The sequence below is a fragment of the Eurosta solidaginis genome, chromosome 4 (genome assembly GCF_040869045.1).
Source record: "Eurosta solidaginis isolate ZX-2024a chromosome 4, ASM4086904v1, whole genome shotgun sequence".
Lineage (NCBI taxonomy): Eukaryota > Metazoa > Arthropoda > Insecta > Diptera > Tephritidae > Eurosta > Eurosta solidaginis.
In genome coordinates, this window is record NC_090322.1 from 130622970 (window position 1) to 130695058 (window position 72089).

General features: G+C 39.8%; 2 protein-coding genes across 3 annotated transcripts; one reads left to right on the top strand and one right to left on the bottom strand.

Moving 5' to 3' along the window:
* The first annotated feature begins 21979 nt into the window (after nt 1-21979).
* Ykt6 (YKT6 v-SNARE) lies at nt 21980-23939 on the top strand. The gene is made up of 3 exons (XM_067782951.1): nt 21980-22232; nt 22298-22447; nt 22521-23939. The coding sequence occupies exons 2-3, from the start codon at nt 22323-22325 to the stop codon at nt 22993-22995; spliced, it is 600 nt and encodes a 199-aa protein (XP_067639052.1). The 5' UTR covers nt 21980-22232; nt 22298-22322; the 3' UTR covers nt 22996-23939.
* An 11542-nt stretch (nt 23940-35481) lies between these two features.
* Nucleotides 35482-60249, bottom strand: DIP1 (DISCO Interacting Protein 1). 2 transcript variants are annotated; one of them, XM_067782952.1, is made up of 4 exons: nt 60081-60249; nt 39849-40209; nt 35913-36508; nt 35482-35827 (listed from the first exon to the last, which is right to left on the bottom strand). In XM_067782952.1, exons 1-4 carry the CDS (start codon nt 60138-60140, stop codon nt 35624-35626), a joined length of 1221 nt encoding a protein of 406 aa, XP_067639053.1. In that variant the 5' UTR covers nt 60141-60249; the 3' UTR covers nt 35482-35623. The 2 variants fall into 2 exon arrangements, with proteins under 2 accessions (XP_067639053.1, XP_067639054.1); XM_067782953.1 differs by lacking the exon at nt 60081-60249 and adding an exon at nt 40401-43862.
* Between the last annotated feature and the right edge of the window lie 11840 nt (nt 60250-72089).

Genomic DNA, 72089 nt, shown 5'->3' on the forward strand with positions numbered 1-72089 from the left:
AGGCCATTTTGCATTATTGAATAGTGGAGTTATTTATTCAACAGTTCAGTGATTCGAACGTTAGCAGAAGGTTGCAAATAAGAGGATTTGCAGTAAAATCGTTACAATTGGTGTCAGAAGAGGAATTGTTGAATAAATTCCGAAGACTTCGAATACAACTTGGACATGGCAAAGTTGAGTGAATTGACGATCCAGCAACTGAAGGAGGAGTTGGAAGTCCGTGGATTGGCTACTTTTAGCGATAAATCCCAGCTACAAAGACGACTAGGTGTAGCTATGGTATTTGAAGGAATCAATGCTGAGGAGTATATCTTTCATTATGATATCGACAAAACAACAACAAAAATGGAAGAAAAAAACGAAACACCGCACACAGTGACGAGCACAATATCTGCACAAACATCGACAATAGCATCTCAGCTGCAGTCACAGGAGGCACGCATTTCAGAAATGGCGTCGCAAATGTCATCTCAATTGAAAGAACAGAAGACATATATGTAATCTCAACTGGAAGCGCAAGAGGCACGTATATCTGGAATGTCGACAAACATTTCGGAACAGGTATCATCGCAGCTCTTTGCGAAACTGAAAGAGCAGGATGCAAAAATTTTACAACTCTAGGACAAAATTGATGCCGAGATAGAAGCGTTGAAAGGTCTTATGCAACAGTTACAACTAAATCGCCCAGCTGTTCCAGCGAGCAATCCGAAGGTAAAAACTCCATCTTTTGACAGCTCTGTTCCTTTCGAGGTATTCAAGCTTCAATTTGAGAAGACGTCAGCAGTGAACAACTGGAATGCTGAAGATAAAGTTGCTGCACTGTTCGTGGCATTGAAAGGGCCTGCAGCTGAAATCTTACAGACAAATTCCAGAGTACGAACGGAACAACTATGAAGCATTGATGAGCGCTCTAGAGAGACGTTACGGAAGCGAGCATAGGAAACAGATATATCAAATTGAGTTGCAAAATCGTTACCAAAAGGCGAATGAGACTTTGCAGGAGTTTGCGTCGGATGTTCAAAGATTGGCTCATCTCGCAAATGCAGACGCACCCGTGGAATACACCGAGAGGGTTAAAATTCAGGGCTTTATAAATGGAATACGGGACGCCGAAACGAAACGAGCTACATATGCGAACCCAAAGCCAACATTTTCTGAAACGGTATCCCATGCACTGACTCCGGAAACAGCGTCACTTTTGAGTAAGTCCGCATACAAAGCTCATCGCGTGGAAGTGGAAAGGCCAGATTGGGTGGACACAATTTTGGAAGCACTGAAGGGATTACAACAAAAAAATTCCGGAATTATGAAGTGTTTCAAGTGCGGTAACCCAAGTCACATTGCACGTCATTGCAGCACCGCTCATGGCAGTTCCAACTTGACTGGTCGTAAACGCAAAATTGGAGGAGATAATAGGAAGCGAGTCAAATTTAAAGATCGAGAACTTGCTTCAGCTATTGAATGTCGTGTGATACCTATCTCTCAGACTGGAAGGAAATCGAGCAGTCTTACCGTCAAAGGAAATGTGGATGGCAAGGAGCGTGTACTGACTGTAGATACGGGTGCATTTCATTAATCCGATTCGATTTGGTCAACAGGAGAGTAAAGCAATTACCTGGAGCAAGATTGCGTACGATTACTGGCGAGTGTAATCAAGTCCCGGGAGAAGTGGTATGTGAAGTCTTAATTGGGGAGGTCATGGTTCTACACAAATTCGTTGTAGCGGAGATTATTGATGAAGTCATATTGGGAGTGGACTTCTTAGTTGACCATGACATCAGGATCGACATGCAGAGAAGGATTATGCGTTATAAGAACCAGGATGTGCCACTTAACTTCAGTTTGGAAAAAGGGGTTCAGCAGTAATCTGGTGGAGAAGATTCGACAGAGATCAGGAAAGTCAAAAGTAAAGGTTGATGGAACGAATGGGCCAAATAAAGCAAATTCAAAGATACCTGCGAGAGAAACATTGGCATTGAAGGACTCCCACCCTAATGGACGCACTAAAACGACTGAAAGAATTTTCCAGAAAGGATGCAAGGGTGGTTTCGAGCCAGCGCGCACTACTGTTGTTAAACGTCAAGACGATACTGATGATGCAAAGTCAATCCGTCAAGATCAAGCTCTGCGAAGTAGTTCTTCATTGATCAAACAACAGAGTGCGAGGGAACGATCCAGGATAATGAGTAGTAAGATGAAACGCAGGTACGATGAGAACAATAATTCGGAAGGTTTCTTGGAGGGAGATTTGGTACTGTTATACAAACCTCACCGGCGGAAAGGTGTTCAATCCAAATTTCGGTGCAGTTGGGAAGGCCCGTACAAGGTTGTGAAGAAAATCAGTGATACCATTTACCGCATACAAACCATTGGGAAACCACGAAGTAGAAGAGTGGTACATTTGGAGATGCTAGCGGTGTTTAGATCGAGAGATTTGTCTGATCGGGACGATCAGACTTACGTGGAGGGCAGTGTGACGATTATTAGTGACACTAAGTTATACTCACATCCCTAGTCTGATGCTAAGTAAATTAAGTCACAACAACAATAAAGGAGACAGTCACAACGAATCAATCATTATGTCTACACATATGTACGTACACGCCGCGGAGAAGCAACGCACAAACACATGCAGATATCTTATCTGAGATGCTCCCAAAAGAAGTGGAAGTGTCGCTCACAAATACACGCGCATATATATACAAGTGCATCTGTAGTTATAATTTTATAGCAGCAACTAAGTAAATTCTGGAAACGCCTAGAAGATGCAACGAGGGAATCAAAGAGTATAAAAGACAGCAGCGGTAGAGGCGCTACAATCAGTTTGATTTAAGAAGCCACCTGGCGAGCAATAGTAGTGTTGTGAAGTACGTTATATTGTGAAGAACTGTAATAAAGGCCATTTTGCATTATTGAATAGTGGAGTTCTTTATTCAGCAGTTCAGTGATTCGAACGTTAGCAGAAGGTTGCAAATAAGAGGATTTGCAGTAAATTCGTTACAGTAGGTGCAACCGACCACAAATTGTCATCAATATCCTCTAACGAGAGTCCAAGGAAACTTGTTGTTTCAACAGGGGGGACCATAATGAGAGGGGTGTTAGAGGCGTTGGTTCCACAATACAGTTGAAGAGATGGTGTCATGTGGGGATACGTTACAAGCAAAACATACGTTTTGTTTGTCGGGGTTGATTCTGGATAGGTAAGAGTTTAACCTGTTACAGAATCTAGATCGAAGTAGAGCTAGAGTGACACGCGTTTCCCTAGGGAGTGTGCGTTCCTCTTCTGCAAGTTTAGGGTATTGTTCTTTGAGTACAGGATTCACCGGGCAATTACCGGCATAGAGGTCCGGCGCCTGTTTGTGGAGTTCACTGAGGACCTGCTTGTGTTTTTTGGCTTCACACGGCTGTGTTCTCAGCTGCCGTATTTCCTCATAATGCTTACGGAGATGACTCCTTAAGCCCCTGGGCGGTATTGGCTCATCAATCAGATGTCTGTTTAGATGCCCAGGTTTCTGGGTATTCAACAGGAACTGTTTGGTTAGCATTCCATTTATCTCCCTAATGGGGAGTATTCTCGCCTCGTTATGTAGATGGTGTTCTGGGGACATAAGAAGACAACACGTGGCGGTTCTCGCTTCCCAAGGCAGTTGGTTCTATGTACCGGAGCGACGCGGGATTTTTCCCGACCAAGGAATGTCATTTCAGTGTAACCCCATTTAATTCGTTATGTCCTTCCCACAAATTGTCATCCCTCCAGCAGCTCCTCGCAGCGGGACTGCTCTATACTCTTCTGCTCCGGGCAGGTATCAAACACACTCCGGGTCCGTCTCTTGACCCCGGACCAGAGACATGGTTTTGCTGCGTTTGCCAGAAAATAATCTTTTTAGGACGGTCATACTCGTGTCAGTGTGTCTCGTGCAAGGGATGGTTGCATCGGACAGGTTGTTCAGGGCTAGACCATAAAACCAGACGTCCCCGTAATTTCTATAAATCTTTTGTGGCTCCCTGCTGTTCACGGCCAAGGGCGTCCCGTAGTCTGCGCCTTAACGCCTCCCCACTACATTGCAGCTGCTCAGCACTACTAGTATCCCCAGCTGCTCGCACCTTATGGTGCCTCCAGCTCATACGGCCGCTCCCACTCATAACTATAATCTCCGTAGTAGAGTGGGCAGCATTGCCGTATATCAGCCCCCGCCCCCGTCTTCTTCCCCGTTCTTTTCCGGCAGCAATCGTGTAGGTCAGGGAAACAGACTCTTAGTCCCTACCCCCGTTTGCCACCACAGAATATGTATGTTTGCGACATCCGCCCAATGCAGCTCCTGCCTTGGACGGTGCCACTTTCCTAGATGTTCTGGTCTCCGCGACGGAAATCCACCAAAAGGCTTATTGTTTTTGTAGCAGTGCTTCGCCCTATCCAATATTTGTGACCGATCACAAATTGTCATCAATGTCCTCTAATGGGAGTCCAAGGAAACTTGCTGTTTCAACAGGGGTGGACCATAATGAGATGGGTGTTAGAGGCGTTGGTTGCACATTACAATTGAAGAGATGGTTAGTGATATGGCGGCACGTTGCAAGCAGGGCATACATTTTGTGTGTCGGGGTTGATTCTGGATAGATAAGAATTTAACATGTTACAGTATCCAGATCGAAGTTGAGCTAGAGTGACTCGCGTTTCCCTAGGGACTGTGTGTTCCTCTTCTGCCAGTTTAGGGTATTGTTCTTTGAGTACAAGATTCACGGGGCAATTCCTGGCATAAGGGTCCGATGCCTGTTTGTGGAGTTCACTGAGGACCTGCTTGTGTTTTTTTGCTTCATACGGCTGAGTTCTCAGGTGCCGTATTTCCTCATAATGCTTACGGAGATGACTCCTTAAGCCCCTAGGCGGTGTTGGCTCATCAATCAGATGCCTGTTGGGATGCCCAGGTTTCTGGGTATTCTCTCCCTGATGGGGAGTACTCGCGCCTCATTGTGTAGATGATGTTCTGGGGACATAAGGAGACACCCCGTGGCGGTTCTGATGGCAGTATTTTGACAGGCGTGTAGCTTCTTCCAGTGGCGCTTGTTGTTGTTGTACCAGTGCTTCGCCCTACCCAATAGGTGCGACCGATCACAAATTGTCATCAATATCTTCTAACGGGAGTCCAAGGAAACTTGCTGTTTTAACAGGGGTGGACCATAATGAAAGGGGTGTTAGAGGCGTTTGTTCCACATTACAATTAAAGAGATGGTTGGTGTCATGTGGGGACACATTGCAAGCGGGCATACATTTTGTATGTCGGGGTTGATTCTGTATAGGTAAGAGTTTAACCTGTTACAGTATCCAGATCGAAGTTGAACTAGAGTGACTCGTGTTTCCCTGGGAGTATTCGTTCCGCTTCCGCAAGTTTTGGGTACTGTTCTTTGAGTACTGGATTCACCAGGCAATTCCTGGCATAAAGGTCCGAAGCCTGTTTATGGAATTCACTGACGACCTGCTTGTGTTTTTTTGCTTCATACGGCTGAGTTCGGAGAGAATACCCAGAAACCTGGGCATCCCAACAGGCACCTGATTGATGAGCCAACACAGCCTAGGGGCTTAAAGAGTCATCTTCGTAAGCATTATGAGGAACTTATGGCGAGTACTCTTGCCTCATTGTGTAGATGATGTTCTGGGGACATAAGGAGACAGCCCGTGGCGGTTCTGAGAGCCTGTAGCTTCTTCCAGTGAGTAGTTTTTAGGCTTCGTGACCATATAGGGGACACGTAGCATGCCATCCGCTGGCCAATTGCTTTGTATGTGGTAATGAGCGTTTCTTTGTCTTTTTCCCAAGTAATACCAGTAAGGGATTTGAGGATTTTATTACGGCTCTGGATTTTCGGTACAATTGCGGCTGCATGCACACCAAAATGTAGATCCTGATCAAACGTCACACCCAAGATTTTGGGGTGTAGGACAGTCGGTAGCATAGTGCCATCGACGTGGATCTTCAAAATGGTCGACATTTGGGACGTCCATGTTGTAAATAAGCTCACGGAGGATTTATTCGGTGATAATGCCAGGTTTCGCGAGGCGAAAAAACTGGAGAGATTAGGGAGGTAGCCGTTTATTCTGTTGCAAAGCTCATCTATCTCTGGGCCTGGGCCTGTGGCCATTATTGTGCAGTCATCGGCGCAGGAAACGATAGTAACTCCTTCTGGTGGCGAAGGTAGCTTAGATATGTAGAAATTAAACAAAAGTGGGGATAGGACTCCACCCTGTGGCACCCCTTGTTTAATTCTTCTTTGTTTTGATGTTTCTTTTCTATATTGCACCGATGCCTGCCGACCACCCAGGTAATTTGCGCTCCACCTTTTAAGACATGGGGGAAGGGTAGACCCTTCTAGGTCTTGCAGTAGCGTGCCATGATACCATCGGCTGCCAGTTGACGCAGTGGTGCTTCATTGCGCCATGTTGCGAGGCCGCAAACCCAAATACACCGGGTAGCCCAATGCTTACCCAGGGACGTCCGGTCCCAGGGCGATAACAGCAATTGGTTCCTAGCCTTTCACTACCCAGGCGTACTCACCCGCTGCACTTCAGAATTCTGCAGTTAAACTGTAATGTATTAACTGGTAAGATCACGGAGATAGTCGATTTCATGAAGCGGCAAAACATCCGCATTGCTGCGATTCAAGAGACTACTCACAGCAAGATCTGACCTGCAGATCTGTTCTGGGTACAATGTCCACAGAAAAGATCGCGAGAGCGGGAATGGAGGCGGTCTCGCGTTTATAATACACCTCTCAGTGCAATATTATATATTTGATCCCGACATCGGCTGCAGGGACAATGTCCTGGAACGTCATGGCTTATGTGTCAGGCGATGTAAACCTAGAAATCATCAACATCCCTCCTGCCACCTGCTGCCCCAGTGGATACCGCCCTAGTATTAGTACGTTACTCTCTGGCGACAATCGCATTATCTTAGGCGATTTCAATGCCCATCACGACTTATGGCATTCAAACTTGCAAACTTGAAGAAACGACGTTCTGCATAATAAACGGAGACGCCCGCACTCGTATGGTAGGAAGCTGACACAGTTCGCCAGATATATCAATCGTGAGCGCAGGACTCTTAAACCGCGTCAACTGGCAGCCGATGGTAACATTGGCATCCGACCACCTGCCAATACTCATCTCGCTCGAGCGTACCGCCGACTTCATCGTCTCTGAAAAACGCACTTTCATAAACTTTAAAAAAGGAAAGTGGGAAGAATATAAATCCTTTACAGACAACCGCTTTGCTGCCCCCCTATCCCGACTGATGTTCGCCAAGAGGAGCGTGCTTTCCGCAAGATCATTGAATTCGCCGCGGCTCGCTTTATTCTCGCCGGAAGAATTCCCGAAATTCGGCCTCACTATCCGGCGGAGGCCGCAAATTTAACGAGAGACAGCTCGATCCCGGCGAAGCCCAAATAAGGGATATAAACCAACGCATTAAATTGCTTGTGGATGAACACAAACGGGCGAAATGGGAGGAGCATCTAAGTAGTTGTAACCGGTGGGTAAGCTTTGCTCTACCGTAAAGTCCCTATCGAATCCGTCAAAGCACAACGGCAAAGTTTCCATCGCCTTTGGCTATGAAGTGCTGTCGGATGGAAAAAAATACGCGAGCGCTTTTTGCCGACAATATATAATGCATTGTACGGTTGATAAAGTTAGACGGCGCGTCCCCAATTACCATCAACGCCAAAGAGGTTGAGGATGCCATCGGTCAAGCTAAACCATCTAAAGCAGTGGGCCCAGACGGCATAGCCATGCCGATGCTTAAAAGCCTAGGAAAAGAGGGTTTCAAATATTTAGCGCATTTTTATTGAACTTTTTTATATTCCCTTTTCACAAATATGTTTATACGTTTATGTTTGGAACTTAATAGAAATCTCATTTTTACTGCCAGCCGTTTACAAAGGTGTGATGATAATGAGCGCAGCGTTATATTTCTGTTAACGCATCCATTCTTCATGAGCCTCGCCTGCTAAATAAACAGAACTCGCTGGTTTGATAAGCTCCAAATTACATTGGCAGCCCTTTGAAAGGGTTGCACTATAAAAACCTTTTACACGTCCGTCTTATGGCTCGCTCAAACGAAGGGGGTACTAACGCATTTTTTAGGAACCGCTTCGCCTCATCCAATATGTGCGAACACTTGCAAATTGTCAGCAATATCTTCCAAATGAAGTCCGAAGAAACTTGCAATTTCACGAGATAGACTAGAGAGATATTGAGGGATGTTAGAGGCGTTGATTTCACATTGCATTTGAAAAGATGGTTGGTGTCATGTGGGGACACGTTACAAGCAGGACATGCATTACGAGGTTTATTCTGGATAGGTAAGAGTATAACCTATTACAGTATTCAGATCGAAGTTGAGCTAGAGTGACGCTCGTCTCCTGGGGAGCTTGCTTTTCTCTACTCTGAGTTACGGGTATTTGACTTTAAGAGGCTATTGTGGATATCACTGACTACCACCTCTGTATGCTTTCCTTCTATATACGGCTGAGTTCTCAGGTGCCATATATACTTATACTGCTTGCGGATAATACTTCTTAGGGCCCTGAGAGGCGGGGTCTCTTCAATAGGTTGTCCGTTGGGATACCCAGGTTTCTGGGTATTCAACAAACTGTTTATTCTGAATTTCATTTCTCTACCTTTAGGACCGACAACGACCATGTTGGGGACGCGTAGCATGCAAGCGGTCACCAATTGCTTTGTAAGTGGAAATGAGAATTTCTTTGCTGCGGGTAAGAGATTTGAGGATTTGGTTACGGCTCTGGATTTTAGGTAGTTTAAGGTACAATTGCGATGACGTGGATGTCAAAAATAGTCGACACTTGTTTTGTCCACGTTGTAGATAAAATTAAATTTTGCGAGGCGAAGAAATGAGATGCTTCTTCCGTTCGGCTGCCTTATTAGGAACTCATGCGGGTAAAGTTGCATAGGATTACGTTTTCCCTGCTCAGCAGGTAAATTTTTCCAGATTTCCGCAATTTTCCCCTTTTCAAACAGCAGTAAGAACGGAGAGAGCAGCACTCTGTATATCGACTGCTGTGTGGAATATCACCCTATCTCGGCTGCAGTTTTGAAAACGTCCTAACTCAGATTTTTTTTTATAAACACCCCAGCTAGTGTCTAAATGCCGCTTCCCAAGGCAGTCGGTTCTATGTACCGGAGCGACTCGGGATTTTTCCCGACCAAGGACTGTCATTTCAGTGTGACCCCATTTAATTTGTTTCGTCCCTCCCACAAATTGTCATCCTCCCAGCAGCTCCTTGCAGCAGGACTGCTGCATACTCTCTTACTCCGGGAAGGCATCGAATCCAATCCGGGTCCGTCTCCTGACCCCGGTCCTGAGAAATGGTTTTGCTGCATCTGCCGGAAAAGAATCTTTTTAGGACGGTCATACTCTGTTCAGTGTGTCTCGTGCAAGGGATGGTTGCATCGGACAGGTTGTTCTGGGTTTGATCCACCTAACTTTTATAAATCTCTTGTGGCTCCTTGCTGTTCACGCCCAAGGGCGTCCCGTAGTCTACGCCTAAGCGCCCCCCCCCCCCACTACCTTCCAGCAGCCCCGCTGCTCAGCAAGCCGCAACAAGTACCCGCTGCTGCTCGCGCCCCACGGCGCCAACAACTCAAACAGCTGATACCACTCATAACTACTACCTTCGTAGTAGAGTTGGTAGCAATGCTGAGCATCATCCCCTGCCCCCGTCTTCCCCTCCCATCTTTTCCGGCAGAAATCGTGCAGGTCAGGGAAACAGACTCTTAGTCCCTACCTCCGTTTGCACCGTCTGCCAGCACAGAATATATAGGTTTGCGACATCCGCCCAATGCAGCTCCTGCCTTGGGTGGTGCCACTTTCCTAGATGTTCTGGTCTCTGCGACGGCAACCCCCCGACGATTTTCATCGCGCCATGTTGCCAGGTCGCAAACCCAAATCATCCAGGTACCCCAATGCTTGCCCAAGGACGCCCAGTCCCAGGGCCACAACAGCAATTGCGTCCTGGCCTTCCACAACCCAGGCGTAGTCACCCGTCACTTACCCCCAGAGTGGCGGCGTCTCCCCTTATGCACTTCAGAATTCTGCAGTTAAACTGTAATGGACTAACTGGGAAGATTACGGAGATAGTCGATTTCATGAAGCGGCACAACATCCGCATTGCTGCGATTCAAGAGACTAAACTCACAGCAAGATCTGCATTGCAGACCTGCTCTGGGTATAATGTCCACAGGAAAGACCGCGAGAGCAGAAATGGAGGCGGTCTCGCGTTTATCATACACCACTCTGTGCAATATTATATATTTGATCCTGGCATCGACCACAGGGACAATGTCTTAGAACGTCAAGGCCTATATGTCCGGTCGGGCGATGCAAACCTAGAAATCTTCAACATCTACATCCCTCCTGCCACCTGTTGCCCCAGTGGATACCGCCCTAATATCAGGGCCTTACTCACTGGCAACAATCGCATTATCTTAGGCGATTTCAATGCCCATCATGATCTACGGCATTCAAACTTGCGGGCGGACAGTAGGGGTGAGATGTTGGCGGATCAAATAGAAGAAACGACGTTCTGCACAATAAACGGAGACGCCCCCACACTTATGGTAGGAAGCTGTCACAGCTCGCCAGATATCTCAATCGTGAGCGCAGAACTCGTAAACTGCGTCAACTGGCAGCCGATGGTAACATTGGCATCCGACCACCTGCCCATACTTATTTCGTAGCGTACCGCCGACTTCATCGTCACTGAAAAACGCACTTTCATAAACTTCAAAAAAGGAAAGTGGGAAGAATATAAATCCTTTACAGACAACCGCTTTGCTGCCCTCCCTATCCCGACAGATGCCCGCCAAGGGGAGCGTGCCTTCCGTAAGGTCATTGAATCCGCCTCGGCACATTTCATTCCCGCCGGGGGAATTCCCGAAATCCGGCCCCACTTCCCGGCGGAGGCCGCAAACTTAGCGAGAGAACGTGACCTTATAAGACAGCTTGATCCAGGCGACCCCCAAATAAGGGATATAAACCAACGCATCAGATTGCTTGTGGATGAACACAAGCGGGCGAAATGGGAGAGCACCTAAGAGATTGTAACCTCTCTACCGTTGTGGGTAAACTTTGGTCCACCGTAAAGTCCCAATCGAATCCGACTAAGCACAAAGACAAAGTTTCCATCGCCTTTGGCGACAAAGTGCTCTCGGACGCGAAAAAATGCGCGAGCGCTTTCTGCCGACAATATATAATGCATCCTACGGTCGACAAAGATAGACGGAGAGCCAATAGACACGCGCATAAACACAAATTCAGCGCGTCACCAATCACCATCACCGCTAAAGAGGTTGAGGACCACATTGGTCGTGCTAAACCATCCAAAGCAGTGGGCCCAGACGGCATAGCCATGCCGATGCTTAAAAACCTTGGGAAAGAGGGTTTCAAATATTTAGCGCATGTCTTCAACCTGTCTCTTTCCACCTTTGTCATACCCGAGAAATGGAAAATGGCCAAGGTGGTCCCGCTACTAAAGCCTGGGAAACCAGCTAACATAGGTGAGTCGTATCGTCCGATATCTCTCCTATCGCCAGTGGCAAAGACGCTTGAAGCCATTTTGCTCCCTTATTTCCAAACAAATTTGCAGCTAGCCCCTCATCAGCATGGCTTCAGTAAACTCCATAGCACTACCACCGCGCTAAATGCCATTAGCACCCAGATAAATTGCGGTTTAAATCAATACCCCCACCATAGAACAGTACTCGTAGCGCTAGACCTATCAAAAGCTTTTGATACGGTCAACCATGGCTCGTTGCTGCAAGACCTGGAAGGGCCTACCCTTCCCCATGTCTTAAAACGTGGACCGCAAACTATTTGGGTGGTCGGCAGGCATCGGTGCAATTTAGAAACGAATCATCAAAACCAAGGAGAATTAAACAAGGGGTGCCACAGGGTGGTGTCCTATCCCCACTTTTGTTTAATTTCTACATATCTAAGCTACCTTCACCACCGGAAGGAGTTACAATCGTTTCCTACGCCGATGACTGCACAATAATGGCCACAGGCCCAGGCCCAAAAATCGATGCGCTATGCAATAAAATAAACGGCTACCTCCCTGATCTCTCCAGTTTTTTCGCCTCGCGAAACCTGGCATTATCACCGACTAAATCTTCCGCGACCTTATTTACAACATGGACGTCCCAAATGTCGACCATTTTGAACATCCACGTCGATGGCACTACGCTACCGACTGTCCTACACCCCAAAATCTTGGGAGTGACGTTTGATCAGGATCTACATTTTGGTGAGCACGCAGCCGCAATTGTTCCGAGAATTCAGAGCCGTAACAAAATCCTCAAATCCCTCGCTGGCAGTACCTGGGGAAAAGATAAAGAAACGCTCATGACTACATACAAAGCAATTAGCCAGCCGATTACGTGCTCCGCGTCACCCATATGGTCGCCAAGCCTAAAAATTACTCACTGGAAGACACTACAGGCCTGCCAAAATACTGCTCTCAGAATCGCCACGGGCTGTCTTCTTATGTCCCCAGAACACCATCTGCATAATGAGGCGAGAATACTCCCCATCAGGGAGAGAAATGAGATGCTGACCAAACAGTTCCTGTTGAATACCCTGAAACCGGGGCATCCCAACAGACATCTGATTGATGAACCAGCACCGCCTCGGGGCTTAAGGAGTCATCTCCGTAAGCATTTTGAGGAAATACGGCACCTGAGAACCATCCGTATGAAGTGAAAAAACACAAGCAGGTCCTTGCTGAACTCCGTTAGAGGATATTGATGACAATTTGTGATCGGTCGCGGCTATTAGGTGGGTCGAGCATTGCTACAACAACAGCAGCAGTGTCTAAATGCATTGAATTTTAGCTCATATATGGCGTTTTTGAAACAAAATTTGCGATAGGGTGATCGCAGTTGTGACGTCTAGCTCGGCAGCACGGAGGCCTCCGTTGCTAGTTCATGAATATCCTAGAAAGGGGAATCGACCCGTTCAATGTCACCATCATTTGCCTGAAACAATGGCAAGCCTATGGCAGTGTGAAGAATATATTTTGCAGCATGACCAGCCTTGCAACTTCTGCTTACAACGTATACTGAAGTATGCTCGGGTGCGATTTCGGGGCGCCGACACTGTAGGTCTGGGTCCAAAAGCACCGCCTCTGGTGATATTCCATGCTGACTTGTCTCTTAACTTTACCTTGCATATTTTCTCAAAGGCTTTCTGTTTTAGGATATCCCTCAGAAGTTCAGAGGTTCGGATCCTTTATTTGAGTTTGAAAGATCAGATCGAGGATTGCCTCAATCGCTGCTTTTGGTATTGTAAGAATAGCCGCCGGGATGCAGACACCTATCAGGCATTGGACATTTGTGTGCGAGGACTTTCCTCTAGTACATACTCACCCTTATCCCAAAGTTCACGCGGAAAAGTGTTCGCCTTCACTTCTTTTGTTCGGGTGAACTTTTTCGGCCTATCGGCAATTTCGGACGAACAAAAGTTCACTTCGAAAGAGCTGATGCTCTATTTTGAATTGGCAGTGAACAAATAATTTGCTTACAATTGTGTAAATTTTGTAACCAAGCATATATTTCCTTAAAATACAACAAAAATAGAAATAAAAAATTTATAAAATAATGTTTAGTATTGACTTATCTTGTTTGGTTGATTTTCCAACAGGGTGGATAAATGATGTATATTGCAACGATCCCTTGTCATCCCTTGTCAAATTTGGTTTTGAGACAAACCGGTTTCGGCGTTGTGGCATCATCAGTGTCGATTTTCGTTCTGATCTGTTGTTGTCGTTTGTCCTGTATTTATAGTTCGTAGGTATATGAGCAGGTATTGTCAAATTGATGCTTGGGTATATTTAGTTATGTGTATGTGCTGTGTGTTCATTCAGAACCGAGGGTGGCTTACTAATCGATTTGTGTGGCTGATTGGGGTAGGTAAAAATCTGTGATTTTAGTCGTTTGACCTTCTTTGTCGGTTTTTTGTTTTGGTGTGTTAATTGTTTTGTATTTATTTGTTGTTGTGTGTTTGTCTGTTGTACCTGTGTGATTACGTTGTTTCCTGTAAACAAGTTTTAAAGGCTCGAATATTGTGTCAAAATTTGTGTTTATCTGTTCGTTTATTATTCTACCGTCGAATGTCTTCTGTTTGTAGATTTCCATGTTTTCGAGTACGTTGAGACGTCGGCCCTTTTCTTGTATGTGAAGAACCCTAACGGTTTTATTGATGTTTGCTGGGGAACATTCATTCTCGACCATGTGATTCGCGAAGTTAGACTCGGGTATAATGTTTGGATTCCGTATTTTTTTGTTTTAATCTCTAATATGTTCTCTGAACCTCGTTCTTATTTGCCGTCCTGTTTGTCTTATGTAACTATGCTGGCATTTGCAGGTAAGCTTGTATACGCCGTGGCTGCTAAACGGATCCTCTGAGTTAATGTTAGTTCTTAGTTTTCGCACTAGATAGCTGGGCTTGCGTGTATGTCGGGCTTGTAAGCTGCACGAAGGCCAAGTAGAATCGATGGCAAGTGATGCACCCACTTGTTCAGGTCGAGGCAAAGTATGGCAGCTTTAAAACTTCGATGCCATCTTTCAATAATGCCGTTGGACTGCGGGTGGTATGGTGTTGTGCGAAGGTGAACGGTACCAATCGCACTCATCAGCTCGGTGAAAACAGCAGAATCGAACTGCCGACCACGATCTGAAGTGATTATTGCTGGAACGCCAAATCGCGAAATCCAATGCGAAATGAGTGCTTTGGAGACCGACTCAGTGGACATTTCTGGAATCGGTGCTGCTTCTGGCCAGCGAGTGAAGCGGTCAATCATTGTTAGGCAATAGCGTTGTCCTTCGCATGGAGGGAACTAACCAACAATGTCAATGTTTACATGCGCAAAACGTTCTTGTGGCGGTACGTAGCTCGCTGGTGCAGATGTTGTGTGTCGATGGATTTTCGATCTTTGGCATGATTCGCAGTTTCGAACGAATATTGTTGTATCTTTCCTTATGCCTGGCCAAACAAACCTTTCAGTCATGAGACTGATGGTTGAGCGAATGCCTGGGTGCAATAAGCCGTGAATCTTCGCCAACAATGGCGTACGAAATTCGTGTGGTATGTAAGGGCGAATGTTCGATGTTGAGGTATCACATACGAGTTTGGCCGTGCTGTTAGGAATATCAAAATACTTTAGTTTAAGTGAAATACTATTCGTACCTGGTTCGTTAAGAAGCGTTTGTAAATGTAAATCAGCTTGCTGTGCTGCTGCAACCTTTACGTAGTCAATCTCCTGGCCGACTAACTGTATGCGTGAGAGCAGGTCTGCTGTGGAGTTTTCAGAGCCGGGTATGTGTCGGATGTCGGTCGTGAATTGCCCGATGAAGTCCAATTGCCTTACTCGACGAGGTGAAGCTTTTTCTAGCTTTTGACGGAAAGCGTATACTAGCGGTCGATGATCGGTGACGATATGGCATTTGCGACCTTCAACCATGTGCCGGATATGACACATACCTTGATATGCTGCTGTGAGCTCGCGGTCGTATATACTATATTTGCGTTGCGAGTTCGTCCGTTTTTTTGAATAAAACCCGAGAGGTTGAAGTTCCCCGTCTACAATTTGATGTAATGCAGCTCCCACGGCTGTTTTTTGATGCATCAACATGGAGTGCTAATTCTGCGCTGGATGACGGATGAACTAACAGTGTCGCGTTTGCCAACTCGGATTTGCAACGATCAAACACAGCTTCGGCTTCCTTGTTCCATTTAATAATGGTACGATCGTTTTTCTTATTGCCTGTAATGATTTGTTGCAGATGTGACTGGTACTCAATAGCGTTGGGTAAACACTTGCGATAGAAATTTACCATTGCGATGAAACTTTTTAGCTCTTTTGCTACTGCCGGCTTGGGATAATCGCGAATAACTACTATGCGCTCGGGTAGAGGACGGATGCCTTTCGCGTCGACGAGATGTCCCAAAAATTTGAGTTCTTTTTTACCAAATTCGCACTTTGAAACGTTTATGCCAAATTATTATCCCGAAGGCGTTTGAATACTTCACGTAAATCTTTTTTATGCTGTTCGAGCGACGAAGAACCGATGCAGATGTCATCGATGTAAGGGAATACGTAGTCGAGGCCACGCAAGACTTCATTTATCAACCTTTGGAAAGTCTGCGCGTCGTTTATTATTCTACCGTCGAATGTCTTCTGTTTGTAGATTTCCATGTTTTCGAGTACGTTGAGACGTCGGCCCTTTTCTTGTATGTGAAGAACCCTAACTGTTTTATTGATATTTGCTGGGGAACATTCATTCTCGACCATGTGATTCGCGAAGTTAGACTCGGGTATAATGTTTGGATTCCGTATTTTGTTTTAATCTCTAATATGTTCTCTGAACCTCGTTCTTATTTGCCGTCCTGTTTGTCCTATGTAACTATGCTGGCATTTGCAGGTAAGCTTGTATACGCCGTGGCTGCTAAACGGATGCTCTGAGTTAATGTTAGTTCTTAGTTTTCGCACTAGATTGTTCGATGTTTTGAATGCTGTGTTAATGTTGTACTTTTTAAAGAATTTTGCCAATTTATATGATGCTTTTCCAGTATATGTCATAGTTGTCCAGCTATTATTTTCCTTTTCATTATTTCTTTTTGGTTCTCCATTTGTCCTTCTGAGCTTATCAACTAGTGCTTTTTTATATCCGTTGTTTGCAGCTATATTATATATGACCTCAAGTTCTCTCTTATATGCCTCTTGTATAAGAGGTGTTCTTTCAACTCTATGTACCAAGTGCCTTAATGCTGCATTTTTATGCTGTTGAGGGTGATTTGAGGTATTGTGTATTATTGTGTCGGTGGCCGTTGACTTTCTATATATGTCATAGTTAAATCTTTTGGCTCCTTTATCAATTTAGTATTGAAATTAGGTTGGTATTGATTGAGCGCGAGGAGAATATAAATGTGAAAGCGATTCGGAGGCAATTAAGGGACAGTTCTAACCCTTTGGAGCTGAATGATTCACTGTAAGCTAATAATTACTTCTTTCAGCACTTTTGAATAACAAGTTAACTTTTTTTTAATTAGCTTTCGCCAATATTACAGGCTAAACAAGCCGGCATTCTAATATTTGCTAGATATTCTTACCTACTCCTTGCCGCCATTGAAGCAAAAATTTGGAGTTCCACCAATTGTAAAGTTCAGTACATATCTTCGTTTTTTCGCATAGGGAAAATGCGTTGGAAAGGACTATGAAGTGAGTCTTAGCCAATCTTGTTTCAGTGAGGTGCTCAACATTTTGGAACCGTTGCTTTGTCCACTATAGATAACTTGGACGACTGGTACGTTGTCATAAAAAATAGAATTTGCATACAAAGCAATACAGGAATTTCACTTTTTTCCACTCAGCTTCCGATTATGCATTATTTATTGATTTATTTCTAATAATAAAAGTACATATAATTATAAGAGTGTCAAATTTCAAAACAAAAAATTATTTACATTTTGTTTTCCTCTCGTTCGCTTGTAAAATATAAGTGAACAAATTTGGGTTTCCCCGCTGTTCATTTCGCCCGAACAAAGAGTTACCGATAAGGTGAAATCTTTTTCAAACACGAAAAATTGTTTCGCCAGCCTCTGCGATAGGGTGAACGAAAACTGTGAATATTTTCGGGTGAAAATAAAACTCGCGATAAGGGTGACTGTAACGTGGGATTCCGATTATTTTGCACCTTCTGCTAACGTTCGAATCACTGAACTGTTGAATAAATAACTCCAATATTAAGTATTGCAAAATGGTCTTTATTTGAACTAATTTGGGAGTAGTACTTCACAATTATACTTCACTTCACAACTAATAGCGTGTTTAAATCAAAACTGATTACTGATTCCTCATGTTGCGCTGCTTTTATCAAAGGGGATAAATATAATAAGAGCCGTCACACGTTATTTTTTAGGCATTTACTCGATGTAAACTGTGAGGTAGTCGCTACTTTTTTGTTATGAGGGACATTTTTGAATTGCCTTCCATTTATCCATGCGGTGTTGTCACTTTATGCAAACGTGTTTTTTTGGAAAGAGAATTAAATAATTAATTAAATACAGTCGGAAAAATAAACACAAATAACCCATGAAAATGTATAGAAGACATTTATAAACATCTCGCCCAAAAAAAGTAGCGACTACCTCATAGTTTACATCGAGTAAATGCCTAAAAATTAACGAGTGACGGCTCTTATTATATTTATCCTCTTTGCTTTTATACTCTCGGTTACCTCGTTCGCCATTTCTCCTAAGGTCAGTGGTAGACTCAGTGGTCCCCCAAATGAAAACTGTGGCTGTGTGAGTAAAACTAAAATCATATTATTGGTAGTGAAAAATCAATGAGGTAGGACGTATACACGCATGTTTGTTAAAACACAAAAAGTAATTCTTAAATATGCCATACAAATAGTACTTTATTGCTTGAGTCTAAGGAAATATTTAAACAAAATAAATGGTTGACATTGAACCATGAAAACATTCCGCGCATGAGCGTTTGTTTGCAAAATATATTTTCGCAAATGCGGAAATAAACACTAGCCCCATCCGATGTTGCTACTCTGCTTGTTCAGCGACAACTAAAGCCGAATAAAGACGAAAGAGAATAATAATGTGTGAAGTGGCGCCAATAATTATTTCACTGGCTGACGACCGCTGGTCTAGACGTTTCAGGTACATGCATCTAGAACAGTTGTATCTCATGCTTGGTTATTTAGCTATATACATGTATATCTGTAGTTTATGATTTTCTTCTAGCCATATGCGTGTGTATGTGTGAGTAACAACTTCTGCTCTTAGCTGCCGGCTACATATATTTGGAGGTTTTGATGAGTTTACCTCGCAAAACTCGGAAAAATGACAAAGTTTAAACGATTAAAGTTTTTACTAACTTTATTTAATTATACAAACTTAAAACTTAAAGAAATGAATTGTTTTATATCGATGTTTAGATTTTTGTATCAGCAAGCACGTCCGATCAGGTTGGTTGTTCGCAAGAAAAAGGAATGATGAAAATTGCTAGGGATGCCAGATCGGAATTTTTTATTTTCCACTGGTACATCTCTGAAGGGCTGTATTGAACTCGTTGGTAATCGAAGTGCTGCCACAATACTCCCGCCTAGACGAAACTACCGGTATCGTAAAGGAAAATTTACTTGCCTGCCACAACGCGTATATTTCGTCGATACAGGAGGCGGTGTCTCCATTCGATCATGTTCAGGAGGAACGTGGCTTGTCGTTGAGATGGGGTCCGGAGCGACTACAAGGTAGACAACGTGGTGCCCTTGGGTGTGAACAGCAGTGTTCTTCCCAAGGCAGTCGGTTCTATGTACCGGAGCGACTTAGGATTTTTCCCGCCCAGGACTGTCATTTCAGTGTAACACTGCTACAACGACAACATGGTGCCACAAAATATTTGCCCAAAATAACCCGCGCGTTGCAGCCATCCTTTGCGTGTGACAAACTGATTTGAGTGTGACCGTCCTAAAGAGATTCGTTTCCAGCTTACGCAGCAAAATCATTTCTCTGAACTTGGATTAGGTTCTGGACCCGTATTGGGTTCAATACCTTCCCGGAGCCGGAGAATATGGAACTGTCCCGCTGCAAGGATCTGCTGGAAGGATGATAAATTGTAAGAAGGTCGCAACAAATTAGAGGGGATTACTTTGAAATGACAGGTTTTGGTTAGGAAAAATCCCGAGTCCCTCCGATACATAGAACCGGCTGTCTTGGGAAGCGTCTAATTACTCTCATGCCCTTGCTCCGATCTTTTTGTTTTTATCATGAAGGAGATCTGAGATCTGAGTGTCATTTGGTTGCTGTTAAATATAAACGTGCTTTAAGTCACTGTGACTGTCACCTGAGATCTTACAAATTAAGGGCCAATTAATTGTGACTTATAACCATAACCAGATAAAACAGCTTATGGAACCTACCTTATGAAAATCAATGTAATCGATTAATGGCGCCTGACCTAATGCCATAACCATATCATAGCCAACCAATTGGTTTTTGGTTTATCGCCATATCCATAACCTAAAAATATATGAGTTGGTGAATTTATACGCATATTGTCACTTGCGAAGCGAATGAAAATTTTGTCGAATTTCGCGGTCTCGAATTGCGAGATGCGAATCGCTAGCGAATTCGCAAAAAAAGTCGAATGAGTCACGAAGATGAATTTGTCGAATTGCCACGAGCGAAAAAATCATATTCGCTTCGCCAAATCTGTCAAAATTTGTCGAATGCTTATTTTGTTCGCGCTTGAAAATAGAAAAGGACGCATTGGCATTTATTTGAATGTGTTCAATTGAAAAAAGTAAATAAATTGAATAAATAAATAAAAGTGAGTAATTCATTAAATTAAATTGAGTTATTTATTGGTTTGAATAAATGAAGTTTTCAGAATGAGAAGAACAACGCCGCAGCAATTCCAAAAGCTGGTCGAGCTGATGGAAAATAATCCAGACGTCGCCAGAGGCATGGGGAATTTTGGAGAGACCAGGAGGAGCATGGCAGAATTGTGGGACCATTTCGCCACGGATCTTAACTCCATATGTCCTCCAATACGTAATGGGCGCAAGTGGAACAAGGTAAGAAGAATATACCTGCACGAATAATACAAAAGTATACATCGCAGAATCGTGGCATCTTAGCATCTTACGGTTACTGACTGGAGTTACTTTTGATACTTAAGGCTGTTTTACACGAGTCGAATTACTGATGGTTTTTTTGACTCCCAACTCAATTCAACCATCATATACAAGTAGGCACTTTGTTTGAGAAAATTTACCAGGAAATCGACTCGAGTAAAGCAGCTTTACCTGCTAATGTATCTACTCGGGTATGTTACTGGCATTTTGAAGGGTGCAGAGATGGGCCCTAGGTTTGGTTAGATCCTAGCTCCGAGCCACCGCCTACTATTTTTCTGATAATACCCGATAAGATACTTAACCAGTTAGTTTCAAAAGTAACCGTACGATATCACGATGCAAGTTTCCAAAGTAACCGACAACGTGGTAATTGTCAGAAGCGTTACTTAGTTATATACCCGAACCATCGTATCCGTGCAGGCCTCTAGTAGTAACTGAATTGTATTCTGCGTGTCAGTTCATACTTACCAACATATTTGCCCTAGGTTTGGTTAGATTATAAGTTGAAGCTTAAAAAAAAGGTTACTACAAACCGCAGCGAGACCGTAGCCACTGGGGGAGGACCGTACGCCCATCGAAGTTTATCTGCGCTAGAGAGATCCGTGGATGAGCTACTGAACCTCCTAGAAGCCGCCAACCCGACAGGACAGTCCTTTGGAACCAATAATCCGGGTGATAACGGGCGTGGAACCAATATTCCGGGTAATAACGGAAAAAGGATCAACGTTATAAAACATTTTTAACTTTATTTATTACTATTTAATAAACTTGTTTTTTACATTTCTGTTTGTGCACAAATAAATAATAAAAACAGATGACAGAAACGTCAAATTCGGATGAACTAATTAAATTTGTTTGAATGGCAATGACACATTGCAGTCGAATAAGTTCATTCGCCACTCACAATGCAAATTTGATGTGAATTCGCCAATACGTTCGACTCGCCAAATATATTCGCTTCGCAAGTGACAATATGCGTATTAATAAATTTTTGTAGATTTTATTCATTGTTTTGTATACATTAAGACTAAGAGACTTATTTTTTGCGTTTTCTTCCTTTTTATGAAATTTTCACGATTTTTAGGTTAAGGCACCATTAATCGATCCCATTGGAGATGGTTATGGATATGGGTATGGATACGACTATGGCGTTAGGGTTAAGGAAGTTTAATTAGCCCTTTAATTCAACGGCAATTTTGACGGATTTCACACTGTACGAAATTCAACAGCACTGGTCATTTTGACAACTGACGTCATAAATTAAAAGAAATTGAATCGTAAAGAAAACACGAAATAGGAAATTTTGTTCACTTTTATTGAAAAACAATACATACTATTTTAAAGCAGTTAAATTTGTGCTGAAAGACTTGGAGTTGGTTTTGAATAAAAGACGTATGGTAAAGTTTAATATTTGTACATGAGCGTATGAAAATTTAAAGCAAAAGTAGTAAAGATAAGTGTAGAATCAGACTGGAGCTATCTGATAAGCTTTAAAAAACATTTTTATAAATTGGTAAATAAACCTAGATTTCTTATAAAACCTCGCCCTTCTCTAAGTAAATGTTTTCTATATTTTAGACATAACGCGAATACAACTATAAATATGGTAAAGCTGTTTGCTCTGAGTATTTTTTACAAGGGTACACCAGAGGCGCGACTACTAAAATCTGCCTATGATTTACAGTCATTTTCATTTTTTCAACGCGGAACAGTTCAAGAATTTATGACGTATGTCTCTACTTATTCAACAGATATGTATATGCACGCACTAAACTTGTGCAAATATTCCTAATATTTATAGGTTTGCATCGAAAACTATTGTAGAACGTACTCAGCCCGCCATGAGACAATCAGTCAAACAGGAAGCATACATGTGTCATGTTTATGTGCGTTCGGACAATTTGGCAGGTGTACTAATTGCAGATCATGAATATCCGCAAAGAGTGGCACATACGTTAATTACAAAAATTTTAGATGAATTTAGTGCAAAAATTGGATCCGAACGTTGGGAAACGGCAGCTGAGACAACTATTGATTTTAGTGTATTGCCAGCATATTTAGCTAAATATCAGGATCCCAAAGAAGCAGATGCACTTACTAGAATGCAAAATGATTTGGATGAAACAAAGATTATACTTAAGAATACAATTGAAGCTGTTCTTGAAAGGGGTGAGAAATTAGATGATATGGTAATTAAATCGGAAAATCTCTCGATACAAAGCAAAGCTTTTTATAAAACAGCAAAAAAAACGAATTCTTGTTGTAATTTTAGTTAAATGTATGATACCAAACAAGTAAGGAAAACAAATTATCGACTAAAAACACACAATTTATTTTATCATTGTTTTTTATGCCTACATATATGATTCGTTTACATTGAAAGTGATATAAGTCATTTGATGGTATTGAGACTTCATTTTGTATCTGTTGTCTCCTGTTCTTAGTTTGAGTGCTTCGACCACAAGTAAATTGTTTTAATGGTAGCAAATGCATTCTCTTAGAAGTACAAGCTATATAAACACAAAATTGAAATGACTTATGCAACTTGCAAACTTATCGGCCCATATAAATTTATGTGCTTTATTTTAGCCTTTTTTTTAAATCAAATGTTTAAAATTTGCTTACACTTGTCAAGTGAGAATATAAAGTACAGATTTTCAGGGCATGTTGAAACTAAGAAAGGGGGTAGCAACGGGCGAAGGTCAAATTCTGTCTAACTTAACTGTGTTTCTAACCAGCACTAGAATAATCTTCATAGATATACATGATGAAAAAGCATTGAGAGGAGAACTTTTACTTGACAAATACTTCATAAAGAAAAAAAGTTGCACAAGCAAATGGCAAGTAGCTTTTAATAGTGATGTATTGTCAAATAAGTGCAATCACATGCAAGTTTCTTTTAAAAATATTTGATAAGACGTTAAAAAGGACTCGCTGAAAGTACTTTCAAATTTTTAGTGCAAATAAATAATGTGCATTTGACAGCACAACTAGTTGGAAAAACAAATTAAATTTCTTTGCCTGAGTGCACTCTCATGCTAAAGTCTTGAGTATTTCTGCATACTCGTATATATATATATATACACATACATATATATTGATCATCACACTGAAAGCAGAAATGAGCTAAAGTAAGAAACACATACATAAATATAATTTTTGTATTTGAACAGTTATTAAAGTTAGCCACAAAATATATACTCCATTCCACACTATAAAATTATGTTTTCCTTTTACTTAAAATTTTATAATCAGCCCCATTCTAAATATTGCCTCGGAATTTTGTTCTCGCGGATTTTTTTATTCCCGCGGAAAAATTCCTTCAATTTTCTCCTAGGGAGAACAATGATTGGGGAATAGGAATTTCGAATTTTCGAAGTCAGCTGTTTTGTCAATTAAAATTTCGTTCCGCATTTCTTATTTTGTTTCAAAAATAGAAGCTTAATTATTGTCGCGAATTTGTTTGAAATTAGAAATAAAATATGAACAATGCACAGTATTGCATTTCATGTGGCATTCACTGAAATGAATAATGAATTGGTGCCAAAGCAACATCAACAGAGGAGCATAAGAAGAAGACGGCGGGATAACACAAATCCGCCGGAGTTGACTGATTCCATTCAGCAAAGCAATTTTCTGGCGCCTAAGTCGAGTTGAATTCGCCATATGCCAAAATCTATTTAAGCCTTCTTAAAAAATCCTTGCGCAATCTCTGGATGGCTGCATCAAATATACCAAGAGCTCTTCCGTTGCTTATAATATACTTTTCGACTTAAAATAAAAGAAAAAAAAATAATAAAAGAACATTGTGGTAGAATGTATGCACATACATACTTTACAAGAAAACCAACCAATTTCCTTTAACTATTTTGATGCATTCCCTTTAATTTAACAAGTGAAAAAACTGCTGTGAAATGGCAGAGACATCTCCCCCTCCCTCACATTCATAATCCCCCTTTTGCGATTGTCGATTGCAGTAGATATTCGACCGCTGAGCGATAATCGATTATCTTTATAATGTATACAAATTATGTTATATACACCGAAAAGTTAAAAAAAATAGCAAAATATGTCTTGTACAAGATAACTGTTTATAATGGTCCAAAGATTTGGCGATGAATTTGCATAGTAATAATATTAAATGCAAAAAATGGAATCGACAAATAGTCGATTATATTCCGATCGACACTCGCAATACGGGGTAATACCTACTTTTCTCCCGTAACCGGTTTCCGCTTTTTCGAACATTGTTCAGAATAGGAGGAAAGGGAGAAGTGAAAAAACTCACAATGAATTTTTATTTAGAATACGAGGAATGGGAGAAGGGAAAAAACTCGCACGGAATTTTTGTTTAGAATTGGGCTGAATATATAGCTTCGTAGAAGGAGATGATTAGTACAATTTCTTCACTGCTACAACAACAACAGTACAATTTCTTGCTTCCCAAATCGTCACTCGGGCTGTAGGATTGCATACAAACGTGCTCAAAAACGTATTACTGAAAATATGTAGGAAACGGCCATATTTTGAAAATTAAAACGAGTACCGTTTCTTAATGCGATAGTTCTGCGATAGCTCAGAAGTCTGCTAAATCTAAGTATAGTATCGAATTGCATGCGCTATATAAATTTTAATCAAGTTGAAGTTGCGAAGTCGAATCTATACTATGTATGAATAACAGCACCTTAAGGCAAATAATCGTTTAACTTTAAAACCTAACAATGCCAGATTGTTTATGTTCGTTGAAAGTTTATCGAACCTTTCAGGTTTCCTCACAAAATTTTATCCAATTTGAGTCCACTCCTAGGACCTGTTCGTAGCCTCAATCACTGCTGCAAGACTGCCGAAAAAGAAAAATTTTCCCCTAAGCTGAAAATGACCGAAAAGATTTTTTTTTCACAGAAATGTGGAATTTTAGGAAATTCGGGCAAACTGAACAGCAGAGCTTATGCTACGTTTCCACCAAACCCAAACTTCGTGTTTACCAGTTTGGTACGACTAAGAGAGGTTTTCCTGTGATTACGGTGAAGTACTGCGGCGTTGATTGAAGTTCCGAACAAGTTTGTAAATGTTAATTTGATGTTGGTGTTGTAGCAGTGCTTTGCCTCATCCAATAGGTGTGACTACTCATCAATTGTCATCAATATCTTCTAACGGAAGTCCAAGGAAACTTGCAGTTTCAACAGGGGTGGACACGAGTGAGAGGTGTGTTAGAGGCATTGGTTTCACATTGCAATTAAAGAGATGGTTGGTGTCATGTGGGGACACATTGACATATATTTTGTATGTGGAGGTTGATTTTGAATAGGTAAGAGTTTACCCTGTTATAGTACCCAGATCTTAGTTGAGCTAGAGAGACGCGCGTTTCCCTTGGCAGAGTGCTGCTTCTGAGATCAGTGTTTTGACAGGCCAGTATTTTCTTCCAGTGAGTAACCCTTAGGCTTTGCACCATATCGGGACGCGTAGCATGCAAGCGGCCAACACATTGCTTTGTAAGTGCAGTCGATAGTGAATTATAACGCAGATACCTGTCTATGTAGACCTAACTCCACTCGGCTCCATGTTGCCTTCTCTCAACACTTCTTAGCCGAATCTTTTGGTACAAATTTGCTTGTAATCGGGCGATTCAATTGCAAGTCCTTACCTTGGTAAGATAGGAGTGTATCAAGCTCCGGCCATTTTATGGATAATTTAATGTGTCCACTTTAAATTGAATGGTCTGGTATGTTTTACAGAAAAAACCGACGAGTCTTGTTTTAAGGAAAAAAATTAAAAGTTCCGTTTTTACTGTAGCTTTTTTAGCACTCTTAAAACAAAAACTTGTCATCGCTGGCCTTTCATATAAGACACAGAAAACCACAATTATACAACAAATACGAGTTGATTAACAGCACTACAAATACGAATAACCCAAACGAACTACAAAATTATACTAATGATTGTAACTTAAATTTATTGGCGTAATCGAAAAAACAAAAAACATTAAAAAACAAATATAAAATAATTATAACGTTCCTCTAAATGTATGTATGAAACTGTTCACTTAAAAACAAAAATGGCACAGTAATTTTACTGGAAAAAAATATTGGTCTTATTATCTGGTATAAAGTATTATAATCGTACAAATAAAATTATATCAATAATAAAGAAATGGAAACCATTAATGACAAAATAAAACTTTTTTCTTTGGGTTTTACGCTGGGTACTCAGAGTATCTCCCTGATTCGAATAAAATAATCGATTCGATACAGTTCCTGTTGAATACCCAGAAACCTGGGCATCCCAACAGACATCTGATTGATGAGCCAATACCGCCCAGGAGCTTAAGGAGTCATCTCCGTAAGCATTATGAGGAAATACGGCACCTGAGAACACAGCCGTATGAAGCCAAACACAAGCAGGTCCTCAGTGAACTCCACAAACAGGCGTCGGACCTCTGTATCCTGTATTCAAAGAACAATGCCCTAAACTTTCAGAAGAGGAACGCACTCTCCCTAGGGAAACGCGAGTCACTCTAGCTCAATTTTGATCTGGATACTGTAACAGGTTAAACTCTTACCTATCCAGAATCAACCCCGACATACAAAACGTATGCCCCGCTTGCAATATGTTCCCGCATGACACTAACCATCTCTTCCATTGTAATGTGGCAACAACGCCTCTAGCACCCTTCTCATTATGGTCCACCCCTGTTGAAACAGCAAGTTTCCTTGGACTCCCGTTAGAGGATATTGATGACCATTTGTGATCGATCCCACCTATTGGATGGGGCGAAGCAGTGCTACAACAACAACGACAACGTCAAATCAGCGGGTTAGGGGTCAGAATATACCCGCGGTAGGTATGCCTGTCGTAAGAGGCGACTAAAATACCAGATTCAAAGGGCTGTGTAGCGCAACCCTTTCAGGTTGCCAGCGAAATATATATCTTCTCCAAACCCAATTCTCAACCTCACCTATCCGTGGCGAAACAGCCGAGGCTCTGGCGACCCCAACTTCTCATGGATATAGGGGGTGGGAGGGCTGGATGGCCAAGAAGGTCGCATGTGGTCATAACAAATCGTTCCCGAGATGGTCAGGCTTGGTACCGGAACGTACCGGATCTGCATCCGGCAAAGGACCATCAGCATCGATAACACTCCCCAAGGCCTTCGGGGAGTGTCCTTATCGCTACAACAACAACAACAACAACGTCAAACCATAGGCACGGATTGGAGGCTAGGCTTCTTCAACAGTCCAAATAACATATTCGCAGTGAACGATTACTACATACATAGATAGCCCATGCTTTGGCATAGATTGGAGACAAGGGGTCATATGCATTATAGTAGTGAAGTGAATTAAAATTATATTGAAATTTCAAGTGATTGCTTTGAAAAAAAAAACGTTCACTGGTTTTATGCATATGACCCAAGGTATGTTTAACCGTTACAACAGCGGAGTTATACGCCTTCAAAAAAGTATTTGAGAGGAAAACAAAATAAAATATAAAAATATACTTGTATATGCAAAAAAAAAAATACAGAAAAAAGATAATTTGTCTAGAAACGCGCAAAGAACTAAAACTAAACCATTTATTTAATTTTTGATTTAAGCACTGTCAATACTACAACAACAACAACAACGAAACCATGGGTTGGAGACATGGTCTCTCCACACTTCGTCTATGGTGCGATAACAAGGCAGGAGATTACGTAAGTGAATACGCATTGTAGTAGATTAAGAAATCGAAAAGTGGTTGGCAGAGTTTGAAATCGCTATGAGTATATACGCGTGTGACGATGAAGCGAAAATGCTGGTAGCTAAACGACTACTTAAAGGTAGTGCGCAAATTTTTGTACGCATTACAAATACAAATTCGTGGCTCGAACTTAAAAATAAATTGATAAGCGAATTCAAAAAACGCCTAAGTATCAAAGATATTTTCCATCAACTGGAAAATCGCACTTGGCGAAAAACTGAAAGCTTGATGCATTACGTTTTATCAATGCAAGAGCTTGCACAATCAACCCCTATCGAAGAGCACGAGCTAGTGGAACTTATCATCGACGGATTGAAAGACAAAACTACAAGCATTTTGGTATTCAGTGGCGTGGCAACTTTAGACAAACTCAAGAAGCTATTGCCTCAATACGAAAGACTCATAAGCAACAGCGGAAGAAATCGGGATACCTTAACACCAACCGAATCCCCAATAAGGTGCTATAATTGTTCCCGATACGGGCATTTTTCAAAGGACTGCAAAGAGAAGAAACGGTCTCCAGGCTCCTGCTTCAATTGTGGTGAAACAGCACACCAATACAAAGATTGCCCTTTAAGGACGGTGGCAGCAGTGGAGAAAGATGACGATCAGGGAGAGAAATTAGATGCTGACCAAACAGTTCCTGTTGAATACCCAGAAACCTGAGCATCCCAACAGACATCTGATTGATGAACCAGCACCACCTAGGGGCTTAAGGAGTCATCTCCGTAAGCATTTTGAGGAAATACAGGTCCTTGGTGGAATTGCCCGGTGAATCCAGTACTCAAAGAAAAGTATCCAAAACTCGCGGAAGAGGAACGCATACTACCCAGGGAAACGCGTGTCACTCTTGCTCAACTTCGTTCTGGATACTGTAACAGGTTAAACTCTTACCTATCCAGAATCAATGTGTCCCCACATGACACCAACCATCTCTTTAATTGTAATGTGGAACCAACGCCTCTAACACCCCTTTCCTTATGGTCCACCCCTGTTGAAACAGCAAGTTTCCTTGGACTCCCGTTAGAGGATATTAATGACAATTTGTGATCGGTCGCGGCTTACATGACGATCAGAGTGCTGTTCACTTTAGAGAAATGGTAAGTGTCGCTTTTAGTCTTAACCAAATTTGTGAGATTTTTCTCTTTGCTCGATACTGGCAGCCCACGTAGTTTCATACAACATGCATGCATTCCGGGTTCCGTAACTCTTAATATAGCTCAGCCAAGGGCTTCACAATTTAGAAGTATTGGACGATGCATGATAAAGCCGCGAGGACGCATTTTTGTTTTACTTAAATTCCGCAATATCATAAGAATATTGGAAATCTTTATACTTTTTGATAACGATATGCCTTTCCCATTATTATTTTTTCTTAATCTTTTTAATATTTTCTTGTATACGAAAAATGAAATGAATAACTTGAATAAAAATGAAACATCTGAATTCGTAAAACATTTACCTTCAGTTTGGGCAGAAAACTTCAGACTTATGATAAAAAATTCTTACGTTCAAAAACAAAGTGATCATCTTCCGAATATAGACTATGAGGCCAAAATCCTACTTACGACAAATACTCTGTTCTCCGAGACGACTTTCGTTTGCCGAAAAAAGTGAGGTGAATCGTATTATGGAGGAATTACTTCAGAAACAGATTATAAGGCCCAGTGACTCTCCTTACGCATCCCCTATTGTACTCACAAAGAAAAAGTCAGGTGAAACAAGAATGTGCATTGACTATAGAAGTTTGAACAACCCTATTGTTAGAGATAATTATACACTCCCATTAATAGAAGATTGCTTAGAGTACCCCGGTGATAACAAAATATTCACACTATTAGATCTAAAATCAGGATTTTTTCAAATAAAGATGGAGGAAAAGTCAATAAGGTACACTTCATTTGTACTTCCAAATGGCCAATATGAGTTTCTAAGAATGCCATTTGGATTAAAAAATGGGCCAGCAATTTTTCAAAGACTTATCACAAAAATTTTAAAAGACTTCATTGAAAGAAATGAAATTATGGTGTATATGGATGATATTATTATTGGAAACAAAACTTTAGATGACCACTATAACTTAGTTAGAAAAGTGTTAGACACTTAGCAAACTGTGGCCTTCAGATAAAATTAAGCAAATGCAAATTTGCATACCACGAAATAGAATACTTAGGCTATCAGGTATCAAAAAGTGGTATACGACCAACTGAATCGCACATTAAAGCAGTAACGAGCTATCCGACTCCAAGAAATTACCGGGAACTACAATCATTTGTTGGATTATGCTCATATTTTAGAAAGTTTGTTAAATCGTTCTCAATTATAGCACGTCCCTTATACGATTTACTTAAGAAAAACAGAAAATACAATTTTACTAACGAATGTATAGCAGCCCTTCAAACTCTAAAAGAAAAGCTAGTATCAAGTCCAGTTTTAGCAATATATAGCCACGGGAAAGAAACAGAGCTACACTGTGATGCAAACGTACATGGTTTTGGTGCAATTCTTTTGCAAAAACAGGAGGACGGAAAATTACATCCCATAGCATACTTTTCAAAAAGAACTTCTGAAGCGCAAAGTAGATACCACAGTTTTGAGTTGGAAACACTAGCTGTAATTTATGCGTTACGCCGACTTAGAGTATACCTTGAGGGAATACAATTCAAAATATTAACCGATTGTAACTCCTTAACACTCACTCTCAACAAAAAATCAATAAACAGTCGAATAGCAAGATGGGCGTTGGAATTGGAAAATTTTAATTACTCAATATCCCATAGGGCAGGCACAAAAATGCCACACGTTGACGCGCTAAGCAGAAACGATCTCGACTGCGAGAACTTAATTGCAATGATAGACAGTGAAAACCTAGACTTCCAGCTTCAAATTTTGCAATCCAGAGATCAAAATATATTAAGCCTTAAAACCAAACTAGAAAATGAAGACTTGGAAAACTTTGTCATGGAAAATGGTGTAGTGTTCAGGAAGAGTAATAATATTTTGCAACTATATGTCCCAAGTGAGCTTGAAAGCGAGATTATTATAAACAAAAACATCACGCATATAAAGGAAGCCCCCCTATATAAAGGTAGTCCCCTCAAGCAAATGGACAGGTAGAGAGTAAACCGAAGTCTTATAAGCATGCTAGCAAAGCTGAGTGACCCCATTTCGCACGCTGACTGGGTTAAACAACTAGTCCAAATAGAATTCGCACTAAATAATTCCGTAAATAGATCTTCTGTCTTAACACCAAGCGACGCGTTATTTGGTGTGAATCAAAGAGGTGAAATTGTTGATAAACTTACAGAATACCTAGACGAATACAATTCAGACCCGGAGGGGAGGGATTTGGACGCGTTAGGTGATATTGCCAAAAAGAATATAGAAAAACTTCAGGATTACAACTTAAGCCGCAGTGAACAAAAAAAGCCAGGAGTGAGCGCCTTCAGAAAAGGAGACTTTGTAGTGATAAAAAATATCGAGACCACAGTTGGTGTCAACAAGAAACTTTTGCCAAAATTTAAGGGACCATATGTGGTTCATAAAAAACTCCCGAATGACCGTTACGTGATAAAGGATATTGAAAATGGTCAAATTACCAAAATACCCTACGATGGTATTATAGAAGCATGTAACATAAAAAATTGGAAGAGCAAAGAGAAAAAGGGCGGTACAGAAAATGAGACTGAAGACGGCACAACCTAGTAGCTAGTAGTAAGCATTTATTTTGTATTATATGATCGGGTCGATCATGAAAGTCAGATTGAATAGAGAAGTATGTGTCTCCTTTAAGTATTTTATACAAAATGTACTAAATAATCTGGCAGCTCCACACAAAGTGGACGAGCGTATGTATAACTTGGCAGCACTAAAGTCTCGTAACGAGCGACGATTTTGCCGAAAGGGCAAATCAATTTAAAAAAAAAGAAGCCGAGTAATACAGACGCGTTTTAAAATACGAGGTCAACCAAAAGCTAAATAAAAAGTACTTAAAATTCAGCCCAATTCAAAACCAAAATTCCGTGCGAGTTTTTTCCCTTCTCCCATTCCTCGCATTCTAAATAAAAATTCCTTGAGAGTTTTTTCACTTCTCCCTTTCCTCCTATTCTGAACAATGTTCGAAAAAGAGGAAACCGGTTATGGGAGAAAAGTAGGTATTATGAATGTGAGGGAGAGGGAGATTTCTCTGCCATTTCATAGGAGTTTTTTCACTAGTTAAATTAAAGGGAATGCATCAAAATAGTTAAAGGAAATTAGTTCTTTTAAGAAAGAACACTTATTTGTACAAATTTGTGCTAAAATATGTATGTACATTCTACCACAATATTCTCACTGTTAATACAACAACTACAACCACAATATTCTTTAAGTCGAAAAGTATATCATAAGCAACGGAAGAGCTCTTCGTATATTTGATGCAGCCATCCAGAAATTGCGCAAGGATTTTTAAGAAGGCTTAAATAGAGTTTGGCATATGACGAAGGACGAATTCAACTCAACTTGGCCGCCAGAAAATTGCTTTGCTGAATGAAAGCAGGCAACTCCGGCAGATTTGTGTTATGCGGCCGTCTTCTTCTTATGTTCCGCTGTTGATGTTGCTGTGGCACCAATTCATTACTCATTTCAGTGAATACCACATGAAATGCAATAAATACTGTGCATTGTTTATATTTTATTTCTTAATTTGCAACAAATTTGCAACAGTAATTAAACTTTTTGACTTCGAAAATTCGAAATTCCTATTCCCTAATTATTGTTCTCCCTAGGAGAACAGAATTGGAAGAATTTTTCCGCGAGAATAAAAAAATCCGCGAGAACAAAATTCCACACTTCGTGTTGTAACGTCGTCGCGTCAAGTTCGTTTCCCCACAACTCAACCGCGTGCTCTAAAAGGACGCTATTCATACGGTTGAGAACAAAATGGCGGATAGTGAGGGAATCTAAATGACAAAAAATTATTAAAAATAGTTGAAAAACTTAAAATTTATCGTACTTGGAGTAAACCATTAAATCTAAATATAATTCATCGTACTTGGAGTAAACCATTAAATCTAAATATATAATAACCTTAACTACGCAGAAACCTACGCACATGGTTCTGGCCTTAGTGTATTACCTGTGTGTTGGTGGAGCAACTGTACAACAATTTAAAGACATTAAAATTTGAATATATAACATGGTGTTATGGATTAACACCAATGGAGGGATAACCTGGTGTTTTATAAGCTTAAGCTTTAACCAAAAAACTAATAATCCAAAAAAAAAAAGAGAACAAAATTCCGCGAGAATATTTAGAATTGGTCTGATTGTAACCGCCACTCATTTCGTAGCTATAAAGCTGAATTCGATACACCAGGTATTAAGGTAATTACTACAACAGAAATATTAATTTTTTATTTACTAAACCGTTTGTTTTACGTTTCATCACCAACATGTATGTATTGTGGCTAATATTTTGTTTTTTATAATTTTTCAAAAAAAAAAAAAAGTGATTAGCTGTAATTAGATATTTTTATCGTAAAGTTTGGTATTTTTTGGCATAAACTTGCATATAACGTTTTCACTTACGAGTTTTATTTGTGTTTATTTATAGGGAGTTCAAATATTTATATTGCCTAAAAATGGAATTAACCCGTGAACATTTTCGTGCGATGATTTAATACGATTTTCGACGTGGATTATCGAGACAGGAGTGCATCAATCAACTTACTTCTATTTTGGTGTTGAATCACCACACTTAGCCACTGTGAAACGATGGTACGAGTTCCTTCGTAGCCGCCAATCTTTGCAGGACCAATTTCGTGAAGGTCGTTCAAAAATGGTGGTTGTGCCAGATCTATGCTGTGCGTCAATTGACAATACAAGATAGTCATGTGACATATCGCGAGATAGAGGCATCCTTGACCATTAGTAGAACCAGCATACATTCAATATTGCATGACCATTTGGTCGTAAAGAAGATATGCTCTCGTTGGATACCGCATAATTTGACAATTGCCCAAAAAAGGACTCGTGTCGGAAACAAAGCGGCAATCGACTGTTCCAAGACGAGCCTCAACAACCAACAAAAGTTGTTCGCGCAAGAAGCACCTCAAAGCAAATGGTCGCCTGTTTTTTCGGAAAATCTGGTCATGTCGCAACTGTTCCACTAGATAAACTTCAAACTGTCAATTCTGAGTGGTATACAACCATTTGTTTGCCAAAAGTTTTTGTAGAATTAAGGGAGACCAACCGCCGAAGAAAAATCATTATTCGCCAAGACAATGCGAGCTCTCACGTATCGATTCACACAACAGAGTTTTTGAAGTCGAATTGATGAGTCATCCGCTTTACAGCCCTGATTTGGCACCTAATGATTTCTTTTTGTCCGATCATCAAAAAAAATGCGAGGTCAACGTTTTTCAGCGCCTGAAAGAGCTGTAGAAGCCTTCAAACTCGTTTTAGAGGTGGTCTCTTCTCAGTGGTTCGAGCGAATGCAGATGGATGGAGAATATTTTGAAAAACAATAAACCTATTTTCCTTAATATTTGACTGTGTTTTCAATATTGGGCACAAAATATAAAAGGCAACCCTCGTACAAGTTAAATTCAGATTTTTAGCTTCACATCCAAATCAGACGAATTTTCTACCAATAGATTCTTCTAAATGTCTAGACTTAAAACCTATAGTCATTTGAAAGTTTTTGTTCGTAATACCAGAAATTCGTCATAGAAAACTAAAACCAACTATCATAGTACTATGCCTATACTTTTCCATAGTGAACTTGATTGGCAATTGAGATATTGCCTTGAAATTCAATAAAACAAATTCTGTATGAAAAAAAAAAATGTCTCATTTGGATGAGCCGTTCCATGGTTATAGGACCAGACTTTTATGCTGTCTTTAAAAATAAAAGGTCGAATTTAACTTTTATTTTCGGACTTATAAAATAAAAGGCCAGATTTAATAATTTTTTGGACTAAAAAATTAAAAGTCCGATAATTTTTTCTGAAGAACTTTTATTGGGAATAATAAATGTCAAATTTACTATTGTACCACTTGTTTATATCCTTTATTTGCAAAATTCTTTTATGTAGCATGTCAGATATTGGTATACATATATATTATAAGTATATGAATGTATTCAAGTCAAGTTTAAAATATATTTATATAATACTTTCTACTTTATTCTTCGAATGGTCCATCCTTGGTGAAGTTTGTGCCAAAAAGTGCATTTAACACAGTCACAGCAACATTACGACGTGCAATCTTTTTAGAACGTCCAGAGCTAGCATACTCAACGTTATCAACGGTAACGCTCATACGTTGCAATGTATTAGGGCGTTCACCAACTGTACCTAATTCACGATACTGCAAGCCTGGACGCATCTGAAAAACAAGAAGAAAAAAAATGGTTGAGAAATTTGTTTAGTTTTGATTTTAAACTTATGTCAAGAGGCATTATAAAAATTACCATGCAAAGTAAAGTTGATGGATGAATTGATTCCCAATTGGTTGGCAATTCAGAACGATTTGTTGGTGGCTTTGGTGTCTTGACCTGTGGACTAGATTCTACACTGTCAGCCTCAGAATTGGGAGTATGCTCAATGCGTAACTCAGGTACAGGATAACCTTCATTCTCCCACTCAACGAATAATTTATAAATAGCAAATGAAGCTAAATTAGCCATTGGCACATCATCAATTATGCCTGTTGCATCATCATGTTCACCATTACCAGTATTATTATCTTCACCAGTATCCATAGCTTCGCCAGCATTAGCTGTATGCTTGCGCGGACGTGGATTTTCTTTCATTTTCTCCAAAATATAATCACGCAAAGCTTTCTCACTGGCATTATTTTTGGCAGCGGTCTTAGAATTACCTTTGCCTTCATATTGTTTCTCATTAACAGTAACAACAGCGACAAAACCACCACTTGGAGAGTTATCAACAACAAATTCACCAATATTTAAACCATTTACTTCATGCAACGCCATAAGTGCGTTCTTGGGAATCAAAGTTTTACGCAATTGACGATTTACTCGTATTCTCTTCTCCTTGGTGCGAACTAGTCGGTGAATGGAAATATGTAATGAAAGAAAAATAAGAGTATGTATAAATAAATGCCAAAATATTGTAAGGCCCATTTGAATATGATAGTACTATCGATAATTAATTTCTTTTTGACTCTATCGAATACTATCAATAGCTTTTGTTAAACGATAAAAACCAATGGCCACTCTTCTCAACTCTACAATTGATTAAGTTAAAAAATTGCCTTTCACATTCAATATAATTTTTATTCTACGAAAAAAAACTCAGCACGATGGTCTCCATCGCTACAACATCAACTACAAGGTGTTAAATTTTACCTAACATTGTAACGAAATTTGGGAAATTCCTGATTACTTAGCAGCTTCTGTTAACGTTCGAATCGCTGACCTGTCGAACAAATAACTCATATATTCAGTACGGTAAAATGTTCTTTATTTACAACTCTATTATGGCAGTAGTACTGCACAATTACAATACTCGCGTACTTCAAACCAAACTGATTGATTCTTCCTTAGCTTGCGCTCCTTTTATACTCTCTGTTGCCTACTTCTCCTAGGGTCTAGACTTTTCACAGCCTTCTAAAGCAGATGCATATATCTCATTTCTGTGCTCACATTCACGTTCGCCTCCCCGTCACATGCGTGCATATATGTGTGAGTAACAACTTCTACACTTAGGTGACGACTACATGTGTGTATGTGAAATAATCTCTTCGCTCTTAAAGCCGTCACATAAACAGTTTTTCATATATATCGTTTAACACAATCTTATGCATTATGAGTAGATTGCACGTATTTTTATGGAGAACGTCATATCAAGCGACACTAGCGCCATCTGACATGAAAAAGTAGCCATCGTCCAACTTTTGTTGCAAGCAAAGCATAAAAAGAAGAATTGGACATTTGATTTGGCTAAGGGTGCTTTCACACACTGCAAGTGAAATTATTTTTCCTACTTGTTGGTATTTTTGCAAAAAAATTTTACTGTTAAAAACTGCAATTTAACAAATGAATAGAACAATAAATATGCTAGCAGGTATTTTTCGTGTATAATGAGAATGTTTACAACAGTCTTTCGCGATATTTTGTATGTGAATGGACAAGGCGAAATAAACTTCAATTGCCAAGTCTGAAGTTCCCTTAGAATTACAAACGCAACGTCTTGGTTGATTGTGGCGCATCTATATGAAAAACTTCATTGTGTCTCGGTCATTAGTTGCAAATGTGTGGTTGCTTACTTAGCTGTCGTTCTGCATTTATTTACTATCAGCACAGTGACGCATCGAAATTTGCCACAATATGTACGCGAAAGCTTATTGGTAGAGATGTTGTTGTTGTTTTTGTAGCGATAAGGTTGCCCCCGAAGGCTTTGGGGAGTGTTATCGATGTGATGGTTCTTTGCCGGATACAGATCCGGTACGCTCGGGTAACACAGCACCATTAAGGTGTTAGCCCGACCATCTCGGGAACGATTTATGTGGCCACTTTAAACCTTTAGGCCATCCTTCCCTCCCCACCCCCAAGTTCCATGAGGAGCTTGGGGTCGCCAGAGCCTCGTCTGTTAGTGAAACAGGGGGCCTACTCTGTATTGCGATGCGAAAGGCAGTGCGATACGAAAATAAATTGCGATGCGAAAGGTAATTGGAACTCTGTAGCGCTATCGCATCGCTAACAATGTTGCTTTTTTATTTTTCGCTAATTTTTTGCTTGAGTATGCATCACTGACCAAACTCAAAGAAAGAGAACAAAAGAAACAAGGCGATTACAATTTCGGCAAACGATTAATTTTTGTTGAACAAATTAAAAAAGGATTCTGTAGCATTATGGAACGATTTAAATGAAGAAAGGATTGATTTAAATGAAGAAATCCTCCCTGTTCCGAAATTGAACTGGAAGAAGTGAACGTGATAAATACAGAAAACGTGGAAAATCAGAGAATGGGAAATATTGCTAGTTGTATCAGAGAACAAATAAAAAATGACATGATTTCCAATAGAAATGCTTTATAAAAAAGTGGTTTCGATTTAATTGTTATTTATTTATGTATTTTAAGTCCACTAGGATTACAAATTGTTGCTTTTGTGTTTGTTTTGTTTTTTGAGTTGTTCTATATGAATATAAGATATCAATTTATAAAATCATCAATTAATACTTACATATTTGAACAATGCGAATGCCTATTACTTGTAGCAAGAAAAATGCGAAAATGAATGCTGTTTGACATTCGCTTTCGCTTTACAGAGTGCCGGCAATGCGAAAAGGGAGAAAAATTGCGAATGGGCAAAATGTGAATGCGAAAGTCAAAATATACATGCGAATGTCAAGATACAGAGTACCGATTTTGCGATTTCGCGTATTTTTTCTTTCGCATCGCAATACAGAGTAGGCCCCCAGGATTCGAAGCGGATAGGTGAGGTTGACTATTGGGTTTGGAGAAGTTATATATTGCGCTGGCAACCTGAAGGGTTGCGCTACACAGCCCCTTGAATCTGGTATTTTAGTCGCCTCTTATGACAGGCATACCTACCGCGGGTATATTCTGACCCCCTAACCCGCTGGGGGAGAGATCATATGTTAAGATAGCCTATCTTATCAAATTTAAGCAAAACTTTGTCTAAATAAATATTCACAAAATTTTGTGAGAAGCTTGCTTTTCCAAAGTCTGACTGACTGCAGGGCCTATTAACTTGAAATGTATGATAGCCACACGGTCTATAACCAGAAAGTACAAAAACCGGAACGTCCAAGAAATAATCAGGGCAATTTATTAAAATATGACTTGTATTTAATCTTTCTGGTGTTGCATCAATTTTTAACCAAGAGCAGGAATTGTTAGGCGGCTTAGAACATACCCGCGGCAGATATGCTTGTAAAAGGCGACTAAAATACCCAATTGATTTGAGGGGTTGTGTAGCGCAACCCTTTCAAGGGGATGCCAGCGCAAATTATATCCAAACCAGGTGTCCACCTCACCTACCCATGGCTAATACTGTTTCTTTAGCAGCCAAGGCTGTGGTGTCCCAAAGTTCCTCATGGAAGAAGGGCTGGGCGGTATGGCCTAGAAGGTTCAATGTGGTCATATTAAATCGCTCCCGAGATGTTCCGGCTTATATCTTAATAGTAATTGTTACCAAACGTACAGGATCTATATCCGGCAAATAACCACCGCTATCGACTACATTCAAAAAACCTTCGCTACAACAACAAATACAGCCGGAACTTTCCAACCTAACCTATAAGAGCTATCCTTATAGGCAACATAACCCTTATACCAATTTTACACAGAAGCTTAATAGAACCACAATTTTTTTTTTTAAATAATACATAAAATAAATTAATGTTTCTAACTCTTACCAGAAGACTTCTTGCGTGTACGGAAAATATTCTTATACTGCAATTTGCCACTTTCATCATACAAATTAGTTTCTTCCATTTTGACGTCCGTTGATTCCTGTGTCGGTGTAACTTGTGGTTCATCATCCATTTGAGGTGGTAATGGCGGCGGTTGTAAAGGTGCCGTTTGTTGTTTTCCATTACGCTGCTGATGTTGCAACGCACCTTGTCCATTCGTGTTTTGTTCATCTTGTGAAATCTTATTGCGGTAGTTCGGATTTCTTGGAGTTGATGGAGTAACTTGATTTCCGGCAATGCCTTGATTTGAGACCGGAGTGCCTAGCTGATTTCCACTGAAACCCGATTGTTGTTGTCTGGCATCCTACGTAATAATAAATTGTTAAAAAAATTACTTAAAATCATTTCTTCTAAATATAAATTAAATCTAAACATTGAGTAATTATGGCAGTTTATTTTGAAACGGTTTCATATAAAAATCAAAAATACTTATAAGCAATTACCAAATGAGTTTTTACAAACCAAACATCAGGACAATCTATATGTAGTACATACTTTCATATCCCAATTAATTGTGAGCGCTCTCTTTTTTTATTGTTTTATTTCGCATATGAAATTCAGTCCAGTGCAGCAAGTAATCACGACTTTGCAGATTCATTGTTGGTTGACAAAGACGACGACGTCATTATCTTGTTGTGGTCGATGACTTCGCGCATTCGTTTGAAATTGCAAACTCAAAAACCTTAGTTTAGGAATAGCTATGAACATTCCTACTGTCGATGCTCAAACGAATTTAACTCCTATTCGTTTAAGCAGTCAAAACGCAATGAAGCAAACCAGTGAAGTCGGCCAATGCGTTCCTCTCTGCTAAGTGTTGGGTCACAGAACAAATAAATGCATAACATCAACTCACAAATCGATAATTATGCATTCAATTAATCTGTGTAACACATTTTTTTCTTTCGTGTTTTTTTTTTTTTTTTTTTGTAGAAATATCATGTATGTATATACATTGAGTGCGGTGTAAGTTTAATTACATGGCAATTACAATTATGTTCCCCCTCAAATACAAATAGTAATCAATTCTTTTAGTTCGGAGTTAAGGCGAGTTCGCCTAAATTGCTACCTGTCGGTAAAGCAGTGCTAAAAAAATTTAACATTTTTTGAGCATACTTTTCAACGATGATTCAAACTTTTATTTCTTTTCTAATGTTGCTTTTCTATGTTAAAACCATCTGCATCTGCCAGAGTTGTTAAGGAATGCAATCACACGGAATGCAATCTATGAATTCCCATTCCTGTACTGACACTTTTGGATTGCAGCCTTTATTCCTTTTTTGGAATTATGAATAGTCATTATTCCTTTTTGTTAGTCCGAACTAATTATTCCTTTCCTGCATTCCTCTTATCGAACAACAAAATTCAAAAGCCGGTTTGGTTACGCGATTTTATTTTAAGTTTTGTTATTTCATTATAAAAAGAATCGAAGGTAAAAGCAAGAGTATCCCACAAAAACCCCATTCGACTGTAGTTGTTGTTACTATAGAATTTTCGTCATTGTAGAATGAAATAGATTTACTACAATTGCAGTAAAGTTGGAGCTTTTTGTTGAGGGTTTTATGGAAGAATTTTAACCTGCGCCAAGTTATAATTGGTTAAAGTTTATTTGAAAAAAAAAAAAAAAAAACAAGTATATGTTTCAAGTACATCTCATCATATTATAACGAATTCTTATAAGTAGATAAGATATTTAAAAAAATTGCTTTAATGAATCTTATACTACAAACATATACGAATGAAATTTTTACGCTCTGCCATAGCGCGTTCTTTAACCGAATTCTGAGATAGGGTGCTTTTGAAACAAATCCTAAAAAAGGGTATTTTTGAAATATTTTCTCAAGATAGGGCGTTTTCGAACTGGCAGCTTAGATAGGGTGATATTCCCCTCAGCCGTGTGAATAGCAATTATTTTCTTCTTTAAACTTTAAATTTTAGAAAAAAACTTCAATGTATTCTTTAATCTAAACTATGCCAATTCATGTGTAAAAATTTTGTGGAAGAAGTTTTTAATCTGAATAGTAATTTCTAACTTTATATCAGGGCTCTTCAAAATTGAAAGTCAGGCGCACTTTTAGTGAGAGCGCAATCGTCGCGTTGATCGTGTGGGTGATTTGATTTTCATTTATTCGCTTACTAGCACTGATGACCTGATATGAATCTTCTCGCTCTCTGAGAGGGCGTGAAAATGTGCATTTTTTTTTTTTTTTTTTGATATTGGACATAGATGCCATCATCCTCAAAATCAAATTTGGGCATTTCAGAATAACTTTGGGTTATTTTACATGGTAAATGTTTGATTTATGATTTTCACCGAAAATTTACTCAAGATTGTCAAATGGGATATCAAAAAACTCGAATTTTTGTCAGGATTACAAATCCGAAGAAAAAAAATAACTCTTTTTCACCCGTGGAAAATTTATCAGTGACGACACCTTTCATCGATAACTCTTTTTCACCCGTGGAAAATTTATCAGTGACGACACCTTTCATCGAAGGGCTGCACACGAAACGGGTTTTGGTAGCAACTTTCGATTGGTGAAAAATTCAGCTTCTTAGTCTTCGCATTGATGTAAATGGATGCATAAAGGACATGTTTTTGTGGAGCGTTGCGACATTCCATTTCTGACAGATGATATAAATTGTAGTTATACGTATAACGCAAAATGTTTAATTAACAGCCTTTTGCGGACGACAACGCAGATACTTCACCAAGTGATCTAATTTCGTAATGTTTTATATATTTTCTGCGTTTCTTATTGTATGTAGATATATGTACATAAACGTTTTGGTCGCATCAAAGTGAAAAAAGGGGCTAGCCGTTCATTGTTATCTTATGGTGGTGCCAGAGCAACAAAGCAAAGCAACGCAATCGAAATATATTATTTCATATTTTTTTTACTTATCTACCACAAAATATTTCTACAAAACTTTGCCTTTTTTATAAATTTTAATAAGTTTTTATCAGCTTACTTGCTGATTTATTTGAAAATAATAAAACCGAACGGATTTCTTTAAGTTTTTTTTGGCGTATTTTAGGCAACTCTATAGCCATCTGATGTTCAAGACCCATTCTTGGAAATGAATGATCTTTTGTTTACAATCGAATGAACTTCAAGACCCATTCCTGGAAACGAATTGAGAGAGAATGAATGTTTAGTATCAGGTCATCAGTGCTTACTAGCAAGCAACGAGCTAACATCAAGCATATGTATCGCGCATAATTATTCATACATATTCCCCCCAGCTGGTTAGGGGGTCAGACCAGGTCCTCATGGAACTTGGGGTCGGGGAGGGAGGGAAGGCCCGAAGGTTTAATGTGGCCACATAATGTTCCCGGAGCTTACCGGATCTGTCCCTCACTAGGGTAGGCACCTTGTCGTTGGTGTGAGGGCTTAGCCGAACTCCATAGCGCCCGACTATGAGGCGGAGCTGTTTAGGACTGACATCTACGCCGTTTCGCCTCATAGGAGGGCGGCGGGATGTCGGTGACCAAGAACTGCCAACCCCCTAATCCAGGGTGTTATGCGGACCCTGCCTATTGGACGATTTGCAGCCAGGGGATAAATTCGGCTGTATTCGAACGGAGCCTTCCCGATACCGGGCCATCTCGGGAAGTAGTTATGGCCTTACCGCAGTAAGGGGCGCTGCTGTGGCGGACGGTTCTTTCCCCGTATATAATACTGGACCGCTGAGCCCGCCTTGTCGGGCAGGTGGTCGTACTACCAAGATGAACAACTCATTACCTGAATGTAATAAGGAGGATGTAAAGAGGAGGACTGAGTCGCAATCCAAGGACGACAAATACGAATTAAGCGATGCGTCGGACTCGGGGAGCGAGAGTAGTGCTGATTCAATGAACCCCTTGTTGGAGAAGCACACAAATGAAAACGGAGTAGAAGAGTGGAGAAGGGTACGGAGCAGAGGAAGTAAAAGAGCTCTCTCGCTGTACCGTGCAGCACTAAGAATTGTACAACGCTTGGGAGCAGTGGTCGACCCAACAGAAGTGGAGATCGAGCGCTTGGAATGGGCCCATGAAGCGGTAGAAGTAGGTCGAAGGCAGTTCAAAAGGTTTGCTGCGAGAAACCCTCGGTTCTGCAACCGGTACGAGGAGGAAGAAGCGTCGAATGGCAGAATGAAGAGGCAACGTTCGGCAGAAGGCGACAAGCCTGCTTTCAAGAGGCAGAAAGGACCCAGTCCTAGAGCCGCGAGGCAGGGCAGTCGCATAGACAAGACAAGTAGGCCCAAAGCTGTAAGACAGATGGGTTCCAATAGCGAGGTAGCAACTACCTCGAAAGCTGCCAGTCAGAGGGAAGTTCCAACTACGGAAGTAGGAGATAAGCCAAAGGGAGATAACGCTAAGACTCCGGCTTTCTCGGAGGCGCTAAAGGGAGTTAACGCGAAGACTCCGGTGTTCTCGGAGGTTCCAAAGGGAGATAACACTAAGACTCCTGCTTTTCCCGAGAAGATGAGTGATGTGGCAAAGCAGTCACTGACTGTGGCGCTGGTTGATCGTAGCAGTCCGTTCGGACAAATGACTACTGAAAGGTGGAGATCTGTGGAAAGGGAGCTTATTAGCTTAATGCTTAAGATGATGCGGGAACAACCAAGTAAGCCCCTTCCAACCTTTGATTCGGGGGGATGGTATAATGGTGTGAAGATGATAGCGTGCGACAACATCGCGAGCTTGCGGTGGCTGGAGGAAGTCGTTCCAAACCTCCAAAGGCAAGGCACGAATGCGCGGTTTGAGGTGGTAGATAAAGCGCAAATCCCCACGGTACCAAAAGTTAAGGTATGGATACCATGCGTGATGAAGTCGGAGGATACACTGCGACTTCTGCAGAATCAGAATCCGAACATACCGACTCAGGATTGGAAGGTACTTACTGTATCTCGGCCTACCGAGGATGGTCAGTTCTACATCTTCCAAATAAACAAGCAGGCGGAGGATATTTTGTACACGCAGCTTGGCAAAATGTCCTTTGGCACTGGCAAAATTTACATGCGACTCAGGAAAAGAAGTCCCGAGGATAAAAATCCTAACACGCTGGAAGTGGGCGAAGTCGAAAAGGACCTCAGAAGCCTAAGGGAAAAAAGACAGGTGGAGGTCCCCGACGTCACCACGAACGTGCTAGAAGAGGACCAACCGCTAAATGGTGCTGTGACTCGCACAGAGGAACACACGGCACAACATTCACGAGGGGCTGAAGGGGGCCTCGAATACTCTAAACTAAAAGGGCAAGAGGAGGACGACGACGTCAAGACGAAGGTGCTGGAGGGGGACAAACAGCCCAATGGTGCTGCGAGTCCTACAGATAAACCTTCAACACAGTAAAGTGGCGTCGAGCGAACTCCTCCTAACCCTTGAGGAGGGTTCGTTTGACGTGGCGCTGATCCAGGAGCAGTGGCTCTCATCGGGAGGAAAGGTTTCTGGACTTAGCGCGCGTGGGTTTGGCGTTTACTACGCACAAACGGAAGGACGGGTCCGAGCTGTAGTAATGGTAAGGAAACAGCTGCATTCATATATGCTGCCTAATTACACCACCGAGGATCTTGTAGCGGTGGCTGTTGAGCAAAAGAATAAGCAGGCATTTATCCTGGCGTCCTGCTACATGGCCCATGCTGCGGAGGTTCCACCGATGGAGTGCAAAAGGCTAGTACAGGAGGAAGGGCGCAAAGGGCGGTTGGTCATAGGCGCAGATGCAAATGCGCACCACAATGCGTGGGGAGGAGCAGATACGAACGAGAGAGGCGAATCTCTATTTTGTTACATCCTGCAAACCAATTTGCAGATAGCCAACAGGGGAAATGTTCCTACATACATTGGTCCAACATCCAGCAATGTTCTGGATATTACATTGAGCTCCGAGCGTGATATATCAAGGTATGATTGGATGGTTCTCGATAGACCATCCTTCTCCGACCATGCGTATATAAGCTTCAGCATCCCACTAAAGAGGGTAGAGAAGGGAGGAACCTTTAGAAACCCTAGGGCAACGAATTGGACTAAATTCCAGAAACATGTAGAAACGAAACTGGGACAACCCAAAGAGGTTGCTAATGTAGAGGAACTGGAGGAGTCGAATGAATTCCTAACAAGGACGCTTATGACTGCGTATAACAAAGCTTGCCCTCTAAGAAGATTCAGAGGAAAAGCAAAGCCGCCATGGTGGAGCAATGAGCTGAGTCTTCTAAGAAGACAGGTAAAAGAAATGTTTAAACTCGCAAAGACCGCGGAAAGCGAAGCGTGTCGGGAAGAGTACAGGGATCTTGAAAAAAGTCCTAGCAAAGGGAAACATAGTCCAGGGACTAATAAAGAAAGAGAACGGGGAATGGTCACGTGATAGTGAGGAATCCCTTGAGGTGCTTCTCGATACACATTTCCCATCGGGAGACGGTTTAGAAGAACCAGCAGACATCACTCACACTTCGATCACGGAGCTAGTGGTGCCGGGCTTGGTGACCGATACCAAGATCGAGTGGGCAGTGAAGACGTTTTCTAAGTTTAAATCGCCGGGCCCAGATGGTATATTCCCGGCCATGCTACAAGTCTCAAGTAGGGCGGTCGTGGAATGACTTAAAATAATATTCGATGGGTGCATAAGACTGAATCATGTACCGCACTCTTGGAGAACTGCTCGTGTAGCTTTTCTACCAAAGGCGGGGAAGATCGGTCACGTGTATCCCAAAGACTATAGACCCATTATCTTAACATCATTTCTGCTCAAAACCTTTGAGAGGCTGATAGATGTGTACATAAAGTCCAACGTGGATGAAAAGCTGCTCTCCACAACACAGCATGCGTACACCAAAGGCAAGTCGGTAGACACCGCATTGCATAGGGTGGTAATAAGCATAGAGAAATCCCTGGAATATAAGGAGTATGCTCTAGGAGTCTTCTTGGACATTGCCGGGGCTTTCAATAATGTTGCAAAATGGGCGATTATGGATGGTCTTAATTACATTAAAGTACATCCTGCCTTAATCAGATGGATCGGCTGCATGTTAAATTGCAGAAAGATTCCATCACAATGGGGATTGTACGAGGCCACGAAATCAGTGGACAGGGGCACGCCGCAGGGAGGGGTGCTATCACCTCTGCTGTGGACACTGGTCATCAACCAACTGCTCAGGCAATTCGATGAGGGACCCGTAAAACTTACGGCTTACGCAGATGACGTTGCAATTGTCATAAGTGGAAAATGCCTTCCAACGATTAGTTCTTTGATGGATCGGGCGCTTCGGGATATTCATACCTGGGCATCTAATGTCGGGCTGAAAGTCAATGCGGAGAAGACGGATATGGTCTTGTTTACAAAGAGGCACAAGGTCCCAAATTGGACCAGGCCCAAGTTAGGAACGGTGACCTTACAGGAGAAACCTTGCACAAAATATCTAGGAATCATCCTAGACAGTAAGCTGTCATGGAAGCTCAACTTGGAGGAGAGGGTCAAGAAGGCCTCAACGGCACTCTATGCATGTAAAAGAATGCTGGGGTGTACGTGGGGCCTATCGCCCTCTCTTTCTTATTGGGTTTTTACAGCGATTGTAAGCCCTATTCTATACTATGGAGTTCTTGTTTGGTGGAAAGCCACACAAAAAACAACATACCTCAAAAAATTAGAGGGGGTATGCAGACTATCGATGCTTTGCATTACGGGAGCCCTGAAAACAACCCCGACGGCTGCACTGTATGCCATTCTGCACATTCCACCTGTAGACCTGGTAGCAAAGAACAAAGCGTTAACGACCGCAACCAGGCTCGATGCTTCGGGGCAGCTTGAGCGCCGACCATATGGCCATAGTAGTATAGCGTCCTCAGTCACAAGACGAACAGACTACATGATTCCCTACCTGCACTTTGAGGGAGATCTTAAGGCCACAATAGAGGTGGACGGTTGGCGCAAGGGTGCGCAAATGGCGGACGAGGCGATACATGTGTACACCGATGGTTCCAAAATAGTGGAAGGAGTAGGGTCTGCGGTATACTGCGCTGATCCGGAATTAAGCAGATCCTACAGGCTGCCGGATTACTGTAGCGTTTTCCAAGCGGAAATATTAGCCGTAACCAAAGCAGTAGAAACCCTGGAAGAGAATAGCTTAAGCTGCAACCGTGTTAACTTTTATATTGACAGTCAAGCAGCAATTAAGGCAATAATCTCGCATAGCACAGCATCTAAATGCGTGTTAGAGTGTAAGCAGTCTCTGGAGAGAATCGGGACAGGGAGAAGCATACATCTATATTGGGTCCCAGGGCATATGGGAATAGATGGGAATGAAAAAGCGGACGAATTAGCTAAAAAGGGCGCATCCCTTCAAGCTTGATCCGTAGACGTCCCAATTAGATTGGGCGAGATTAAGCGAATGCGAGAGGTGCACATGATCGACCAAGCAAAAAAGGCGTGGGTTCAAGCGCGGGGCTGTAAAGTGTCGAAGATTATGTGTAGGTCTTACAACCTTAGACTAACACAGTTGCTTCTATCATTAAAAAGAGAGGACTGTAGACTCATGACGGGTATTCTGACTGGACACTGCCTTCTGGCGTCGCATGCCTTTAAATTAGGCTTGGTCAGTGATAGCAGGTGTAGGAAGTGCGGGTTGGAGGAGGAAACGATCGAGCACGTTCTGTGCTCGTGCCCTGCACTTGCCAGGCTAAGACTCCAGCTATTAGGAGTGATACAGCTGTCAGATCTAGAAGCAGCAAGTGGCTTAAGTCCTAGGAAGCTTCTAGTATTTGCCAAGAGGACGGAGTTATTTTATAACATAGGTCCTGGTTTTTGATAGGGTTTTTCAGTTTGGTCGTTAAAACAAACTTCTGGTAACACTACGGACTCAATCAGTCTATGTGAGGTCCTCATGGACCGGCCAGTTCAACCTACCTACCTTACCGGATCTGTATCCGGCAAAGGACGATAACACTCCCCAAAGCCTTCGGGGAGCAACCTTATCGCTACAACAACAATAACATTCATACATATTTTGATACCGATCAGCCGATACCCATCACCGATGTTGCTACGCCAAGTACCAAGCGGCGACTAACTCAATTAATGAAGACAGAGCGAATCATATGCGTGTGAATTGAGAGGGCACAATTGTGCTTTGAAATGAAGAGCCCTGCTTTATATTAAGCATATATGTATGTAATACCACAGGCTAGGTACACTCACCATCATCAGATTGCAAATATATTGCTGTTTAAAAGTTTTTGTATTCAATAATCGAATGTACCTAAATTAAAATGTTTTCTTTTCACTTATGCTGCTACAGTCACAAAAATTTTGTAGGCTGTCTTGTTTTGATTTGAATTCAAAACTTATTGCGAGCATTTTGTATTAGCAATATAGGATATTGCATATATGCCAATCAGTGGTCTAACTAATTATAATTTAACAATTTTTCTACCGAAAGAATTTCACAAACAAAATGTATGTGAACCTACTTTGAAGGGGGCCACTTTAATTTCCCTGCAACGAAGTTCAAAATAATATGTTATTGGGAATTTTTAAAAGAGACCGAGGTAATCAAACCTTTAGATGTGAAATAAATGAATTGGTTACTTTTTATTATTAGTTTTAGTTTGTTCTTGGATGTATATAATTTAATTTTTGAAGAAATCATTACCTCTGCACTAATTACATATGTACATACATATATAACATTTCTACATGTAGGGTGTATGTTGCAGACAAAGACCGTAACTTTCTCGACTTAAAGAGTACTATGAAGTAACGGCACTTTAGTCTGAAACATTGATATGTTTCATTTTACTCCTGCAAAATAATTTGTCATTCGTTTGAGTTTACAGCGAAGTAAATGTACATAACTATAATACACAAAACTAATATTTAAGAAAGTAAATAGACAAATTTTCAATAGCTTGCAAAACGGATAAATCCTCAATGCCTACCTATTTATGTATGTTTGCTTGCCATAGCTTTTACATACGCATCCTACACACATTTAATGTACTCCTTATTACTGTTTAGCAAATAGCATTTCCTTGTTAAACTAAACGGCATAAGGATGCACGAGTTGCCGTCTATGAAAAATACTAGTTTTGAGAAGTTGTGTTTGAAAATGTTATTATTACTGACGAGAAGTTTAATTTTGACGGATAAAAAATGGCTACCACAAGTACTGGATAGGCACGTGACATCTACAACAGACTTGAATCGCATCCATTGTGAGGAGTCGCTAATGCTATGCTAATATGCTTCGTACCAAGACGAATGAACACATATTCATTTATAGAGTTACTGGACAGTGAGCCAGTGAGCTGATTTCGTTTGGAGGCGCCTTCCATGGTAACGATAGAATTTTTTCAGCAGTACAAATGCTCTAATTCATGTGGCACCGTCAACAAAAGGCTTTTTTAGACTTACAATATATCATTGATGCAAATGGCAGCATTTTTTAAAAACCTTAATTGAGGATCTTTGGAATATTTTTTCTGCAAAAACTTTTGCTGTTACAAGGCTATACGAAAACTTAAAAGAGCTGAGAACCGCCATAGTACCGGAATCGGAAAGAATTCCTTTGAGCATCTTAAAAAACTTGGTTAATTAAATGCCGCGTGGGCTGAGACTAATAGAAGAATTACCCCTACATCCCGTTACACTATAACGTATTATTTTAATTTTTTTTAATGAATGAAAATGAATGGAATTCAAAATTTTAAATTTTTTCTCTTTGTAATAAATATATGTATATATATTTAAAATGCACTTTTAAATGTCAAAACACAAACGTATTTATAACGATGAAAAGAACTATAAATTTAAAAAAAGTTCTGAGGTATATTGTAAGTTGCTAAGAAATGCTAGTTCATATTTAATATATATTGTGACGAATATTAGTGACACTTGAGTGATACTCACATCAGTAATCTGATACTAAGTAAATAAAGCCACAACAACAATAAAGCAAGCAGTCACTTGTATCTACATAAACGAATCAATCATTATGTCTACACATATGTACGTACACGCAGCGGAGAGAAAACGCACAAACACATGCATATATCTTATCTGAGTTGCTCACAAAAGTAGGCAATAACTTGTGCAAGTATCACTCATATATACACGCGCATATAAGAAGCTATAAACGTAGTTATAGCTGGTAATAACTAGTAAATTCTAGAAATAGAAACGCCTAGAAATATTCCAACGAGGAAACCAAACAGTACCAGCCGAGGCATGACCAATCAGTTTAATTTAAGCATGCTATCTGCCGAGAAGTAGAAGTGTTATTGTGAAGTACTTTAATAAAGGCCATTTTGCATTATTGAATAGTAGAGTTATTTATTCAACAGTTTGGTGATTCGAACGTTAGCAGAAGGTTGCAAATAAGAGGAATTTCGCAAAAATCTTTTCAATATGTAGCTAAAAAATGGTTTTAAAATAGACTTTTTTTGTATGGCCGCTAGCAAGTTAAGCTTAATTTACTTAACTTTTTCTTTGCTTAGTTCGTTTTATATGTTTCCCAGAGTTCTTTCGTGAGGCAAGCGTTTTCTCACCCCTTACATTTGTAGATTTAAGCACAAAGAAATGTATCACGGATGCGGCTATGACAAGTCTGCATTCGGATTAAATCGGGTTTACAAGCTATTGCAAATGAGCCTATTAATCAGGGCATTTAATATGTGGCCGGGAAAAACACAACCAACCTCTTTTGCCACTGCAAATTATAAAAAGAAATATGTATTTTTAATTAATAAGTTGTGCCAAAAATTCTACTTTTTAGACTTTTTATTGTTAAAAACAAATAAAATTGTATACTACTTAACATAATAAAACTTCCTAAACACTTACCTGGTTTTTTCTATGTAAAAGTGTCAAGTTCGGGTGTAACCGAACATTGTATACTCAGCGTGAACTTTAATTGTATATTTCATTTCAGATAAATTACTTTTCTACATAACACGTCGCACCGCCCGTTTAAAAGAAAAATGTCTCCCCATTTCCTCTTGCAGTAAAACTTGATAAGTGAAATATCATTGATTCAAAACTATTTTTTGCTAAGTTATAGCTTATTATTCTAGGCTACGACCCTTTTAAACTTGTTTTATATCTAAGTTACCGTGGTCTTTAACAGATCCCGTGCCTTTTTACTAGAAATATTTTCTGCTATAAGGAAAATATGTGTACACAATTTCATTACGATATGTTAATTTTTCTTCGAGTTATGGCTCCCGAATAATAGAAAATTGTTTAGTCATAAATTTCTTTTTTTTTTAATTTTTATGAAGTCTCAATATCAGTCCACACATCAAATGTCAACATTCTAGGTATATTATTTACTAAATAATCAGGTTTTTTGTGTTTTCCCAACATAAAAAGTGGGCGTGGTTATCATCCGATTTCGCTCATTTTCAATACCAATTTATTCTGAGTCCAGATAAGCTCGTGTAGCAAATTTGGTGAAGATATCTCAATATTTACTCCGGACGGACAGACGGACGAACGGACATGGATCAATCAAATTTTTTTTTCGATACTGATGATTTTAATATATGGAAGTCTATATCTATCTCGATTCCTTTATACCTGTACAACCAACCATTATCCAATCAAAGTTAATATACTCTGTGTGTAAAGCACACTGAGTATAAAAATGTATAGGTACAATGTATATACATATACAAATATTTTAAATATACTAAAATCTTTAAATTACATTTCGGTTTTTTACAATTCTATTGATGTCTATGGTGCATCAGTAAATGTTTAGGAAGTTAATTTTTAGTTCAGAGGAATTTATTAGAAATAGATCAAGAGGGAATAAAAGAACTGTGATATGCTTGGTTACAATATCCTTTAGAGCACCATGTTCGAGTCTATTGCCCGACTAAAAAACAATAATATATATATATAAATACGCTGATTTTCCGATCATAAAAGACTTTGATCAAAAGAAAATGTTCCTCTGATCGTCATTCTTCTGGACAAGCCTTTTTAAATAAATTTCGAGTCTTCTTCTTGTAAAACTAAAAACCCCCCTCGAAGGTTTTGAGGAGCATTATCAATGATGATGGTCTTTGGCGGATATAGGCCAGCCCCAGCCAGCGTGGGAACGATTTGATTTGACTACCTTCAAGATCTGTCGCCTCTCACTTTGGAAATGATCTGAGTCCTATGATTCACTGGGATTAATTTCAATTATTTAAGAGTAGTGTTTTGGTCAGAACCTAATTATTTATATCTATTATTCACGGCCACCCCGATGCATAATTTATTTGCACAAATGTACATACTAAATACACTGTCATGTATAGGTCACACGCAAGGTTTTCTAAGCGGATTCACCACCTGGAAGTGGTTTAGCAAACAAACCGCATTTATTTCTGCCATGAAGAGCTTCTCAGTGAAAATGCATCTGCCTTGGAGCTACCGTTCGGAGTCGAAAGTAGTACGACGCAAATTGGAAGAGAAGCTCGGCCTAAATCTACTGGAAGAACATAAAACTGATATACAAATTTAGTAAGGGTATTTACGAGGATCCCTCTAACAACTCTTACCCTTTGGTAAAAGCCTATAACAGTGGTGGAATGCTATACGCGTCCGAATAAATCGGGAGTAGTGTCAAACGACGCATATTGACCCCGACAACAATAATCCGATGGCGGAAAAGAAACATTTTATCTCTGTTTGGTATATTTTGAGTTGAAGTTGTTGTAAATTTTCATGCGGTTGTTGTACACGGGAAACATTTTGTCTACAAATGTATTTTGCACGAATTTAATTTTCATCACACACCATTGGTGTACCGGCCAGGGTAATGTTTTATAAACGCGACCAAAGGCCGTAAACGCAAAATGGTATCCTGGGCAAAAATTAGGGGCTGAAACTGTTATTTCTTTTATAATATAATTCCTTGCAAAACTATTAATTTTGGACTTTAAATATATTTGGATCAAGATAAAAATAATTTTCGGAATTTTATTTTTTGGGTCCGATAGAACTAGTTAAACTCGGACTTTTAAAAATTAAAGTCCGGAAATAAAAGTTAAATCGGGACTTTTATTTTTTAAGGCAAAAATAAAAGTCCTGCTTGATAACAAAGAAATGGCTTATCCGAAATAGAAAGAAAAATATTTGAATTCGGATAAGCCGCTTCTTTGTTATCAAGCGTGACTTTTATTTTGGCCTTAAAAAATAAAAGTCCCGATTTAACTTTTATTTTTTGCACGACGTTTCTAACATTATTGACGTTTTCCGCAATGAAAAAAATTTCAAATTTCTCAACTACTTTATTTTTTTCTAAAAAAAAAAACCAATTTGAATATTTTACTTTTATTTTTTTTACTTTCTTTTGATCTGAGCATTGTGAATTCATACAAGTGAAAAATCGATAACTCTCCTTAAAACCTTCGGAGAGTGTCCTTGTTGCTACAACAACAACTACAAAAACAACGGTTATATCCAAAGTGTGATTGTCAGTTGGATATGATTCTCTTGTAAGGGACTATTTTGTCAAACAAATGTAAACAAATGAATTAAAATGAATTTTTCCTTGTGTTACAGCATTGTCTATGACTACTGACTACTGACACTTGCAGAAAAACTTTTTGTTAGGATTTTTAAGTTAAGTTTTAGGTGTATCATAATCTCCTCGATGTTTCATATTTTCTACTTTCGACAACTGGTTTCGAAAGGGCTTTCTTTTCGAGTTTCCAAATCGGAAACATATGTTATATGGCTTAATTGTGCCCAAATTGAAGGGCTCAGTTCAATTTGAATGGGAACAGCTCCTGGAATATAACAGAATAAACAGATCTGAAGGACAGCTCATAAAATCAATTTCCTTAAAATTATTTTCGGAAATGCAATGAATTTGTTATACTTCTTTCCATCGCTTCCGTGGTTGTTCACAAACTACTTTTGTGTCCTCGCTGTTGCAACACGCACTATGAAAGTATCATACAAATATTTATATCGTTCCTGTATGATCGGGCTTGTACCTTAAAGGGACATAATCATCGATAACACTCCCCAAAACCTTCGAGGAGTGTCTTTATCGTTAGGTTAGGTTATGGGCTTGTAAGCTGCGAAATATTATAAGTGTACTTGTACTGTTCTTGACGTGTTCTTGTCGAAAATGATGGTTTTTTATTGAAAAATAAAAGCTATCTTTCACAACTTTAAAATTAAAAAACTTTCTTAAAGGGTTAAGATTTTTTTTTTTGAGATTCTTTATGAGAGAACTGTGAAATTCGATTGATACTTAGATCAAAGCACGTCTTTTGACAGCTTTGCCGTTTTTTTAGACGAGGATAAGCAGTCGACCGCCGTTCTATATATTCAAAAGATTGGTGGTAATTCTTTACTTTAGCTCACAACAAGGACGAGGATATATATAAAGTCTCCTACCATATCCTCTTATATAAGCTTGAGTGTATTGGCTTCCACTCTGTGTTCTTACGTTGGTTAGAATCCTACCTAATGTGTGTTGAAATGGAAAATATTATTATTGTCGAAACATCTAGAGTACCCCAGGGCAACATTCTTGGTCCTCTCCTGTTTGTGTTTTTTATTAATGATATTGGTTTCTGCTTCAAAAACTCCAGTTTCCTCCTCTATGAATCAAATCCCCTTCGGATGCCTCCCTTCTGCAAAACGACCTTACAATCTGGTTCACTGGTGCCGTCCCAACAATCTTTTGCTAAACGTGAAAAAGTGCTTCACTATATCATTTCGAAATCATCCCTCTCCCATTCCTCATCCTAGGCTTTGTCTTTGACTCCAACTTCACCTGTCCTGCCAAGGCCTTCAACCTAGCTTTCTTCACAGCTATGTACAATATTTTAAAGGATCCTTATACCAGGGCCCGGGGTTTCTCATGAGGCGCGCGATTTAGAGGTACTAAGACATTTTTTTAATTCAGGAGAATCTTTAGTTGTTCCATGTGCAAATTTTAAGCCGAATTTCAAAAGCACGAATATTTACAATGATTTTTTGCCTGGGCCTTCGAACAGTGAGGAGACAACAAAAACATCAAACAAAAATGTATGTTTACATGAATCCGAAATCGTAAAGTTTTCGTGGTGACACTGAAGGTTCATCTTCAAAAAGTCTTCCAACAATACCACCAACTCTGTATCAATGTCCAGATTTTTTAAACGACTTCGACATCGGTACCGTGAATAATGAGTTGTTGCGATCTGAAGAAGTCAACGAAATAATTCGTCGAGGTCATCAAAAGTAACCTGTTATTTTTCCACGTGATCGTCATGACGAGGCATTTCCTACTTCGTTGTTAAGCAGAATCTTGCCAAATGGAGAGAAAGTTGCGCGTGACTTTTTGGTGTGGAGTACTAGTAGCAATGCTTTTTATTGCCTCCCATGTCGTCTGTTAAGCACCAATATTTTAAATCGACCTAAAATTTGTTGTCGTGGCGGATATTCGAAATTGCAGGTGTGTAAGAAGGTAAACGATAAACTGCCAGCACACGAAAATACTCAAGATCACATTAAATGTTATATTCAATGGCGATCTTTACAAAATCTAATTCAAAAGGAGGCTACAATTGATACACTTATCAATGAACAGCTAATCACTGACCCTCAAAAGTGGAAAGAAATTTTGTATAGAATTTTGGACACTATTTTATTTTTGGGTGAAAGAGGCCTAGCTTTCAAAGGCGAAAGTATATATCTTCGTGAACGAAACGATGGAAATGTTGGGCAGCTAAGATCGCATTAGCCAATATGATCCGATACTTACGAGATAATTTGGAGAAAGTTAGGATTTCACAACAGCAGAACACACGTTTACAAGTTCACTATCTTTCTTCCAGACATTCAGAACGAGTTTATAGAAATTTGTGCAAAGCAAGTGAGGGAAACTATATTAGATCAAGGCAAGAAAGCCAAGTATTTTGCTATTATCGTTGATGCTATCTATGCCTGATGCTAGTAACGTTGACTCCATTCACTCCATTTCAATTCGAAAGAAACAAATTTTCCAATTCAAGAGCGGTTTTACTTTCGTGAATTGTGACCAAAAAACTGGTCAAAAAATCACTGATCTAATTTGCCATACTTGTTGAAGATTTTGTGCTTACAACGGAGCATTACGCCACATTCTCGACAATAACTCGAATGCTGATTACTCGCCTTGTGCAACACACAGTCTCAATTTATGTGGTGTTGATGCTGCAGAATGTTGTACGGCTGCAATTACTTTCTTCGGAGTTGTACAAAAATGTTTTACTATATTCAGTAGCACTCCACAACGATAGGAAATCCTCAAAAAAATGTACCGAGCTCTCTTCATAGTCTTTCAGCCAAAAGGCAAATTTGACTGCGCAAGCATACGGCAATGTTACCAGCATTCTTAAGTACATCAACAAGTTCGAATGGATCTTGCTGTCCTCAATTTGCTTCAAAATACTGACTACCATTAATGAAAGAAACGTGGTCTTCCAAGCTAGAGACGCCACCATAGATTTTGAGGTCCGACATCTAGTTGCTTATTAGCTGATTTGAGGTTGATCAGGAACCAATGTGTAACAATTTTAAACGAATGCAAAACAGTTGCTATGAAAACCAACAGGCCTTTTGAACATCTCGCCAAAGTTTCTGGACATTCGAAAGAGAAAACCCAAAAGACGTTCTGAAGATAATTTAAATGAGATGATTACGTATGATTCAGTCTGATTTTAAAAACAATACATTCCTGGTGATCGTTGATTCGGTAATCACTTGCATTACTGACCGATTTGCAGCTTTGAGAAATTTGAGCGAGACGTTTTCCTTTTTGTGGCAATTTGCATACATGGATGAACTACGGTTCGGGCGACATCAGCAAAATATGTCCAAAAATACAAGTCGGACAAAGCTTAAAATACGAAATAAATCACTTGAAACTACGAAGCAAATTTGATAAAGGTCTGTCACCATTGGAATTGCTAAATGCCATCTACATATGTTCAAAATCTGTATACGATTTTCCCCAACATTTGTGTTGTTTTACGTATCTTTTGTACTACACCTGTCACTGCAGCTAGTGCAGAACGTTCTTTCAGCGTCCTTGCAAGAATCAAAAACTTTCATAGATCGTGTTCATCTCAAGAGCGGGGTTCAGGACTTGCCACGCTTTGTGTTGTATCCGTTTTGGCAAGAGAGTAAAATTTTGATATTATTATAAAAAAATTTGCAGCGAAAAAAGCAAGAAAAGCCACTCTTTGATATCCGAACCTTCTATATTGAATAATTAAAATTTATAATCATCATTCAATTTATCAGAAATTTATTAAAATGTTACCAAATAACTAGAAAAGATTATTTGAAACAATATGTGGCTGTTAAAAGAGAATTTTATTTCTATCTTACAATAAAATATAAATAGTAAATGTTGTGTGATAATTTTATTGTCAGCTCTTAGTCTAAAAATCATTTAGTTGATGTGGCAAAAATGTTTTTTCATGTAATCCATCAATAATGATTCATGAATGAGACGTCATTAATTCAAGTTAATCAAATGTATTAGTGGATTTTTTATAGGGGCCCGTAAATTGTTTAGTTCCGGGCCCGGATTTTCTCTCTACGGCCCTGGGTGCAGCTAGTTGTTGTTGTGCGATAAGGACACTCTCCCCTTGGGGAGTGTTAGTGATATTGATGGTCCTTTGCCGGATGCAGATCCGGTAACAAGCACCATAAAGGTACCAGCCCGACCATCTCGGGATGATTTGATATCACAACATGAAGCTGTCTAGGCCATCCCGCCTCCCACCCCCTAGATCCATCAGGAGTTCGGGGTCGCCAAAGCCTTCGCTGTTATTGATACAGAATTCACCACGGGGGTAGGTAGGTTGACAATTGGATTGGAGAAGCTATATACATATATTGCGCTGGAAACTCCTTGAGAGAGTTGCGCTACACAACCCCTTGAATCAATTTGGTATTTTATTCGCCTGTTACGACGGCATACCTACCGCGGGTATATTCTAGGCCCCTAACCCACTGGGGGTGGTGAAGCTGGTCATGTTGGTCAATGACCTCATTGCAGGCTCTTTGGACTGCCCAACTCTTCTTGGCAACATACCGTTTAATGTGCCCCTACGAACTCTTCGCTCATTCCTCATGTTTTATTTGCCTGCCCGTCGGGCCAATTACTATCAATTTAATCGAATCTTCCGCGCCCTCACCGAACTTAATAGACTCTCAACGGTTGTAAATATTGATTTCTCTTTATCCAGAGACTTCAAGTCTGCTATTAATATTTTCTTAATTTGATTAATTTAACATTATGTTGTGTTCAGCTTTATCTTCTATTTATGTTTACTGTTATATTTGTTGTTTAAATATTTGTTGGCTATTCTATTTTGTTTCAAAAGATTTTATTAATTTTTGTATCTAGTATGTAAGATTTTCTGATTATAGACTAAATAAACAAAACTAAACTAAGATTTTCAATTTTGTTTGCAAAGGAAATTTTCAATTTCCGATTTCGGATTCGTGGTCCTGGGTCCAAAGCGCGTCTTTGGACACATCTCCCGATATTTTTAGCAGTTGTGAGCTAAAGTAAAGAAATACCAGGTTGTGTAATAATTTTAATTTAGCTATCCCGATGTTAAGTGTAAAGCTGGAGACATTGGTGCTTTATCGGTAACCGTATCGGTAACCTTATAACAGCTGATTCGACAACCCTTATGAGAATCAATGCAATCGATTATTGGTGCCGCTAAGGTCGTAACCGTATCGTAGCCAATCAATTGGGTTTTGGTTTACCGTCGTAACGGTAAACAGCTGATTACGTTAGGGATACGGATACAGCGATACGACATACGACACCAATGACTCCGGCTTTAGAACAAGTACCGTTTATTTATGCGACAGTTCGGTACTAGATTTGCTGTAGTGCACTGTGCCCACCTATGCCGCTTAACTACTCAACGATATTACGTAACGTTAATAAAAGCTCTGTGTATCTAGTATTGTACATGTATATCTACATACTTATTTTCCAATCGCGTGTTTTTTAATTATTGTCTCTCAACCAATAATTTTATTGATTTTGAACGAGAAATTCTATATAATACCTACTTTTATTCCCTCTTTAATATACTACAATTAGTGAAGATTAATAGATACATACATATATACACGGAAAGCTAGGAATAAATGTGTAGTACATTCCCAAAAAGTAGGGGGCAATATTCATTTATTTACTTACATATACTCCGCCAGAGACAAATCCCTTGCTTTGGCTTACAGGACGTCTTGAACGATTCATTATTTCACTGGCTTTTTGCAAACTTTTAACAAAGAACTTCTATTGAAAACTTTACAAATGTCACAGCAATAAACCAGCAACCACAAAATTCAGAAAATCAATGGCGGCGAAGCACGAGCAGCGAGTTCGGTTAACCCCGATCTATCTCGTGACTAAAAGCGATGCTGCCATATTGATGGATAGAGCGGCAAACCGTACGAGTAAAATTCGGGCGAGTGCGTGTTGTCGCAAAGTAATGGCAAAGAGGATAGATTAATAACTAAGAGGATAAATATAATAAGAGCCGTCACTCGTTATTTTTTAGGCATTTATTCGATGTAAACTATGAGGTAGTCGCTACTTTTTTTTTGGACGAGATGTTTATAAATGTCTTCTATACATTTTCATGGGGTATTTGCGTTTATATTTCCGACTGTATTTAATTAATTATTTAATTCTCTTTCCAAAGAACACGTTTGCATAAAGTGACAACACCGCATGGATAAATGGAAGGCAATTCAAAAATGTCCCTCATAAAACAAAAGTAGCGACTACCTCACAGTTTATATCGAGTAAATGTCTAAAAAATAACGAGTGACGGCTCTTATTATATTTATCCTCTTTGCCACGACTATCAAATAAAAAGCCATCAGTCAACATTTGCATTGAGAAACCGTAGCGTTCGGACGTAAATATGTCGTAATGGGATGATGATTTATTTTACTTGCAACTACAGCAGTTTTATTAAATAAAAAAATAAAAATATTGATAAAAAGAAATTGTGGATGAAAAGCTTGTACGCAAACGTAATAAATAGATAATTTTCAATAAATTTTAATATGAATTGCGGTTCTTCCGCGCATTTGTTCATTTTGAATGTCGACTCAAACTAAATACAACACTGCTGTTTTTTCAATCACACCCCGCGACTATCATCAAATAAGGAAGCGTCAAATGAAAAAATCTAAAATTTTTGATTTTCATCAACGTGTAGCCGACAACAAATACGTGTGTCACGAAGCCACCCGACTGCACTAACACACACAAAATTCACTCAATCTCGTTGTTAATCGCCGGAGCCCTTAAGAGGAAATTAATGAAAAGCCATGATTCAATTACAGGTTTGTTCTCCAACGTTGATAGAGCTTTGACAATCCCAACTTTGAAAATCTGGACGGGTTGCTTTTCCGAAGTATGGAAAACGGGGAATAATTCAATCCCCATCAGCGAAAATTGTAGTAGAAAAGTACCTTTAGTAGTATATTAATAGTGATAATAAATTTGTAAGTGTCAACAGGTTTTGAGGGAAATAATTCATTTTCTACTAAATATTTCGTGAATGGATATAAAGTTATGTTCGTTTCGTCATTATTTCAGAATTTGTTTGAAGAATGCTATCTCATAATTTGTTCCAAAAACTTCCTATCTGAGCATAAGTTCAAAGCATTTTGACATAAGAGGGGGTTTAGGAAAAGCATTCTGCGATAAGGCGTTCTTCAACCAAATTCTGATATAGGGCGTTTTCGTGACAAATCCTGAAATGTGAAATTTTTGAAAAGTATTTTTAGATAGGAAGATTTTGAATTGGCAGCCGGCATGGGGTGATACTGAACTGACAAAAAAATTCAAGAAAATGGCTTATTCTCTTGAAACTTTATATTCCGGCCTTGACTTTGGTTGTTGTTGTTGTAGCAGTGGCAGTGTGGCAGACTTTGGTGGAAGAGTTAAGCTTTTGTGCGGCCCTGCCACACACGACTCCACAATTTCTTAAATGAAGACGAATGTTCGGAACATACGGAATAAATAAGTTAACATGCTCAATGAGTACATTTCGTTATGGCATCTCCATTATTTACTAATACCATTTTTACATGAATCGATTTACCAGTCGAATTTTTGGCGTTGAACAATGAATTTTAAATTGGTTTAGGTTTCGTATGTTCATAGCTATACAATTAAACTTATTCTGCAGTTTTTCAGTCTACTTTAACTGAAGTTTAAGCTGAGCTTAACCGGCCGATTTGGCCGGATTAAACTCTAGTTAATCTATCAGTTATTTACGTTCGTTAGAAATAGCGTCGAATATACCCAACAAGCATTTGGGCTTGAGTACCATTAGAGCTCACAAATCACCTACCCAGACCAAAGAGGATAAATACAATAAGAGCCGTCACTCGTTATTTTTTTGGCATTTACTCGATGTATGCTGAGAGGTAGTCGCTACTTTTTTTTTGGGCGGGATGTTTATAAATGTCTTCTATACATTTTCGTGGGGTATTTGTGTTTACTTTTCGACTGCATTTAATTAATTAATTTAATTCTCTTTCCAAAAATCACAGTTGCACAAGGGGCCTACACGGCATGGATAAATGGGAGACAATTAAAAATGTCCCTCTCAGAAAACATTCGGCATCAATTTTTTCAATTTCCAGCGAGATACTCGCCACAAAATAACGAGTCACGGTTCTTATTGTATTTATCCTCTTTGCCCAGACTGCGCATTCACGAGTTCAAAATTTCTTCGTTCTGCGCATTTACGTCACAGTTGACCCTTGAGCGGACAGCTGATATGATGTTCTATAGTTTTTCATTCAAAATACAAGAGCATGTTTTTGTATAAATTTCTGTTGTTTTAATCACTAATTTAATTGTTTAACTAAATTGTTTTTAGCCGTAAATGTATCGTTCTTATCGGTCAACTGTACTACAACAATGTCCCATCAACTATAATTTTAACATATCTAAACACTATTTGCCAAACGATTTGTGTATTTTTGGGCTTAATCGAAGCAGCGAGATAAGTGGAAAACCAGGAAAGTATTGGAATCCAGCTATAGTCGTAAAGCTATCGAAGAGGCTGCAAAAAATTCTGCCACAACTGCGCGTCCATTCACGGCGAAAGTATTTGGAGAAACGTAAAGAGGATAAAGTTGCCTGAATTAGAGGCAGACATTTTAGATGATGAATATTTATTTGATGATAAAATGTAAGTTCTAATAGAATTGTATATTTATTCAATCTATTTACTATACCATGTTACAGGCTATCCACACGAGAATCCGAGGAAAGGGAATATAAAAAAGTTGCCCTTTTCATCATACTATACGTTTGTGCAAACATTCAGTGAAGCATTAAGGAGCTTAATACAGGGTCATTATATACTTTTAGCCCTGTTGCAATCAGAACTGAATGCTGGGAATTTGGTGCTACATAAAATATTATTCTACGTCCGACCCACTCTAAATACAATGAAGTTTTGGGTGGTGCAGGTTCGGATATTTTAGAGAATGAGTTACATGGCGGTCAAGCTCTGACGCAACTCTTCAATAAAATCAGTGCTTTGAAAGGTGATGAGGAATCACAAAAGTTTGTCATACAATTGACGCAATTAGGAGCTGTACCTTATACGGAAATTTTACTGTCATTTGCGATCCCAATTAGAATTTTTGGTCGGAGTTATACGACGGGACATGATACGAAACATTTATTCTCTCTCAATTCGTTTCCAGGAATGGGTCTTGAAGTTCATTCGATTGTAAAGAAAAGTTCATTCGTTTCAAGAATGGGTCTTGAAGTTCATTCGATTGTAAACAAAAGTTCATTGGTTTCTCAGAACATCAGATGGCTATAGAGTTGCCTAAACTACCCAAAAAAAAACTCCAAGAAATCCGTTCCGTTTCATTATTTTCAAAAAAATCAGCAAGTAAGGTGATAAAAACTTATTAAAATTTATAAAAAAGGCAAAGTTTTGTTGAAATATTTTGTGGTCGATAAGTGAAAAAATATGAAATAATATATTTCGATTGCGTTGCTTTGCTTTGTTGCGCTGGCACCGCCATAAGATAATAATGAACGGCTAGCCCCTTTTTCACTTTGAGGCGACCAAAATGGTTATGTACATACATATGTATATCCCCATACAATAAAAAACGCAAAAAAATTATAAGAAATTACGAAATTAGATCACTTGGTGAAGTATCTGCGTTGTCGTCCGCAAAAGGCTGTTAATTATACATGTTGCGTTAACCTATACGTATACCTACAATTTATCTCAGCTGTCAAAAGTGGAATGTTGCAACGCTCCACAAAAACCTGGCCTTTATGCATCCATTTACATCAATGCGAAGACTAAGAAGCTGACCTTTTCTCCAATCGAAAGCTGCTATCAAAACCTGTTTCGTGTGCAGCCCTTCGATGAAAGGTGTTGTCACTGATAAATTTTCCACGGGTGAAAAATAGTTATTTTTTCTTCGGATTTTTAATCCTGACAAAAATTCGAGTTTTTTGATATTCTATTTGACAATCTTGAGTAAGTTTTCGGTGGAAATTATAAATTAAACCTTTACCATGTAAAATACCCCAAAGTTATTCTGAAATGCCCAAATTTGATTTTGAGCATGATGGTATCTATGGCCAATATTATAAAAAATGCACATTTTCACGCGCTCTCAGAGAGCGAGAAGTTTCATATCAGTGGTGTACCTAGCCTGTGGTATTACATACATATATGCTTAATATAAAGCAGGGCTCTTCATTTCAAAGCACAATTGTGCCCTCTCAAATCACACGCATATGAATCGCTCTGTCTTCATTAATTGAGTTAGTCGCCGCTTGGTACTTGGCGTAGCAACATCGGTGATGGGAATCGGCTGATCGGTATCAAAATATGTATGAATGTTATTGTTGTAGCGATAAGGTTGCTCCCCGAAGGCTTTGGGGAGTGTTATCGGTGTGATCGTCCTTTGCCGGATACAGATCCGGTAAGCTCCGGTAACACAGCACCATTAAGGTGCTAGCCCGACCATCTCGGGAACATTTATGTGGCCACATTAAACCTTCGGGCCTTCCCTCCCTCCCCACCCCCAAGTTCCATGGGGACCTGGTCTGACTCCCTAACCCGCTGGGAGGAATATGTATGAATAATTATGCGCGATACATATGCTTGATGTTAGCTCGTTGCTTGCTAGTAAGCACTGACGACCTGATACGAAACATTCATTCTCTCTCAATTCGTTTCCAGGAATGGGTCTTGAAGTTCATTCGATTGTAAACAAAAGTTCATTCGTTTCCAAGAATAGGTCTTGAACATCAGATGGCTATAGAGTTGCCTAAAATACGCCAAAAAAATTTTTTCAAGATATCCGTTCGGTTTTATTATTTTCAAATAAATCAGCAAGTAAGCTGATAAAAACTTATTAAAATTTATAAAAAAGGCAAAGTTTTGTAGAAATATTTTGTGGTAGATAAGTGAAAAAAATATGAAATAATATATTTCGATTGCGTTGCTTTGCTTTGTTGCTCTGGCACCACCATAAGATAAGAATGAACGGCTAGCCCCTTTTTTCAATTTGATGCGACCAAAACGCTTATGTACATATATCCACATACAAAAAAAAAACGCAAAAAATATATAAGAAATTACGAAATTAGATCACTTGGTGAAGTATCTGCGTTGTCGTCCGCAAAAGGCTGTTAATTAAACATTTTGCGTTATACGTATAACTACAATTTATCTCATCTGTCAGAAATGGAATGTCGCAACGTTCCACAAAAACATGTCTTTTATGCATCCATTTACACCAATGCGAAGACTAATACGCTGAATTTTTCACCAATCGAAAGTTGCTACCAAAACCCGTTTCGTGTGCAGCCCTTCGATGAAAGGTATTGTCACTGATAAATTTTCCACAGGTGAAAAAGAGTTATTTTTTTCTTCGGATTTGTAATTCTGACAAAAATTCGATTTTTTTGGTATCGCATTTGACAATCTTGAGTAAATTTTCGGTGAAAATCATAAATTAAACCTTTAGCATGTAAAATACATCAAAGTTTTTCTGAAATGCCCAAATTTGATTTTGAGCATGATGGCATCTATGGCCAATGTTATAAAAAATGCACATTTTCACGCGCTCTCAGGGAGCGAGAAGTTTCATATCATGTAATCAGTGCTGAACACTATTCAGCCGAATATTGGGAGAGAAGCGTTAAACAATATGTCGTGAACGTACCACATAAAAAAATACACATGAGTAAGACGCATCGTTTTTGGACCCTATAATATATCCATGATACAAATATTGACATTAACAGCCCAATTCTGATAGTTACCGGTAAAATAGTACCCAGAACATTATGTATCCGAAAATCGTTACCAGTTCTTTCTTTTTGCGATTCTGGCCAAAGTGGTAACACTGTCATCACCGAAAAACACACCAGTGTGCGTGGTGAAATTTAAAAGTTCGTTTTCTTCGCTTTACCCATGGCGGAACAAGGTGGCAGCATGGGACATCTGAATATAAACTTTTTTTATATGATTAGATACACCAACTTCCGGCGCAGTACGATTTTGACATTTGTTCATCGAATTTACAAAAACAAAGTACATGGAATTTGTATTTATGTTTGTAGGTATGTCACCATGCTGCAGAGCTGTAAAACTGTGCAATCATTTGAAATTTTAAATCATTGATTTAAGAATGCTTTCTCTTCATTCATTCATTCCTTGTTAAGGAATGTGGCTTAAAATTTAAACCATTCTTCATTCCGTAGTGGAAAAAAGAATGCACTCCTGAACTCATTCGAAGAAAGAATGAAGTAATTGAATGAAACACAAACATTTTTAACACAGAATAAGCATTCAAATGAATGCAGCCTTTGCTGAGTGTGCACACACTTTTCTAATACCAATCAATTATGAAAAATGTCGTACATGCACAAAACCCGCTCAGATATCACATGGTTGCATTTAATTAAAACCACTTCAAAATATCTACACAAAAATTTTATTATTGTCCGTATTTACCAGTTTTTCGATATTTAAATGGTAATAAAGCACAAGGAAGTTAAATGGAAAATAAAAAAGCAAATGACAAAGATATCAACATTCCTGTTCCCAAAATTGTCATCGTTCTAAATAAGTGTTGCCAATGTGGCATATAAAAGGCTTGCATGAAAAAGTACTAATCTACATTTGGACGTCCTCAATTGTTGATTAAATAATTGTAAGTTATATATTGTAACGAATTTACTGAAATTCCACTTCTTCCAAATCTTCTACTAACGTTGGAATCACTAAACTGTTGAATAAATAACTCCACTATTCAATAATGCAAAATGGCCTTTATTAAAGCACTTCACTTATACTTCGCAACTGATAGCTTGCTTAAATCAAACTGATTGCTGATTGCTCCGATTGCGCTCTTTTATACTTTTCGATTTCCTCGTTCCATACTTCTAGGCGTTTCCAGAATTTTCTTAGTTACTGCTATAAAATTATAACTACAGTTTCACGTGTATAGCTTCTCATATGCGCGTGTATATGTGAGTGACACTTCCGCAGATAATTGCCTACTTTTGGGAGCATCTCAGATAAGATATATGCATGTGTTTGTGCGTCTCTTCTCCGCTGCGTGTACGTACCTATGTGTAGACATAATGATTGATTAGTTTATGTAGATACAAGTGACTGCCTGCTTTATTGTTGTTGTGGCTTCATTTACTTAGCATCAGACTAGAGATGTGAGTATCACTTCGTGTCACTAATATTCGTCACAATATTAAATATAAAAGCTCTTAAGTTCCTTCATATATGTATTCTTCCTAGCGGTTTATGGTCAAATACTGTAGGTATATTGGTTTGTGAGTTGTTATGGAATCGCATCTTCAGTGGATAAGCAAGGAAGGCAGTCGGCATGATGTAGTGGTGCACAGGGGCTAGTCATGCCGGCTTGGGTTGGGTTCTTGCCAACCTTGCTGTCCTGCGCCATAAACAGAAAAAAGTTCCTATCATGCCTTTAAAAAAAACTGACAAAAAAGCGCAGAGACGACTCAAAACGCTTGAAATTCAAATTAAAACGACATCGGGTCGAACCGGATGCCACGGACAGACCGTTAACCATTCAAAATTTAAAATTCAAAAAAAAATAAATCTAACGCAAAAAAAATTACCGAACCGGTTACTAACGCTGAAATTAAAAAAAAAAAAACGCTGAAAAATTAAAATAAAAAAGAAAAGGGCGGAATATAACTTGGGGGCGCCGCGGGTGTTGTTGCGACGCCCGGTGCATAGCTCACCCTCAAAACCATGGCCACCGACGCACCTAGATTTTCGGTGGCCCCTTACCTGTATTACCCTATGCCTTCTAAATGAATAAGGAAGTCAGCATTCCCATTATTACTATATTGTAACGAATTTGCTGCAAATCCTCTTATTACAATCCTCTGCTAAGTTCATATCGCTAAACTGTTGAATAAAGAACTCCAATATTGAATAATTGAAAAATGGCCTTTATTAAATTACTTCACAATAACACTTATACTTTGCAACGAATAGCAAGCTTAATAACCAAACTGATTGATAGCTCAAATGAAACTCTATTGGCCGCCAGATCGCGTGCTTAATCAAACTGATTGATAGCTCAACTCAAACTGAATTACAGCGCATCTACATCTGTCGCCTTTTATACTCTTTGGTTTCCTCGTTCGCATTTTTCTAGAATCTACTAGCATTGTCCATGAGCTCTCAAACTTCTCAGCTATAACTAAAATTGTACAATTTTATACATATTTTAGGCCCTTCCAGAATCTACTAGTCCAGTAGCTCTCAAACTTCTCAGATATATGCATGTGTTAGTGCATTGACTCTCCGCTGCTCGTATGCGTACATGGTACATATATGTAGACGCAGTTATTGTTTCGTTTATGTAGATACATAATGATTGAATTATTGATGTGCATTCACGTCACTGCTTAGCATCGGCTTAGAGACGATAGCATCGCTCAGTGCTGCTAACATTCGTTACACTGCCCTCCACCTAAGTCTGATCGTCCCGATCAGACAAATCTCTCGATCTAAACGCTGCTAGCATCGCCAAATGTACCACTCTTCTACTCCGTGGTTTCTCAATGCTTTGTATGCGGTAGATGGTATCACTGATCTTCTTCACAACCTTGTACGGGCCTTCCAAACTGCACCGAAATTTGGATGGAACACCTCTCCGCCGGTGAGCGTTGTATAACAGTACCAAATCTCCCTCCCGGGAACCTTCCGAATTATTTTCCTTGCCGTACCTGTGTTTCATCTTACTACTCATTATCCTGGATCGTTCCCTCGCACTCTGTTGCTCGGCCAATGAAGAACTACTTGGCAGAGCTTGCGCTGGACGGATTTGCTTTGCATAATCAGTATCGTTCCGACGCTTCACAACAGTAGTGTGCCTTGGCTTGAAACCACCCTTGCATTCTTTCTTCGTTTTAGCACGTCCGTTAGGGCTTTTCAATGCCAGTGTTCCTCTCACAGGTACCTTTGGTTTTGATTTGTTTGGCCCATTTGTTCCATCAACCTTTACCTTTGAATTTCGTGGCCTTCGTCGAGTCTTCTCCACCAGTACCCGATTACTGCTGAACCCTTTTTCCAAACTAAAGTTAAGTGGCACATCTTGGTTCTCATAACGCATCACCCTTCTCTGCATATCGATCTTGATGTCATGGTCAACCAAGAAATCCACTCCCAATATAACTTCATCAACAATCTCCGCCACAACAAATTTGTGTAGAAGCATGACCTTCCCAATCAATACTTCACATATCACTTCTCCCTGAACTTGGTTATACTCGCCAGTGACCGTACGCAACTTTGCTCTGGGTAACGGTTTTACTCTCCTGTTGACCAAGTCAGATCCGATCAAGGAATGAGATGCGCCCGTATCTACAGTCAGTATTCGTTCTTTGCCATCCACATTCCCTCTGGCGGTAAGACTGCTCGATTTTCTACCAATTTGCAACACAGATATCACAGGGCATTCAATAGCTGGATCTAGCTCTCGATCTCTACCTCTTACTCGCTCTTGCTCGTCTCCTCCAGCTTTGCGTTTACGGCCACCCACATTGTTGGAACTATTAGGACCAAGATCGCAATGACGTGCAATGTGACCGGACTTCCCACATTTGAAGCATTTGATAACTTTTTCACTCAGCTTTTGCGATCCTTTCAGCGCCTCCAATATTGCGTCTACCCAATCTGGCCTTTCTACTTCCACACGGCGTGCTTTGAAAACTGGCTTACTCAATAGCGACGCTGTTTCTTGAGTCAGTGAATAGGATACCGTTTCTGCGAATGTGGGTTTTGGGTTTGCATATGTCGCTCGCTTCGTTTCTACGTCCCGTATGCCATTTATAAAACTCTGGATTTTTACCCTTTCAGTGTATTCCACGGGTGCGTCCGCATTTGCAAGATGAGCCAATCTTTCAATATCTGAAGCAAACTCCTGCAATGTCTCATTTGCTTTTTGGTAGCGGTTTTGCAACTCAATTTGGAATATCTGTTTCCTATGCTCGCTTCCGTAACGTCTCTCTAAAGCGCTCATCAATGTTTCGTAGTGGTTCCGCTCGTATTCTGGGATGGTCTGTAAGATTTCCGCGGCAGGCCCTTTCAGTGCCACGAACAGAGCTGCAACTTTTTCTTCAGCATTCCATTGGTTCACTGCTGCGGTCTTCTCAAACTGTAGCTTAAAGACCTGAAAAGGAACAGAAACGTCAAAGGATGGTGTCTTTACCTTTGGATTACTCGCTGAAACAGCTGGGCGATTTAGTTGTAACTGCTCCATACGACCTTTTAAATAATCTACTTCTGCCTGAAATTGAGCCATTTTTGCATCCTGCGCTTCCAGTTTTGATGATACCTGTTCCAAAATTTCTGCCGACATTTCAGATATACGTGCCTCTTGCGCTTCCAATTGAGATGCCATATATGTCTTTTGGTCTTCCAGTTGAGATGACACTTGCGACGTCATTTCTGAAATACGTGCCTCCTGTGATTCCAGTTGGGATGCCATATATGTCTTCTGTTCTTCGAGCTGTGTTTACATCTTGGATGTTATCTGTGTCGACTGCGATTCCAGCTGAGATGACATTTGAGATGCTATTTCTGTCTTTTGCGATTCCAGTTGGGATGCCAATTGTGATGACATGTTGGTAGATATTTGTGATAACATTTCGGACATTTATGCCGATATTGCAGCCAACATCATGTTCAGGTCTGTGTTCGCCATTGTCTGCGGTGTTTCATTTTTCTCTTCAATTTTTGCTGTTGTCTCGTCCTCATCAGGATAAAAGACATACTCGTCCACATCAATTTCTTCTGCTTCCATTGCCTCTCGTAGCCGTGCCTGAAGTTCGAGTTTAACGCCGCTTGTATTCAATCCACGGCTCTCCAACTCCTTCTTTAGTTGCTGGATCTTCAATTCACTGAACTTTGCCATGTTCTTGTTGTCCTCTGGAATTTATTCAACAATTCCTCTTTTGACACCAATTGTAACGAATTTGCTGCAAATCCTCTTATTTGCAACCCTCTGCTAAGTTCGTATCGCTAAACTGTTGAATAAAGAACTCCAATATTGAATAATTGAAAAATGGCCTTTATTAAATTACTTCACAATAACACTTATACTTTGCAACGAATAGCAAGCTTAATAACCAAACTGATTGATAGCTCAAATGAAACTCTACTATTGGCCGCCAGATCGCGTGCTTAATCAAACTGATTGATAGCTCAACTCAAACTGAATTACAGCGCCTCTACATCTGTCGCCTTTTATACTCTTTGGTTACCTCGTTCGCATTTTTCTAGAATCTATTAGCATTGTCCATGAGCTCTCAAACTTCTCAGCTATAACTAAAATTGCACAATTTTATACATCTTTTAGGCTAGTCCAGTAGCTCTCAAACTTCTCAGATATATGCATGTGTTAGTGCATTGACTCTCCGCTGCTCGTATACGTACATGGTACATATATATAGACGCAGTTATTGTTTCGTTTATGTAGATACATAATGATTGAATTATTGATGTGCATTCACGTCACTGCTTAGCATCGGCTTAGAGACGATAGCATCGCTCAGTGCTGCTAACATTCGTTACAATATTTTATTTACAACTCACTATAAAAAAAATCCAAGGTTACAAAACTTAGG

Excerpts from the sequence above, each read along its gene's own strand:
- Ykt6 (XM_067782951.1), top strand. The coding sequence starts at position 22,323 with ATGGTAAAGCTGTTTGCTCTGAGTATTTTTTACAAGGGTACACCAGAG. Across the intron at positions 22,448-22,520 it reads ACAGTTCAAGAATTTATGAC|GTTTGCATCGAAAACTATTG; the intron begins GTATGTCTCTAC and ends TAATATTTATAG.
- DIP1 (XM_067782952.1), bottom strand. The coding sequence starts at position 60,140 with ATGAATCGTTCAAGACGTCCTGTAAGCCAAAGCAAGGGATTTGTCTCT. Across the intron at positions 36,509-39,848 it reads TACACGCAAGAAGTCTTCTG|TTCGCACCAAGGAGAAGAGA; the intron begins GTAAGAGTTAGA and ends TTCACCGACTAG. Across the intron at positions 35,828-35,912 it reads CATCAACTTTACTTTGCATG|ATGCGTCCAGGCTTGCAGTA; the intron begins GTAATTTTTATA and ends CTTGTTTTTCAG.